This window comes from Lissotriton vulgaris, chromosome 3_1 (assembly GCF_964263255.1).
Source record: "Lissotriton vulgaris chromosome 3_1, aLisVul1.2, whole genome shotgun sequence".
NCBI classification, from domain to species: Eukaryota; Metazoa; Chordata; class Amphibia; order Caudata; family Salamandridae; genus Lissotriton; species Lissotriton vulgaris.
The window spans coordinates 1064149392-1064220804 of record NC_141689.1 but is presented as its reverse complement, the minus strand read 5'-3'; the positions used below and the strand labels follow the sequence as shown (position 1 = coordinate 1064220804).

Genomic DNA, 71413 nt, shown 5'->3' with positions numbered 1-71413 from the left:
TTTGCACATCTGTCTTTCCCGCATTAACCCTAAATGCTATAGATATTACACAGTAAGGGGGCAGTGAAGCTTATTCATGGTAGACAGTGTATTCATTTTTTCTGTGTTTCTAATTTGTTTTCGCTTACTTTTCATGTACCGCGTATTTGGGGCCTGGGAGTGGGGAGCGACGCCATCTTTAAAACCTCCCACAACCCTGTCACGTGATGAGGGAAAGGCCGAACCGCGCAGAAGCAAACCCAAGCCAGCTGGCTCCTGAAGCTGAGATGCGCCTGAGAACATCTTCCATGCTCTGGGAAGAGAATTCGGCTGTACCAAAAATCGATACAAATGTATAAGTCTTATGTGTGTTCTATTGTTTTACACCTTTCTCATACCCTGGGAACTGGAATGTAAGGGGTGGGTACTGAAAAATGAATATTAATTATGGGAACATAGAATTTGGGAGGTGAATATGACCTAACCACCTCTCTTGACCAATCGAGAGATGAGACCTTGTCGCTGGCATTTGTGGGTGGTCTAGGGGTCCCAAAACAGTATAACTAGTCTAGATTAGCTTAGAGAAATTGTCCGACTTGTCCGAGTAGCTGACCTGTCACTGACCCTACGAACTCTATAGGTGATTGATACAGAGCGCTGCGGAGCACTCTGTCCATACTTTCCACAAACTCCAAGGGGTGGAAATAGTCTTAAGTGCTGGCGAAGCACTTTGCTGGGAGATTCGAAAACCCAATCGGGGTTACTGGCGGATTCCGTGCAGAGAGGGGGTAACGCAGGCGTTGCATCCGAAGCTGCAGGTGTTGGTCGTGCCCTTTGATGAGCCCAGTCCTGACCCAAAACCTGAGGGGTATCCTGTCCTGACTGTCCTGAGCTGTACCTGCTCGCCTACTGGCATTCTGAATTCTTGAGGGTCCTTGTCCCCGCCTATTCCCAAACTGACCCGTGGCCAGGGTTAGTCCTCATTCTGTCCTAGGTAAATATATACGTGGGTGTCTGTCTACTATACTCTTACGTTTCCTTTTCTTAATAAAGCACTCTTGCCTGTGATATTATCCTATCACCTTTCCGAAGTAACTTTATGAAACTGTTTATTTAGTAATGTTCCATTTTTCCCCCTACCTATAGGATATTATTAAAACTGACTGCTTATTTTAGCTTGTTCCAATATCCCTTCCCGTTAGTATGGTTGATGTGATTTTAGTAAGAATAGCATAAGGTTTAGGAATTAGTTTAAGAATAAGTACACATATTAGGTCTGTCTCACACCCCCTGCCTTAGTATAAATTCGTACTGAATAGCATGTTCCCAAATGCATACCCAGTAGTTTTTCCTTAATAATCTATGGTGCTTGCCTTAATCCATAGCTACATTTTTGTTATGATCTTTATCATTGATGTTCTAATTTGTATCTGCCTGTTTCTTATGGCATACGCATTCTAAAAACTAACTTCATATATAAACTTTTTTAACTCCATCAGGTGTCTGTGGTCATTATATATCACTAAATGCCATTAAATATATAGAATGTGTAAGGTATTTCTACTCTAATAGGAAACTTGTTACCTGCCCACTGCTAGCTCCTGATCCATCAGGAGTAATGTGCCTGTGGTAAGTCAGGTACATGAATAGTATGTGGTGAGAGGGAGTCACCCCCTGAATTACTCATAGTAGCGTGTGAAAAATCACCCGGTTCACGCAAAACACTGTCATTCGTATGCACGCCAGGGCCCAGTGCGTGGAAATTGGTAAAAAGGTGACCCGGGTGAACTGCGCGCTCTATCAGTAATTTTCTGGTAGCAGAGGATGGTTGGGACTAGTTAAGATAGGTAGACAAGATAGTTAAATAAATAAACCGTGAAAATAAAATGTGCTGCTGAAATTTCAATACTGTGATATTGATTGCATTACTTCAGATATTGCGCAAATGATTTAAAGGGTTTTTTATATATGTAAATGATTTTGCATTGCTGCTATACGTATTATATGTAATATTAACAAGATCGTCCGTGAGCGTTTTGTGTAGTCCGAAATCCCCGGGGAAGTATATAGCTAAACGGTGAGCAGAATCCGGTTAGCCGATGAGGTCGCTTGTTGTGAGTTATTAGTGCATGGTTAGGAAGAACTGGAAGCGCTAATTAGGATTCCTTTTTCTGAACATTGAATAAATGATAGTGACAAGACTGCTAATAGAAACTTTAGTCTGATATCACCTAGAAAGGGTCACACTAAAGGAGTAAATAATGTCTCTGAAGCTTGAGTGGTAAGCAAGGTAGTCCGCTGGTGAAAACCTGACTTAGTATATATCCCGGAAAGAAGTGGATAAGTCAGAGAAGTAGCAGGTTCTATATTGCGCGTGTGGGAGGTTAGACAGAGAAGTCTACCCAAAGTGAATGAAAAGTAGACAGAAGTGGTTTACTTGTAGCGAAAGAAAAACTTTCTCTCTTTTTAAAACACTCAGACACAGCGGCGAACGTTACGTGTTGTTGACTAAGTTTAGCACTTGCACTTTAAGAAAAATTCAAAGTTACCGTTACCTTGTGAAGGAGGGAGTCAGTCGAAAGGCTGCTCTGACGTCACTCCGTGCCGCGCTGGTATTGGTCAAGACAGCGGGCGTGTAGTGAAGCTGACATTGTAAGGGAGGGGTGAGTGCCGGAGCGTGAGACCGCGTCTCGCGAAAGGCCGCGCACCCATTGGACAAGGGTTTTTGCAATCACTGTGTTGATTGGTTGTCGCAAAATAAAAGTCGCGCTAGCATTGGAAGCACAAAGGTAAACAAAATTAATCAAGCCGAGTTAGAAGCGAGTCTGGAAAGGTGTATGTGGTATCCTGAATTCTTGCCTAATCCTCAAAACCTAGGTTTTTATAAGGAGCAGATGCTAAGAGGTAGACCTTACAATATGTACGGAGGAAAGAGAAAATTGTCCTTTGCCGAAAAGATTAAAAACTATTTCAAGAAACACAAGCCCATACGAACCAGGGAGGGAGTGATCATTCCACCTCCAAATACTCCCGCCTCTTTCATGATGTTTGATAAAGGGTACCATACCTGTGTATGGTTTGAGAACTGGGTAAGGTACACAGAAGACGATGGAGTCTTAGCATTTCCCATTAATGGTACCTTTAATGGTAGGATCCTGTTTAACTTAAGAACCCGAATGAATGAATTGCATCCCCGACCTAGACTAACTCAAAATGAAGCATTAGAAGAGTGGGAAATTGAAGCTCTAGAACGAGACAGACCCCGAATGGATAAGGGAGTGAGTAAGTGGTATCCAAAGGTCCAAAAAGAAACTAAAGAGAAAAAGATGCAACAGTGGAGACAGAATATGATGGTTGAGGGACTGTTTCCCATGTTTGGGGTACTCGAAGAGGGGAAAGGGAAGTGTACGGAAAAAAGCCGACACCTCATGGCTATGGGGGACTCAGAAGATGAGCACCTAGAGGATTTATTGATGAAAAACCCACCTCCCTATGTTGCGGAATCCGAATCTTTGAGTTCACAAAACCCGTTTTCTAAATATCCTAGATGTAGGAGGGCCAGTGAGACAGATATAACGGGTACGGAAAGTAAAGCCAGTGATAGTGATGGGTTTTGCAGACCTAGCACCGCAGTCCCAAATTACCGACCCTTTGGGGAAGACCGACCAAGTTTGGTCCTTCCGACTGCCCCAAATATCTACCCCACGTTGGTACCCCAAGTAATGCATGATAATTCTTCAGAAAGGGTTTTGCGTGAACGAGAAAAGGAAGCCCTGAACCGACAACGGATTGAGTTAATTCAGACCATAGCCCAGATAAATCCCAGTCCAGATTCATTGACTATCTCGGTAACTATTGGTCCTGCTATACCTCTTTATGGGGATAGACTGACTAGTCCAAGAACTCCTATTATAACTCCAATTGTACCCACTCCTATCATTCCTCCCCCAAGAAAAGAGCCGCTCATAGTCGATGATCAAGAAAGTGAATGTGAGTCTGTGATTTCCTTAATGGATCTGCCTATAAGGGAACCTGGAACCAGTGTACCAAAGGCCAGAAATCCGGCCAGGACAAAAGAGGTCCTGATTGAAACCACTTCAGGGGTCAGGAGTGCCACTGTAGTTTCTCCAGAAGAATTGGATAGATGGACCAAAGAGTTAGAAAAGGACACACCCCAACCGAAACCCTTAGAAATCTATAGGCTAAGGATAGAAATAGAGGAACTAATGGCCGGTAATGTAGGGTTGGACAGGTTAAACTCCTTTAGTGAGGACGAGTTACTGTTTATCAGCAAAAACCTTACCAGAAATACTAGATTGCTCCATGAGAGGCTAATGGACACTGCCGCTGACATGGGAATTGATGTTAGTCGCTCCAAAGTCCTTCAGAAATCTTACAGAGCAGACTTTTCCGACAAAGACCTAGAAAACATGAATGTGTCAGGGAAACAAACACAGATAAAGGAATTATTGAAAATCCTGCAGAAATGGGGAGACGTGGAGAAATGGAAGACCCGGTGGGCAAAGAAAAGGGAAGATAATAAGGCTAAAACCCAGACCTCAGAATATGTACTAAAAGAAGTAGGTCCAGCAGAAAAATTTGGTCCCATGAGAGAGGTACCTGGGGGGAAATATGTCCACGTCCCTTGGTCCCGACAAGACATTGTGTCATTCACAAATGACTTCCCAAAACTGCGAGAGAAACCAGTCGACTGGTACAGACAGGTTGAACGGTTCATAAAGGTTCAGAAATGTCTTCTGAAAGACCTGGATGGGTTTTTTGACATTGTGGTACCTGTAGATTTGTGGACTGAATGCAAAATTGAAATTAATTGGCCCAATGATGAATATGAGAGAGACTCCAAAACCGGAGCTCCCTCACCCGAGGTAATGAGAAAGTATGATCAAGTCATACAATACCTGAAGAAAAAGGTGCCCGCAAAGGAAACTGATTGGACCCAGATAGATAGAACTACCCAAGAGTGAGATGAAACCGTCCACTCCTTTTATGAAAGGTTACTGCAGGTGTTCAAAACTTACAGTGGAATCGATAATGTGGACATGAAAGATATGACTCATTTCAGTTACCGATTCGTGTTAGGATTAAGACCCGAAATATCCCAGTGGATACGAGATAATAAGATCAGTTGGCAAGGTAAGCCCATAGATGATGTCCTAAAATATGCCAAGTATTGCGAAGATGAAATAGAAAACAAAAAGAAAGCCCTTAAAGAAAAGGTCATGTGGGCACAAGTGAAATTGGCAGAACAGCAAGAAAAACAGTTAAGTAAATTGAATAATAATAATGCACAAAGCCCCACTGCTGGGGAAGGAGGGAAACCCCGGGTAAAAATGAGTCGGGAAGAGGCTATGAAAAAGTTCCCCTGTCACGGGTGCGGTCAGATAGGGCATTGGAGAGACGAGTGTCCACATTTGCTGGCTGGTAATGCCCCCGTAAATGGTTTAAATCCACAGGTGCAGAAAGAGGGGACACGGAAGAACCAACCACAGGTAAAGCAGCCTCCGTTGCCTCGCGCTCCTAGACAAAATTATAAGAATCAGGCTCAGCAGAATGAAAGGGCCGAGGTGTGGGAAGGAGAGAATGAAAGGAGTGCAGCAGCTTCACAGTTTTTGTTAAACGATTCCTTCCTTTGTGATGATCAATACTGACGGGGCCTGAGGGGGGAGGACAAGGAGTGCGTACTTGGCGCCTCCTTACCGGTAGACCAGACAGGACCATACATTGAAGGAAAGGTTGAAGGTAAAGATGTCACCTTTCTGTTGGACACTGGTGCTACCCGTTCCACTGTTAGAACAGTGGATGTTCCTAACCTACCCCTCTCGGGAGAAGCCATCCAAGTAGTGGGCGTTTCAAATCAAATAATCAGTACTCCAGTAACTGAACCCATGGAGATTTCCATTGGAAATTTCAAGGAAATGCACAGATTTGTAGTCTGTGACTCCAGTCCTGTGAACCTGCTAGGACGAGATTTGTTGTGCAAAATGAACTGTACCATCTTTTGCACACCAAATGGCGTCGAAATTCAGACCCCAGATGAAGATAGCCTGTACAAATTGATGTTACTAAAACCAGACACAGAAATTAACCTCCTGTCCATTAAAGACTTACCTGAAGAACTACAGCTAAAAGTGGTTCCTGAAGTGTGGGATTTCACTGGGAAAGATGTAGGCTTAATGGCAAATGTAGACCCAGTTAAAATAGCAATAAAAACAAATGCTGTTTACCCCAGAACCAGACAGTACAAAATGAGTGCAGAAGTAAAAGCTGGAGTCGCGATTGAAATAAACAGGTTGCTTGAAGCAAACATCATACAGGAAGTAATGAGCAGTCCCTGTAATTCGCCCATAATTGGAATCAAAAAGCCTAGCGGAAAGTACCGGGTAGTGCAGGACCTGCGCAAGGTAAACCAAGTTGTTGTACCTTGCTGTCCCATTGTGCCCAACCCCGCAGTGATACTGTATCAGATTCCTTGGAATGCGGAATGGTTCACTGTCATTGACCTGTGTCACGCATTCTTTTCCATCCCATTGCATCCCGAAAGCAAGTTCCTTTTTAGTTTTGAATTTGACAGCCATATCTATGTCTGGAATCGTGTCCCCCAGGGGTACACTGAAAGTCCTTCGATTTTCAACCAGATCCTAAAGAAATGCCTTGAATCTCTGGTACTGCCAAAGGAGTCTGTATTGGTGCAGTACATAGATGACCTTCTGGTGGCGTCCAAAAGCCAAACCGACTGTGTCATTGATACCATTGCCCTATTGAATCACCTAGGCAAGGGAGGACATAAAGTGTCGCCAGACAAATTACAGTTCTGTAAAAATTCCGTGAAATATCTGGGACACCAGATAGAGAAAGGGATCCGGAAAGTTACTACAGAGAGGATCAAAATAATTCGAGCAATGGATCTACCCAGAACCCAGAAAGAAGTAAGAATGTTCCTAGGAGTTGTAGGGTACTGCAGGCAATGGATTGTAGGATTCGCAGCTCTAGCCAAGCCCTTGATAAAAATGACCAAGAAGGGGGTGGAAGATCCAGTTAGTTGGGATGATGAAAGCATGAACGCCTGGGTAAAATTGCGAAATTGTCTGTGCTCCGCCCCTGCCTTAGGAATGCCTGACTATTCCAAAAACTTTGAACTGTTCTGTGATACAAGAGACAATTGTGCACTCTCAGTCCTAACCCAGGAACATGGACTGAATAGGCGTCCAGTGGCCTACTTTTCGGCCACTCTGGATCCAGTGGCTGCTGGATTACCCGGATGCCTGAAAGCAGTAGCTGCTACTTGTGCAAGTCTAGAACAGAGTGAAAACATTGTTATGGGACATCCTGTCACTGTATATGTTCCACATTCTGTTGTAATCTTACTGACCCGAACCAAGACCCAGTATCTCACCCCTAGTCGGCTGACTAAGTACGAAAGAATTCTTATAGGTGCTGAGAATGTAATCATCTCCAGGTGTAACATATTGAACCCCGCAACCCTGTTGCCCATTCCCCTAGATATTGAAGAAGATGAGGTTGAGCATAATTGCATGGACCTAACTGAATTCAGCACCAAGCCACGTCCTGATATCAAAGAAATAGCCTTACTTGAGGAAGATCTAATGGTGTTTGTAGATGGCTCATGTTTAAGACATGAGGATGGAGGTCTGAGTGCTGCCTATGCTGTAGTTACTTTAGAGACAATCTCGGAAGCATCTTACCTGTGCGATGTAAAATCTGCCCAAGTAGCAGAATTAATCGCCTTAACAAGAGCTTGTAAACTAGGAAAAGGCAAAAGGATAACTGTTTATACTGACAGTCAGTATTGTTATGGGGTTGTTCATGACTTCGGCCAACTATGGTTACAAAGAGAATTCATGACTTCCGCAGGTACCCCTATCAGAAATGGAAAGGTGGTACAGAACTTACTGGAAGCGATCCAATTACCCCAAGAATTGGCTGTGGTCAAGTGTGCGGCTCACAGGTCTGGAAATGATGATGTGGCAGCCGGAAACCGATACGCTGACCAAATTGCTCAATACTGCTCCCGATACAAAATGTCCCTAAAAATCAAATTGTTGGGAGGTGGAAACAGCTGCCAACTTATGATGTTTGAAGGTGTGTCTACCTGGGAGGAATTGAAAGACATACAACAGGCAACAGACCAAAAGGAGAAAGACAGGTGGGAGAAGGATGAATGTACACCGAGAGATGAGGATGGTGTCATGATTTACAAAACAGGTGTGCCTGTATTACCAGACAGTTTGGTAGCCCCAATGGCTAGGATCATACATGAGGACACACACATTGGGAGAGATGCAATGTGCCGTATGTTTGACAAGGTATTCCGTAACACAAAGTTCAGGGGCACTGCGGAAAAGCTTTGCCAGAGGTGCTTAGTGTGTCAGCAATTCAACGCAGGAAAGAAGACAGTAGTGGAGCAAAGTACGATTGGGAAGGCAGACGGTCCCTTTATCAGGATGCAGGCGGACTTTATCCAATTGCCCATGTGCAAGGGGTACAGATACGTCCTGGTCATAGTTTGCCTATTTTCTAGATGGGTGGAGGCCTACCCAGCAAAGAAAAATGATGCCATAACTGTAGCCAAACTACTACTTAGAGAATTGATACCTAGATTTGGAATTCCAGAGACTATCGAAACAGACCACGGTGGGCATTTTTCTAACGAAATCCTCAAAGAACTCTGTACAGCATTTAAAATGAAGCAAAGGTAGCACTGTGCATATCCTCCAGAGGCTTCTGGAATAGTTGAACAAGTAAATGGCACCATCAAGTCCAGACTGGCGAAAGTGTGTGACTCCACCAAAATGAACTGGATTGAAGCTTTGCCCCTTGTGCTGATGAGTTTGAGAAGTGTTCCAAACCGAAAAACAGGCCTAAGTCCCCATGAGGTGCTAATGGGAAGAGTAATGCGACAGGCATGGGTACCTGGACACAAACTGCTAAGTATTTCTGATGATTTAGTGCTAGAATACTGCAGGCAGCTGGGTGACCAAGTGCGTTCTATCTCTCACCAGATTGGAGAGACTGCTGTCGAATGGCCTACATCTCCAGCACATAACTTGAGACCTGGTGATTGGGTGGTGTTAAAGAAACACACCCGGAAGAGTTGCCTTGGACCAAAGTGGGGAAAGCCGAGGCAAGTGATCCTTGTAACCACAACTGCTGTGAAGTGTGCGGGTGTGCCGAAGTGGATCCATGCCAGCCATACGAAGCCAGTGACAGGAGAAAACGCGACTGAAGCTGAAGGTAGCGCGGCTGAGGAGACTCCAGAAGAGAGTCCAGATCTCACTGACATCGAACTACCGAGCTCAAGTCAGGACGTTGAGTGGTTCTCTGCCGACGACCAAGTTCTTGACCCAATAAGAACCCAAAAATATTCTTACCTAGATAGTGAGTGGGATAGTGAAGGTGAGACAGAATTAGAGGACGAAGGTCAGGTCATCGAAACTCACAACAAACCTGATCAGGAAATAGGCCAAGTAGGGACAGACCAAGTTATCAACACTCCTACTGAAACTTCCGAAACTGGAAAGGGACAGATAGTGGTTAAAGCTGAAGTTCATGCGGAAGAAAATCAAGAGATCGAAGTGCATGAACAGGAACAGATAGAAATAGACGAACGTGTTCAGGAAGCAGAGTCCAGATCACCTGAAAATAAAGATCAAATACAAAGTAGACCTGAACAAGGCCAGTTTAGAGACCAGGCAGAAGAAACTTATGAAAGACCTGGGACTAGTCAGACAGGAAGGGAAATAGACACTGCCGAAATAAGAGTGCCACAACGAAGCGAAAACAAGAGAGTTCACGAGGAAGGACAAGTTTCCTCGACCACTAAAAGGCTCAAGAAAAAGAATGAACCCCGATACATAAAAAGACTGAGACTAAGAATCAAAACAGTTGAAGAAAAACTAGAAGACCGAAAAAGGGCTGCCAGTGAAAGAAAAGAAGCCCGAGTCCAGTTTAACCGACGAAGCTCAAGAGTAAAGAAACAAAACAAACTGTATCGGAGCCCTGAATGGACTTACTTGGTATTGGAAGAAATTGATGAGCCGAACCACAGTGGCAATAGTGACGAAGAGTCCATTACTGATCGGAGTTCTGACGAAGACCCTCCTTGAGAAAACCTAAGAGAACCTTTGGTGAAGAGAAACAAAGAGGGGTTGGAAAGCCACCTGTAAGCCAAAATGTCTGATTCGAGTGTAAATGGAAGATCCAAATTTAGCTGTTGTAAAACCTGCTGTAAAATCTGTTTTTGTAGTATAGCCGTACTGATAATAATATGGATAGGACTAACAGTTTTTATACCTTTTATGATAAGTAAAGACCCTAACTTGTACCCCACTAACCCGGAGACTCTAGACACAGAAACTGTACAGACTGAAGAAACACCACGAAGTGTAGAAAGACGTGACAACACTGCTGTACTGACACAAAAACGAACCGACTTAGATGCATCAGATGAGGGTGGACTACATTTTCACAAGATGAAAAACAGAACTCAATTAAATGTCTTCGCTAATCTTTTAGTGTACTATGTAGAAGCTTTGGAAATAGAAGATTGTTACGTATGTATGAAGCTACCTACTTCTGTAGCTGAAAGCGTGACATATCACCATTTACCCCTGGCCTATGGAATTTCCTGTAGTATATTAGCAAGCTTATTCTATAGAAGCACTTTACAGTACTACTACTCAAACATTGACGAAATCTTTTCAGAACTTCCTGTTCGAGGAAATCTAAACATTGTACATATTAGAAGCGAGGTAACCCGTTATATGGGAGAATATTTCCTGACCATAGGTGACATAGACTTAAATGAAGCTAGAGAAAATAATCTGACCTGTTCCCTACAGGAGCAGGAAAAGATGTTTTTGAAAATGGCAGAAAGGAGGAGAGAAAAGTTTCAGAAAAAGGCCACTGACGAGAAGGATAGAATCCCTAGATGGGCAGAGAATATGGAAAGCACCTCAGAAGGCGAAGCTAGTCCTGCATTGTTGCTGGATTTTGAACGGAAAGGGAAACTCTGTCTTCATAGAGAAAAGACTAGTTATTATAACAATGTATTCATCGGTTCCAGCGAGTGTGAACATAATTACCAGGTAATTGGGGGTTGGGGTTTCAAAAATGGGTCAGAACCTGTGTTTCCCGGAATTTATTATATATGTGGAAACAAGGCTTATTTCAAATTGCCGGATCACTGGCATGGAAGCTGCTATTTTGGCATTGTTTTCCCGAAAATATACCATGTGAACAATGCTGCTGGAAGCAATGAAGATACTAATGGCTTAGTGCGTAGCAGACGTGAAAGTGTAGGAGAAATTATAGGTGATATATTTAGTGCACTGATACCTGGAATGGGGGTAGTTCTGAATACTCACCGTATCTGCAAACTGCTGACGGTAGTGGATCGGTTATCAACTGACACTGCTGCTGGATTCCTGCTGGTCAATACTGAAATGGTTGCGATCAGATCAATGGTTTTACAGAATTGCCTTGCTCTTGACACCCTATTGGCAAAAGAGGGCGGAGTCTGCCGAATGTTGAAGGCGCAACATTGTTGCACTTACATTCCTGATAAAAGCATTGAAATAAAGAAATATGTAAGAAACATAACTAGTTTGGAAAAAGAACTCAAACCATTGGAGGTTGATAGTGCCTGGACGAGACTGACTGATGGTCTCTCCTCTGTAGGTAGTTGGTTTTCTAACTTGGGTAAAAATCTTTTATGGAAAATACTGATGCCAATAGCTGGAATAGGTGTGGTCGTACTGATTATATTTATCTGCTGCAAATGTCAAAAATGCAGAAAACGATATTCTGTGAACAAAAGAGGAGTGAAGAGAAACGTTGATGAGCTAGAATTAGAAAAATTGAAGAACGAAATTTACAAGAGAGCTAAAAACTCTCACCCTAATAAGGATGCAGGGAGAAAGCTCAACAACAAGTTTGTGGAGATTGAGATGAATGATATGCAAGAATGAAAGTTGGCATCTGTTTCCAGTTATAGTGATGATAGTAAATATCATCAAAGAGGGGATTGATGGAGCAAGGATTCGCACGTAAAGTGACTTGCTCACATTCATGAACCTCGTCTAACCTTTAATAAGCATTAACCAATCCTGTCCGTCTTAATTTTATTCTTTTCCAGTACACGCGGGTGCCCGAGAGAAGCTCGCATCTATGTTTAATAATTGTAATGATGCTTGCACTACTGAATGGCCGCTTCACAGAAATCCAGTCTGCGCATGCGTCGGTCATACCCACGTGACGTGACGCACTCGCAATTGGGAGGGATATTGTTGTTCATGCGCATTGTCGCTAAATATGGCCGCCTGTCTTTAACCATGCTCTCTGCTAGCTCATGCTGCTTTTGCACATCTGTCTTTCCCGCATTAACCCTAAATGCTATAGATATTACACAGTAAGGGGGCAGTGAAGCTTATTCATGGTAGACAGTGTATTCATTTTTTCTGTGTTTCTAATTTGTTTTCGCTTACTTTTCATGTACCGCGTATTTGGGGCCTGGGAGTGGGGAGCGACGCCATCTTTGAAACCTCCCACAACCCTGTCACGTGATGAGGGAAAGGCCGAACCGCGCAGAAGCAAACCCAAGCCAGCTGGCTCCTGAAGCTGAGATGAGCCTGAGAACATCTTCCATGCTCTGGGAAGAGAATTCGGCTGTACCAAAAATCGATACAAATGTATAAGTCTTATGTGTGTTCTATTGTTTTACACCTTTCTCATACCCTGGGAACTGGAATGTAAGGGGTGGGTACTGAAAAATGAATATTAATTATGGGAACATAGAATTTGGGAGGTGAATATGACCTAACCACCTCTCTTGACCAATCGAGAGATGAGACCTTGTCGCTGGCAACATTTGTGGGTGGTCTAGGGGTCCCAAAACAGTATAACTAGTCTAGATTAGCTTAGAGAAATTGTCCGACTTGTCTGAGTAGCTGACCTGTCACTGACCCTACGAACTCTATAGGTGATTGATACAGAGCGCTGCGGAGCACTCTGTCCGTACTTTCCACAAACTCCAAGGGGTGGAAATAGTCTTAAGTGCTGGTGAAGCACTTTGCTGGGAGATTCGAAAACCCAATCGGGGTTACTGGCGGATTCCGTGCAGAGAGGGGGTAACGCAGGCGTTGCATCCGAAGCTGCAGGTGTTGGTCGTGCCCTTTGATGAGCCCAGTCCTGACCCAAAACCTGAGGGGTATCCTGTCCTGACTGTCCTGAGCTGTACCTGCTCGCCTACTGGCATTCTGAATTCTTGAGGGTCCTTGTCCCCGCCTATTCCCAAACTGACCCGTGGCCAGGGTTAGTCCTCATTCTGTCCTAGGTAAATATATACGTGGGTGTCTGTCTACTATACTCTTACGTTTCCTTTTCTTAATAAAGCACTCTTGCCTGTGATATTATCCTATCACCTTTCCGAAGTAACTTTATGAAACTGTTTATTTAGTAATGTTCCATTTTTCCCCCTACCTATAGGATATTATTAAAACTGACTGCTTATTTTAGCTTGTTCCAATATCCCTTCCCGTTAGTATGGTTGATGTGATTTTAGTAAGAATAGCATAAGGTTTAGGAATTAGTTTAAGAATAAGTACACATATTAGGTCTGTCTCACGCCCCCTGCCTTAGTATAAATTCGTACTGAATAGCATGTTCCCAAATGCATACCCAGTAGTTTTTTAGGTTTTGCCTGGCGAAAAGATGCGCTCTGCGCATCTTTTTCGCGCAGGCGAAAACCTAATGAGAACTGTAGTGTGGGTTTGGGTCGGCCCTCGTCATTTATTGGCTGGCTCCATAAATGGAGCCTAGCCATTGGACGAGGGGCCTGTCCGTCAATGCCGGACCAGATTCGGGGGCGTTCCCGAGATTCTTTGGCTTTTGCCGACGTCACGCGACGTCAGCCGAAAGCCGGGAACGCCCCCGAATCTGTTCCGGCATTGCCGGCACTTCTGCGTCTCTCCTCCCCCGTTTCCCGCCCCCTCCCGCTTGTTTCCCGATGCTGGCCTCGCAATGGCGCTGCGTCTCTCCTGCCCCTTTCCCGCCCCCTCCCGCTTGTTTCCTGATGCCCGCCTTCCTGCTCCGGCCGTCGTGTGCACAGCCGTTTTGCCCGTGAAAATCACCGCCGCAGCCCCGGGGCCGCGGAGAAGCCGAGGGAACCACCGCTGACGTCACCCGGGAGCCGCGCTGCCATTGGTTCAGGCTGCGGGAGGCTCGCCGGGCGACCTGCGCGGTGAGAGAAAGGACTGCAGGGCTGGGGCAGAATCAGTGCGGAAAGCATCACTTACACTCCCCCTGGTTTCTGGGCGCTCGGCAGTCCGGGCCTTTGTTTCTTTTGTGTGGTTATTCATTACTTTTGTTTATGTTTCATTGTCCTCGCTCACTGAAACGCCCATTTCAGCAGTTCCTTGCTGTTTGCAGATGGGTGGATGATTGTCAACGGCTCCGCATTTCACCCGGCCGGTCCCTTTAAGAGGAGGCGCGGTGCCTCCCTCCTCGGTTTGCCAATGGGATCTTTCTCGACTTCTGAAAGAGGCTGAGATAAGAGAGCTGAGGAGATTATCAGCCTTTGAGTGGAGGGAGGGGGACGGGTCACGTGAGCGCCCCCCCCATCCAGAGGAACAGTCCGGACACACCCCCGGCAGCAGTCACACCACAGCGAGCTAGAGGGGTGTCCTGCATTCACCCCGGAGCCCCCAACCTCGTCTCCGACTCAGTGATCGCCGCAGAGCTCGTCCCGCCTGCACCCAGGAAGCACCCGAGGGTGTCCGTGTCACTGAGTGTGCACTCACAGCCTCACTCCATCGGTGGACCCAGGAAGAAGCACCCGAGGGTGTCCGTGCTCACTGAGTGTGCACTCACATCCTCACTCCCTCGGTGGACCCAGGAAGAAGCACCCGAGGGTGTCCGTGCTCACTACTCCCTGAGTGTGCACTCACACCCGGAGCCTCGTCCCGCCTGCACCCAGGAAGAAGCACCCGAGGGTGTCCGTGCTCACTAGTCCCTGAGTGTGCACTCACACCGGAGCCTCGTCCCGCCTGCGCCCAGAAAGAAGCACCGAGGGTGTCCGTGCTCACGTGTGTGCACTCACAGCCTCACTCCATCGGTGGACCCAGGAAGAAGCACCCGAGGGTGTCCGTGCTCACTACTCACCGAGTGTGCACTCGCACCCGGAACCTCGTCCCGCCTGCACCCAGGAAGAAGCACCCGAGGGGGTCCGTGCTCACTACTCCCTGAGTGTGCACTCACACCCGGAGCCTCGTCCCGCCTGCACCCAGGAAGAAGCACCCGAGGGTGCTCACTAGAGCCTCACTCCATCGGTGGACCCAGGAAGAAGCGCCCGAGGGAGTCAGTGTTCACTACTCACTGAGTGTGCACTCACTGTCGGAGCACCCTCCCCCCTGTGGACCTTGAAGGAAGCACCCGAGGGTGTCCCGTCCGTGCTCACTGGAGTCTGCACAGTGCACTCACTCTCAGAGCCTCACTCCATCGGTGGACCCAGGAAGAAGCACCCGGGGGAGTCCGTGCTCACTGGAGTCTGCACAGTGCATTCTCACTCAGAGCACCCTCCCGCCTGTGGACCTTGAAGGAAGCACCCGAGGGAGTCCGTGCTCACTGGAGTCTGCACAGTGCACTCAGACCCGGAGCCCCATCCCGTCTGTGGACCTTGAAGGAAGCACCGAGGGTGTCCGTGCTCACGTGTGTGCACTCACACCCGGAGCCTGCCCCCGCCCGTGGAGCTTGGAAGGATATCAGGGTGCGTGTGTTCTCCCAAGGGTCTCGCATGCACGTGTGAACGGATCGCGGCTGACTTTGGGGTCTTCCTGGCGTCTCTGTGTCTCGTGGAGGGACCCCTGAAGGTGAGGGGCTCCGAGGTCTGCTCTCACACTCACCCCTGCTGAAGTGGGGGGCTTGGATACCCACTCCCACCCCGGGGTGTCTGGATCGTGGCAGGAGCCCTCGGACTGTTCCCAGCACCAGAGGCGCCCTGACGCGCTGCACGTCCGCCTTCTGGGAGCTTAAAGGCGGCGCTAGGTAAGTGAAACAACACCTCGAGGCGCTACATTAGCACCGATCTCCCTCTCCTGCTTAATCACACTGCGCTGTTGCCATTTATCCGAATAACTTTACACTTGCCAGCCATCTTCTTTTGTGTAGACCTTATTGTGTGTGCTCTTGGTGTTATGTGACTCAAGTAGAAACTTTGAGCTTTCATCTGCCTCAGTTGCGATCATAAACAGTAGAGGTATCACGTGTGCACTGATTGAGCTCTGCTTAGGATCCCTGTACTAGTTCCCACTTCCAGAGTAGCAATTGTCTTAAAATGTAGACTGATTTGTGTTTATGTGGTTGCGTGCATTGTCTGTGTTTACGGCACTTTTGGAAAATATCATTTCTTTCACTGGGCCAAGTGATTATAATGATGCATTGGCACAAAGCTGTCTTGGATCCTAATTTTGAAATGAGAACTAGGATTCAGATGGGTCAGACTGACAGAGCTCATAGTAGATCCATTGCTGGAGTCAATGAAGGAGTGTTGTGCTGGCTTGTATTGTAAAGCAGAGTCAGGTTGCATTAGTAGCTAGGGAGTCAGAACTGGGAAACCGTGTGCTTAGATATTGGACCATAAGTCAGCAATGCACAGAGGAAAAATGTATTTTGTTTAGTGATGACAGTTGTTTTTATTCATTCTCTTTACTAGATCCTTATTTCTCAGTGTCATGTGCCAGTCCTGTTGCCTGCTTGTGCCTCCGTGTGCCCCTGTTGCCTGCCTGTGCCTCAGTTTTCGTGCCCCTGTTGCCTGCTTGTGCCTCACTTTTCGTGCCCCTCTTGCCTGCTTGTGCATCCGTTTTCATGCCCCTGTTGCCTGCTTGTGCCTCTGTGTGCCCCTGTTGCCTGCTTGTGCCTCCGTGTGCCCCTGTTGCCTGCTTGTGCCTCCGTGTGCCCCTGTTGCCTGCTTGTGCCTCCGTGTGCCCCTGTTGCCTGCTTGTGCCTCCGTTTTCGTGCCCCTGTTGCCTGCTTGTGCCTCCGTGTGCCCCTGTTGCCTGCTTGTGCCTCCGTGTGCCCCTGTTGCCTGCTTGTGCCTCCGTTTTCGTGCCCCTGTTGCCTGCTTGTGTCTCCGTTTTCGTGCCCCTGTTGCCTGCTTGTGCCTCCCTGTGCCCCTGTTGCCTGCTTGTGCCTCCGTGTGCCCCTGTTGCCTGCTTGTGCCTCTGTGTGCCCCTGTTGCCTGCTTGTGCTGTGTGGGTGTGTGTGGAGGGCTCTGTGTAGCTGTGTGTGTGGGAAGCTTTGTGTGGCTGTGTGTGTGGGGGGCTGTGTGGGTGTGTGTGGGGGGGCTCTGTGTGGGTGTGTGTGTGGGGGGGCTCTGTGTGTGTTTGTGTGTGTCATTTGCGAGAGATAAAGCTAGTGGCATTGTAAATGGCAATGCCATTTATTTATGTTAAAAAAACATAAATAAAAATAATGTCAAGAGCAATGCCAATAGCTCTAACTTTAACAAAGGCAAAACCATTGCATTGTAAATGCTTGTCCTTAATAATCTATGGTGCTTGCCTTAATCCATAGCTACATTTTTGTTATGATCTTTATCATTGATGTTCTAATTTGTATCTGCCTGTTTCTTATGGCATACGCATTCTAAAAACTAACTTCATATATAAACTTTTTTAACTCCATCAGGTGTCTGTGGTCATTATATATCACTAAATGCCATTAAATATATAGAATGTGTAAGGTATTTCTACTCTAATAGGAAACTTGTTACCCGTCCACTGCTAGCTCCTGATCCATCAGGAGTAATGTGCCTGTGGTAAGTCAGGTACATGAATAGTATGTGGTGAGAGGGAGTCACCCCCTGAATTACTCATAGTAGCGTGTGAAAAATCACCCGGTTCACGCAAAACACTGTCATTCGTATGCACGCCAGGGCCCAGTGCGTGGAAATTGGTAAAAAGGTGACCCGGGTGAACTGCGCGCTCTATCACCTTCTCATCTCAATGGTCAGCCAAGGTCATATATATTGTTATCCTGCTGGTTGAAACTTTGGGCCACACTCTCCCATTTGCAAAAGATTCACCGGCACACGCATCAACATCAGAATTTGCGATTACCAAATAGCGATTATTAAGGAGTCGCTATTTGGTAATCACGAATGCCTATGCATGTAGGAATCACAAAAAGATTGTGATTCCTTAACATTAGCTAATAGCGATTCTGTAAATAGCGAATCACTATTAGCTAATGTGACTCCATTCATTCCTATGGGCCTACAGGCCCATAGGAATGAATGGTAATGTATTCGCAGATTGTGATTACCAAATTGGTAATTGAAAATTGCGAATGCAAAGCAAGGGTGCCAGGGGGCATAAGGCCCCACTGAAGCACCCCAAAAAAAGATGTAAGTGTACACATGTGCAGCACACACATGCCCTAAGGGCATGTGTGCGCTGCATGCCACTTTTAAAAATGCACTTGTGTGCATTTTTCAAAGCATGCGCAAATACCATCAACTTGAAGTTGATGGTAATTAGCGTTTCCTAAATGCACCGTTTGCATTTACGAAAGGCTACATCCATCGGCATTAGGGATTCGCAAATTGTGATTTCCTAAATTGCAAACGGAAAAAGGTACATGCATCAGAAAAGGCCTTTTCCATTTGCAAACGAGCCGATTCTGTGAATCGGTCCGTTTGCAAACGGAAAAATGCTTGATGTATGTGCCCCTCAGTCTCTCCCACCTGCACTCCTATGTCAGAGGTTGTGAAAACATATGAATATTGCAACTAATTCTAGTCTTTAGTGCATCATCGCTTGCTCTGCTGTTGAATATATCTGCCCAGTGGCAGCTAACCAATGATTTTCAGTACAGTAGACCAACTCTTTTTACTCTCACACTTTCCCAAGGGTTATTGAATGTACAAACCTCCTGACACAGATAAGGATTAGAATTTTCACTCAATGCCTGGTCTTGCATAAAAAGTTAAAAGTTGAGGGTGGGTTAGGACTTAGTAATTAGTGATCTGAGCTCTGTCCGAAGATCTAGTCTTCTGGTGCTAAAGCTGCGTGAAGTGTCCCTGAAAGGTAGGGCAGTGGCACAGAGTGACAGCTGGAAGTCATAGCCATTTACGGTGTATGTTAGCAGAAATCCAGGAGAGGGTAAGGGTCTACCTGTCTCCGGCTGAAACCATGCAGGATACATGTGTAAATGCCTACGCAGAGAGAGAGAGAGAGAGAGAGAGAGAGAGAGAGGGGGAATGTAGAAGGAACTATGTTCACCCTTGACACATTGGCTCTGCAGAATTGGACAATTGTGCTACAAATGCAAATATGATGAATGTATCTGCAAATTGTTTTTAGCAGACGTAAGTGAAGTCTGGAAAGAGTGGTGACAAATACATGAATAGAGAATTGTAGGGTTAATCAACTATGGTGACATTTTATTTAAAAGAAAAGTCCTTATACAGCACAGTTTTGGGGCAAGCAACATAATATTAAATATGATCAGGTAAAAGAAAAAAAAGAGACAGTGAGGCAGAGATTACGAAACAGAGAAAGGTGGAAAGAGAGGTTTGTCACACAAATTATGCATGCAGGCTTACTATTATATATCAAAGCCATTGGCAAAAAACGATTATGTAACAGCAACGTTGCCCACATAGAAATACATTTATTGCACCACATATATCAATGCACCATCTGCTGTATATTCTGCATATTTTAACAAAAATAAATGTGTATCTAGCTGAAACTGATTAAATGTTATTAAGCTTGTGTGCACTAATTTTCAAAAACTGATCACATAGCTGCTTATGTAATATGTGCTTCTTGGTGCAGACAGTGTAAAGAAAGTGTAACTCTAAGCATTAATCACACTGAATGGTTCAGAGGGGGCGTTAGATAAATGCCCCTCCTAAAGTTTGCACTCAGCAAAATCATTGCGTTCATATCAGAAGCAATACCATTCAAAATCATGGTTTTGGCCCTGAATTGCAACAGGAGCCTTTATCAATAGATGCAATACATGAACACTGCAGAGCTCTAACAGTTCCTCATTGTATGCATAATTATTTCATCCAGTCTAGCTTTTTCTGTTGCATGATGGTACTTGTAGTCCTGAATTTATATATGAGAATGAGTACTTCCACTATACATTAAAAATATACTACAAGTCACTGATGAGTTCTGTGGCCAAATAGAGGAACAAGGCCAAAGACAGAGTTTCTTTATAAGGCCACCTCGGCTTGCAATATCCTTGAAACATATCACAAAGGGTATTTTATTCCTTATAATACACAATCATACCATCAACATTTCCACAAACTACTAAAGTCCTTGTTGCCTTGCTCTTTCATATGAATAAAGTAGTTTGGTTGCAGACATGAAAATTAAATAACATAGGTCGATTAAAAGAATGCTGTAGCTCGAAATGTTAAGAAACATGAAGAGAGGTTTTATCTTTTCTGTAATGACAGAAAGAATGCACAAAATAAACATGTTGTTATAAATATCTCCTTTCTGCCGATCATTGGTCATTTTAGAAAAACATATCAAAAGAATTGAAAGTCAATCCTCATTTTCACTCCTTAAATTACAGAGGTAATTATTCTCTGATATTTCTTTTTCACCTATGCTGCAGGCTCTCGAGGAGTAATTATGACCTCACAACTTAAATGTATTAACTTATTACATCTTGGAAGCTACGTCATTTTCTTATTACAGGTAACTAGAGATATTACAAACAACTGTAATAAGAAAGTTAAAGACTGATCTTTATACAGGTATTGTAGGTACTCATGTATTGAAATTGAATAAAGAAGACTACAAACACCTGATGGCAAAAAACATTGGACTGGATAAGCTACTAATCCATAGAAATGTGACTTGTGAACGATTTGACCTGTTAGATAGAATATGCTCTGTGCTCACTTTCTGCTGGATGACTTTTTTTTAAGACAATAGCATCTTCTGCTCCAATTCTCCCAGAGTCTGACTGCATACCTTAGCATAAGAGGAACATGTCCTATACTTACTTCAAGCTTCAGCTTCTCTGCATTGTAAGAAAAAAACTTAGGCTAAGTTTGAGTGTAGATCATGAGGTTTTAGGGCTTCAGTGCCAAAGTGCTTAAGTCTCTTAGCTTCCAGCTTCATTTGCCATTTTAGGACAGACTGAAAACCAAGCTCACTGGACACACTACCTCAGCATGCCAGAAAATGGAAGGATTATTTAATATACTGTTGTTCTGGTACAAGCTGGAAGCCTAACGTCTTTTTCCTAGATAATATAATTTTTCTTAGTTTGTCTGAGGAACCCCTTTCTTTCTCTCCACTAGAGCTACCAATACTTACTTATCTTTCCCTTTGAACATTTCCAGACTTGTTTTTGTTAGCAATACATGTGTACATTGTGGCAGAAATAGAGGTGGGTGAGCTTCTGAGGGCTTGAATCCTGCTTCAGCCCGATATCCACCAGCACACTCGAGCCAAAAATGAGCCAAGCTTTCATGGGGCTTCTGCTTGATGTCCATGCTCTCACTTTCATGCACCCCCCTTGCCCCCATCCATCCCAACCTGTGCTGCAGATGAGGTGCTTGTCATGGTTGTTTACTTCCTACTGGGGAAGAGAGAAATTCAAAGGGACTGATAATTAACTTCCCATGTAGCACATGAAAGTGCTGCATGGGGACACCTTATGAAAGTGGTTTCTCAAATCGTTTGACCACAAAACGGTTTCTACTTTACAATTGCTTCCCATGTTGTGTTTTTCACTGAAAATAACATTCAAGGAGCATGTAAAAGGTTTTGCTTTGTGTGAGATTATTCCCTCCATAGTCTTATCTGTAATTTTGAGAAAGTGGAATATTAGTTGGGGTGGTTGTGAGACTTCACTAAGTCATAATATTACTATTCTGTATCAGGTCCTACTAGGTTTTTTCATCAATCCTTAGCTCAGTCCTTGGTAGCTGTGGCACACAAAAGTCAGGCTTAACTCATTCGAAAAATATGTGTAAAGCCTTTATCAGTACCAAAACATTTGGTAAGTAAGAGACACGAAACAATACATTTTTATCTTCAAATAGACAGCAATACAAATAAAATTTGATGAAGGGAATGGGTGTAATGATTTTTTTCACTGTTTTAATTTATTACTGCATTTTATTGCAAAAAGTTTAGTAAATCACTGCTCTTCACTCTGAGTTGTAGTCTATGCACCTCGAATGTGAGGGTCTGGGCCAAAGGCAGAATTTCAGGCCAGCCGCGATGGAGCGTGGGTCGGATGCAGTAGCCGGGTTGGTCCCATTCAAATTTTTACTTTCACATTTAGAAACATTTCTGGATTTTTTAGTCAAGAAGCTCATTGGCAGGGTCCTCTGCAGCTTGGTTCTAGTGTTGAGTTTGACAGAAAAGTGAAATGCAGTGTCCTGGTAGAAGCCTTGGTTCTTGAAAGGAGTTCAAGGTTACCTACAAACCGGCATAGTAGAAGCAGTATATAAGCCTCTGATTCTGTGTCCAAAAACCGTTATCTTTTCCTTTAAGCTCACAAGTTGTAGGTCTAATGGAAGAAAAGTGCACTCGAGCACAAGCCAATGGTCCCGGACCTGGTGGGCACATCTTGGGGTTGAACACTGAATCTCATGGGCTGCACCAGTGGAGGTCAGGGAAAGTCTAGTGGTAAGTGGTCAGCTGGGTGCATTGCAGGTGCAGATTGTCTTTCGCTTTTATGTCCCTGAAGCGTAACAGAAGGCTAGCCAAATAAACCTTGGAGTCCACTCACTGGTCCTTGGTACGAGTGGGGTCTAGCCCCATGGGGTCTCTCTTTCCAAAACGTCATCAGCAGGAGCAGCCCTTCTTTTTCTGAAGTCCTGTCTCGGTTCAATAGGTGCAGTCCTTATTAGCGCATTCTTTCTTTCTGAGGTCCACAGCTTCGGCAGGAGCAGTCCTTCTCCTGTTCTTTCCGAGTCCCAGACTGTTCTGAAGCTGGAAGCAGTGGTGCCACTTTTATGCCAATTTCAAGTTTGAGGGTGAGGAGGACTCCCTAACCAATGAGGGTAAAATTCCCATGGGGCAACTCTACCTACTCGTACATCACATCCATGGGATTAAACAATCCCACAATGCATCTCTCTGCACAAATCACAGATGTCAGAGCTGTGGGCACAACCCTGATGTGTTTCCAGTACAACGAGCCACTCCTCCTGGGAAACCAGTTCTGTAATGGGTTTCCCCCTCTGGAAGAGATGCCATCTTGTCTACCTACACAAAGGAGAAGGCGAGCTAGGGAGTGACTTGTATTTGCCTACCAGAGACGGCTGCCTCTTTGAACATGGGCCATCTGCGGCCACAGCTCTCAGACCATGCTCTAAGGTGTAGGCCACACCTTTCCCACTGTTAGACCTGTCTGCCCTTTGGGTAGTCCCTCCTAATTATTATTTATTTTTGTCCCCTTTTTGCCCCTCAAAACCTTTAATTTTTGTGTCCACTAGATTTTTGAGATGTTGACCTGGGGGTTAGATACTCTTTGCCCTCATAGTCCTTTTCCCTGAGGCCTAGGTGCCTTTTCTGACTGGAAAGTCTGGGACACGCAAAATGGTGGTCAGCAACTGCCATAACTGACACTTCAAGAGAAGGGACCATAGGATTCCACTAAGAAGGTACTAGAACCTCCTGGAGGGTTCTGGTAGCCAGAGCCAGCCTATATAAGGCCAGAACCAGGGCGGCCATTTGAGCTGTTGGTGAAGGAGTGACCTTAGAATCAGTGGGAGTGCAGGCTGTGGCGCTAGGGGGCTAGGACTCTCAGAGGGTTGACATCCTTTCCTAGGGATTGCTGCCTTACTGCTGACACCGACCCGCAAACCATAGATCTGGCCCCATTTTCGATTATACTCGGTTGTGGGACGCAAAGCCCCCACGAGTTAATAGGACCCATTCCCTAACGCTGAGGTGGAATCATTAGATTGCTGGCAAACTGGGCAGGAACTCCTGAAGGGTCCCGTCATCAACAACGTGCCCCAGTAACTAAAAAGGGGAGGTTGTAGCCTTCAACAAATCCAAGGCCTTCCGATTCGAATACCCCGTAGTGCTCACCTCTTTTCTGTGTTGAGAAGCGCTGCCTCATCATTGACTGCCCCTCCCTGCGGTGTTGAGGGTAGAGCGTGAGTTGGTAGCAGTGACAGCGGGACAAGCAAAGGGGCTCTAGAATAGCGGCCCGCAGTTGCGCAGGTCCCGGAGTGAGGGAGACACTACTCTCCGTGAGTAGGCGGAGCAACTGCCCGGATTAGCTATTGGTAGGCGGGTCCGGAGGAGGGCCTGTCTGCCGTCTGTGGAGGAAGGCGGCTCTGCGGAAGAAGGACACTAATCTACTGCACGGAATTGGCCGCGCAGACCTACAACAGGCCGGTAGCTGCGCCTCGGTGGAGACCGGGGATCGAGAAAAACCAGCGCGCCAACAACGGGTGTGTCCTTCCCCCCCTTTTCTCCTGCAGACGTCGATAAGGTGCAGTTTGGCCTGTGAGGGGAGAGGATTCCGGACTTCGGCGCTGGTAGAGAAACCACCGCCCTGAATGCAAGTAAGCAGGGAACGGTGGGGCTTGATAGGGGACGTGGAATCAGAAATCTACGCCACGGTCCCTGGTGATTAGTTAAGGAGGAGGAGCTCTGTGGAACTGTGTGTAAGCCAGCGCAAGTTGAGCTGGCGGGACTTCCGATTGACTTAAGGTTTCAGACTCAATCGTTTTAGGGTTAAACCTGGCAAGTTAAAAACGAGGTTCAGGGAAACCAGGGACAGAGGAAATCTCACACAAAGCTGGACAGTATTGACCCCGATTTCCTGAGTAGGGATTAAGGAGGGGGAGAAGCCTAAGGGTGGATTCAGGCAACTGTTGAGGAAACATATTGAGAAGCCTAGCTGAGTGGCTTCTCCATGGTCACCAAATAGATCTAATGTTTGCCTCTGCTTAAGTGAATAAATGAGAAATGGTGTTTCAGTGACCCCCAACTAAGCAAACTGAGTATAGACGAATTGAAGACTATAGGTATAATTGATTAGTCATTATAATTGGGCTCCCCATGATCTGCTGAGCTGGTCCTAAAAGTACTACTTCGTTGAATGTTTGAGAGTGTCAATTTAGGTTAAGTAATTATCCCATGTTAAAGTTGAAGAAAACTGATCACAACCCAGCAACAGAGCGTTGAGTAAATACTGAGGTTCCGTGACAATTGTAAGTGGTGTTTTTAACTCGCACGAATATAGTCGAGTTTGGTATCTATGAACCGCAAATGACGAGTTTAGTAAGTATGCGCAGTTTCGCTGTGCTAACTTAAACCGTTCGTTTGCTATGTGGGTTTTTCATCTGTACCCACGGGTTCCATCTTAGATACGGCATCCATTTTGTCTCTTGCCCTCAAAGTAGCCAGCGAACGGACGATGTCCGCTTCGCGACCCTGGGACTCCCAAGATATTTGCGGAAGACACATGTTCTTTGTAAGTGTCTTTATGACGAGGGGGATGCTACTGTAAAGCAGATGGCGCCGCTCGAGGCTCATCTTGCCGCACGGACTTATTGTCTCAGCCGTGCATCTCATTAGGCACGTCCCTTTGATGCCTGTATCTCGTGTTTCCCGATACCTCCCCTTTTACACCCTTTCCGATCTCCCCACTGTTTCCGTCTTCCTCTGCACCTGTCCTTGTTCCTATTTCGATCTATTTTACTGCTGATTGGAATTTGCTAATGGTGGGAAGATGGGTTTTTACAGTTGGGAACCGACAAATGTTTCCGCACTTATGTTCCGGACCTCATGTGTATCAAAGTGACCAAAGCGACCCCTCTGGGGGATAATGGTGAGAACTAGGTTGTAAACTTTTGTGTACCATGTTGTTCTATGGGTAAAAACTGTATAAAAGGAGCGATCCACAGAACCAATTTGAAGCAGTCTCCCCAAGTTGCACTAGTTGTACTTGTCGTGATATCTGTGTTCCCTGCAGCAAATAAACCTTGAATCTTTGACGTCGAAGGAAGTGTCCCGTGTCTCTGTGATTCGTACGCCGGAGCAGGTTACCCACGAAGGTTTCAGGTGTTGTGCCCTGGCACCGCTGGGTCTCAAAGAACCCAGTCCTTCAGTTGGCGCCCAACGTGGGGCTGCATCAGTGGTACCGGTCCAAGCCCGACGATCGTGAGGAACTTCGTGTGAAATCTCCGAGGGAAGGTGCACTCCGCTTCATCGATCCTGTTGTCGAAATAAGTGGCCCGAAGACTTTTCCCGCGAAGATTCCCGCCTCCTGACGGCTGCGACGGACTGCTGCCCTGACTGTAGACCTGTTTTGGCGCCTGGCGTAGACCTTGGTAGAGCGAGACGATTGACGGGCCTTCCTGGTGACGCCATCGATTTTTGAGTTAAGTATTTGTGGGTCGCTCCCGGAGTTCTTGGTTGTTGACACTTTAGCGAGTGTTTTTTGTTGTTAGCGCTGTGTGAGTGTTTTTGTCGGTGACACTTTGCTAGCGTACTTTGTTGTGTTGTTTGACGACTGCAGCCGCCAAAAACCGAGGGTTTTGTTCTTTGCTGGGACTTGGTAAATCCCGTAACCCTTGAAGTTTGTGAAACTCGGCTAGTGTGCAAGATGCCTGGTCGCAGTACTTTGTTTAGTTGTTTCAGACCTTGTGGTACGGATTCCCGACTGGAGGACTCGTGTCCGATACCTCCGGTTGGAACTCCCACTTATGAGCTATATAGTAAGCATGGGCTAGGCCCAATTACCTTTAACGATTACTGGATTAAATACACAAAGAAGGACGGCGACCTTCGCTGGCCACCTCATGGTAGCTTCGAGGCCCCGATCTTAGATAATCTAGAGATTAAATTGTTCGAAAGAAAGTCAAGGCCGGCCATGTTTGATGCCTTTCGGTTGTGGCGCAAAGAAGCCCGACAGAAAGAAATCAGACAGAATAAACGTAATCAGCGAGATAATGTTGCTACCATAGTGAAGAAAGCAGAGCAATTTCAGCGAGATAAGGAGGTTAAGGATAAGGAAGTGTTTGATAGACTACAGCGTATGACCGTAGATAAATGTTATCCTACTTTGCCTACGGAGTCGGAAAAGAAGGAAGAGCCAGTTGAGGATCCTTTAATGTCTTATCTTATGAAGTCACCACCTCCGTACGTACAGGGTACCACTGTCCCTGTGATTCCCCCTGTACCTGTTCCTGCACCTATTCTTCCTTTGCCTGTTCCTCAACCTGCACCTGCCCTTCCGACTGTTCCTGCTCCTTTGCCTGTTGCTATCCCTACTGCTCCTCCGCTTCCGCATACTCCTGCTCACGCTACTGCTCCTGTTTTGTTAACTCCTGCTGTTGCTACTGTTTCTACCCCTTCTCTTGTTAGTCCTGTGTCCTATACTTCTCCCTCTACTCGTAGTCGCAATTCTCCTCTTGCGGCTAGCTTTTTCCATTCGCTCGGACCTGTTCATGGGTCCGCTGGTTCCGATGGTCCTCAGAGACGTAGTCAGCTTCCTGGAAACAGAGAACGTGTTGCGCTATATAATATGGCGATGGGTTGGATGGTCAATCCCCTTAGAAATCCACCCCGTGTCGTACTCGATACATTTTGTCAGTTTAATGTACCAACCCAGAGATACGTGTTTAATGAAATGTGTAAGTTCCTTCATGATCAGATAGCTGCCGATGCGCCTGACGAGGTGCTCACCGCTCTGTCTGATCTTCAGCTTCAGTTCGCGAATGGACTGATAGTGGATACCAACGTTCGACGTGCTGTTGAGCGGTTGCTATCTTTTCGTCCCGCTCCGATACCTCATGCATTGTTTGTCGAGGATGTTGAACAACAGCCAGACGAGTCTGGTCAATTCCCTATGCGTGAAGTTCCACCGGTTTGGATGCCAGGTAACCCCGCAGCTGCCCCTCCGGTCCCGCCGTATTTTCAGAGAGTATGGATACATCTCCCATGGAAAAGATCGGAAGTGTTACAGGTGAAGCAATCTTTGCCTGACCCTCGCAAAAATCCTGCAGGGTATTACAAAGAATTATCGCAGCTCGTAGATGCTACGGTAATGAATCTTGCCGATATCGATATGTTGTTTGGCAATGTTGTACCGCAACCGGTATGGGCTAAGATTCGTCAGGAAAATCACGCAAACGAACTAGGTGGTGATTGGGCGGCCATTGTAGCGGCGGATGGGTTGCAAGTTGGTGGTGCTAAGCCTGAACAGTTGATTGCTGCTCTCCCTCAAAGAATAATAACATTAATGAAAACGCTTATGCCAGCTATGAGGGTAAACTGGGACAAATTGTCAGCCTGTAAACAGAAGAAAGATGAGAGTGTTTCCGACTTCTTTACGAGGTTCGAGGAAGCATTCATCGACCATAGTGGACAGGATATGGGTACCGAGGGTGGCCAAAGATTGTTTGTGGATAAATTTGTTTCAAATTTATTGCCCGATTTGAGCAATAAGTTAAAGAATTCGGAAAGTGCATGGGCCGTTTCTACTTCGGCTCAGATATTGGCTACGGCGCAATATTATGAGAATAGGGAGAAAGAGGAGAATGACCGTGCTGATAAAAAGACGAAAGAGCTCAAAACTAAAGTGTTGCTTCAGCAAGCGTATCCTCCACGTTCAAATCAGAATAATTCTCAACAGAATAGATCGCAGTCGCAATCGAATCGATCGCAGCCGCGTAATGACTCCTCTTCCCAAAGATCCTCGTTGGGGTACAATCAATGTGCTTATTGTAGACAGGAGGGACACATTAAATTCAATTGTCCTGTTCTAAATGAACGTAGCAATGGTAACTCGTCTAGAGGAGGTCGTGGTGGTTCGCAGCAGGCGTCACGTGGTAGAGGCCGTGGTGCTCAGAATGATCGCTCAGATAACTCATCTAATTCTAATAATTGTTTCGATCAACGTGGATCATCGCAAGGACGATCTGCGCAGTACAATGTCGACGATTATTACGTCGATCAGGGAACTGACGACAGTAATTACTAGGATAGCCAAAGACAAGGAGAGGGAGTGGTATCAGTTCCGGTTGATCAGAGAGGGCCTTACGTCGCAGTTGCTACATCGGGCGTCGTTGAGCCTTTTCTGTTGGACACTGGTGCAGCGAAAAGTTCTATCATGCATTCGAAACTCCCTGGCGCACCTTTGTCTGGCTTAACAAATGTTTCCGTTGGATTCTCTGGCGCCCCCGTTAGCAATCCAGTTTCACGCCCTTTGCCCCTTAAAATTGGGCCACGTGAGCTAGAAGCTCCGTTGATTCTAACCACAGGTTGTGGTGAAAATCTACTGGGCCTGGATTTGCTTAAACGTTTGTACGCGACTTTGTATTGTTCTCCTGCGGGTGTAAAGCTTACGTTAGGAGAGAGGGTTGTCTCTCCCATGTATTTGTCTCTCGATAAGCTTCCACCGGAATTGAGTTCTCTTCCTGCGTCTTTGTGGGCAACGGGTCCAAATGACGTGGGCCTACTTGATATCTCCCCTTATCTTGTTCAGTTGAAATCTAATGTGCGTTTGCCACGTATTCCCCAATATCGTATCTCCCTTGATGGTGAACGAGCACTGTTGGCGATCATCTATGATTTGATCGAGAAAGACGTTATTGAAGAGACTCGGGGAAACGTGTGCAACAGCCCTGTGCTGCCCATTCTTAAACGTACTGATCCTTCAAAACCGCCTGTTTATCGCTTTGTTATCGATTTACGGGAGGTGAATAAAATTGTGGTTCCTCAATTTCCCGTTGTGCCTGACATCACGGCGCTACTGACTCTGATTCCAGCTTCTGCATCATGGTTTTCGGTGATTGACTTGAAAAATGCGTTTTTCAGCATCCCGATTGCCGAGGAGAGCAGGGACCTTTTCGGTTTCTCTCTTGGTGGACGCAGCTTCCGGTTCAAACGCGCTCCTCAGGGCTACTGTGAAAGTCCATCTATTTACAGCCAAGCCTTGAAGGGTCAACTGGATGCGTTTAGGTTGCCGGTCGGTGCGGCCTTGATCCAATACGTCGACGACTTATTGGTGGCTGCTGATACTCAGGACATTTGCAAAATTGCTACGGTGTCGTTGCTGCAACATCTCTGTGAGTTGCATCATAAGGTGTCCCCTTCTAAACTCCAATATTGTTGTCAAGAAGTAACCTATCTAGGTCACTTATTGTCAAAGGAGGGAAGGAGGTTGACCCCAGAGAGAATTGCAGCAATTGTGCGAATGGATGTGCCAAAAACCCAAAGAGATGTGCGTGCCTTTCTAGGTATCACATCGTACTGCAGGCAATGGATTCCTAATTTTTCATTGCTGGCGAAACCGTTGGTGGCTCTTACGTGCAAGGACGTTTCAACTCCTTTACCATGGACGGAAGAATGTCAGAAAAGTTTTTCTGAACTACGTGATTCATTGTGTTCGGCTCCTGTGTTAGGTACTCCTGACTATAGTAAGCCGTTTACGTTATATGTTCACGAGAGGGAAGGTTGTGCTTTGAGCGTCTTAACGCAACCTTTTGGTGGTAAGCAACGTCCATGTGCATATTTTTCCTCGACCTTAGACCCAGTAGCTAGAGCGTTGCCGAGTTGTTTACGAGCAACAGCGGCAGCTGCGGTCTCCATCCGACAATCAGCAGGATTGGTCATGGATAATATGCTTACGGTGATGGTTCCGCATGCAGTCGATACTCTTTTAAATCGAACGAAAACTCAGCACTTGACGAGTGCGAGGTTGTCTGGGTACGAGTTGACGCTTTTGGCAAGCCACATTCAAATAAAACGTTGTAATGTTCTGAACCCGGCAACTTTGTTACCAATTAGCACAGAGTCAGATGAAGTAGCAGAACATGATTGCTATTTGAGGACTGAAGAGGAAACGAAAGGTCGAGTGGACCTTAAAAACACTCCATTGGAAGACCCGGATGGTACTTTGTATGTGGATGGGTCATGTTTTAAGTTGCCGAATGGCGATGTGACTACTGCTTATGCTGTTGTAACATTGAATACTGTTGTTGAGACGGCGAGGTTGAATCAGAATTCTGCCCAAGCTGCAGAATTGATTGCTCTCACTAGAGTGTGTGTGTTAGCAAAAGGGAAACGTGTGAATGTGTTTACCGACAGCCAATACGCATTTGGCGTCGCTCATAGTTTTGGACGATTGTGGAGAGAGAGAGGTTTCTTGACGTCGCACGGTACGAAGATTCAGCATGGCCAGCTTGTGAATGACCTTTTGGATGCATTGACTTTGCCTACGCAAGTTGCGATTGTTAAGTGTAGTGCGCATCGTAAGGTGACGGATGATGTTGGTCGTGGTAATGCGTTTGCGGATGAGATTGCTAAGGAGACTGCCCGGAACCTTAGCACTCGAATGTATGTGACGAGTTCGGTTAGGTGGCCTACAGAATCGAGTATGTGTGAGGACACTATCGAAAGTGTGAAAGAAATTCAGAATGAGGCCACCGACATTGAAAAGACGAAATGGAAAGAAAATACGGGAAAGTTGGATGCGAATGGTTGTTGGATTGATTTGACTGATCAGAAAAGATGGATGTTGCCTGATGCGTATGTGCTGGCCGTTGTGACAATGGCGCATGGGTTAGCACATATTAGCGCGAAAAGTATTTGTAAATTGTTGTCTCCGGTGTGGAAGAATGATGGCATTACGAAATGTGCTGAACGTCTGGTGAAGAATTGTATGGTGTGCATGATGTACAATCCTGGCAAAGGAACCCCAACTCCTCCTGGCAGTTTTGCTCCCCCTTCATGTCCCTTTGAGGTGATTCAATTGGACTTCATCCATATGGAGCGATGCAATAACCTGAAATACGTTTTAGTTGTGGTTTGCGCATTCTCCCGATGGATCAAGGCCTATCCTCTCAAAGACAATACTGCTTTGTCTACTGCGAAAATCCTACTGAAGGAATATTTTCCTCGGTATGGAATGCCTAGAGTCGTGTGGTCAGATAACGGAAGTGAGTTTGTGGGTAGTGTGATGAAGAGTGTGTGCAAGGGCCTTGGAATTAATCAGAAATTCCACAGCGCCAATCATCCCCAGTCAGCTGGATTGGTTGAAGGGTACAACGGCACCCTTAAACTAAAATTAGCAAAGATTCAGGCTACGACTGGTCTTTCGTGGCCTGACGCTTTACCTTTGGCATTACTATCAACTAGGGCGACTGTACACTCCCGAGTAGGGCTTAGTCCCTATGAAATAGTGTTCGGCCGTCCTGCAAATGTGTGGGGGGTTCCTAGGCCAGGAATGTTCTCTGATCTTGAGTACCCAATGTTGATCGATTATCTACATGACTTGACTGCTAAACTGAGGTTAATTCACCAACAGGTTTACGACGCATTACCGACGCAGACGGAGGGTCCAGGCCACCAACTCCAGCCCGGAGATTGGGTGGTGACGAGAAACTTTTCACGCAAGAATAACCTGGACCCGAGGTTTACCGGACCCTATCAAGTGCTCCTGGCCACGAGGACTGCCGTTCGTCTCGAGGGACGTAAGAATTGGGTGCATGCCACCCACACCAAAAGAGTCCCCATCCCTTTGCCGGCAGACCCGTGGGTAAGGAGAGGCATTGCGTCATCTGAAACAGAAACATTGCCGGCGTTTGTACCTTTCAGCGACGCACAGCCTGTTGGAGAATCCTCAGCACAGCAGAAAGACACGGTTGAACAATTAGCATCAAAAGACTCAAGATCAGAACACTCAACTGATCAGCAGGACGCTGTCTCTTCAACGGATCCTTTGTTTGACGAGCAGACACGTCCTGGGAAAACTCGATACTTTTTGCGATCTCGCACTAAGGACAAATAAAAAGATCTTGCTTGCCGTATTGATAACTGCATTATTCCGTTTTCCGTGATCAGTTTTGAACCTTCGTATTACTGTAATTATTCCTGTATATGTATTGAGCTTCATTCCTTGTACTTTTTGCTTCCACAGCTGAGAGACTTTGTTTTTACATATATACATATTGTGTATTGAAGGCCGTAGGGCCGCGCGCGTACTTCCTTCTGGATAGTAGGTCTTGACGCTAGGTTAAAGGCCGTCGGTTCCTGGGAACTCCTAGGGATTGACTATTGCTACACAGAACGAAGTGCGTCAAGAAACGTTGCGGACGGTCGTAGGGAATGGCATTCTCGAAGCTGAATGATTTGGAGGGAGCTCAGGTTCACAGATTCAAGCTGCAGCAACTCAGTCGTACCAAATGTTTTATATTCCAACTGTTTGTATTGTTTTTGACTGCTTCTGCATTATTGGCGGGTGGGGTGTATTATACGATGTCTTACTTCTTGCCTTTTGCTACACCTACTCCTACTCCTGACCCTAAACTTACCTCTACTGCTTCTCCCCATTCCTTTCACATGTTACCGGAACACGAGCAGGCTAGACGTGTAGAATTCCGCAACAATTCCTTTATTCAGCTCCTTCATCAGCATCAGTTAGTGGTTAACACTACTAATTGTTGGGTGTGTGGGTTGATGCCACATACTACGGATAAGGGAATTCCATATCTGGTGTTACCGTATAGTTCCCAAGGGTCAGCTCGAGCATTCCAGACAATGTTTCGAAGCGCACTGGGTTTCCACCCCATTCGAGAACCACGTTCCCCCTACTCTGGTCCTACCTCGTATCAAAAACCTTTGTCGATAGCAATAGAGGATTTAGATAGTGATATCTATGATCCCTCGCTTATTCCCGAAGAAGAGGTACAAGCCTATAGGGTCCTAAGTAGAGGTGAATATAGTGCGTTCACTAGCGAAAAGCAGCTTAAAAGCTCGCCTCCGATATGGGTCGTACCCCACACTGGTAATTTTTGTCTCATGGGTCGTGGCCGAAGATCGCAAGCCCGACTTGGAGCAAGTGCTTGCACCGAAAATTACATTCTGCCGATGTTCTCGTCCCCTGTGTTTCTGGCTGCCAAGGGTACATACTTTATCTGTTATGATCGTGCATATGCATGGTTGCCCGCTGACTTCATGGGCTCATGCTTCATCGCAAATTTGTTGCCTCCAACGTTCACTGTAGATGCCGATTATCATAAGACCAGAGTTGTGCGAGGCGTAATTAGCGAAGAGGATACTGCCGGTCAAGAGGCAGGAGACTTTTTCAAGGGTTTCCTCCCGTTTTGGGGACCTATGGTTAACAGTAGGAACCTGAGACAGTTGACTCGAGTGGTAGAATCGACAGCTAATATTACTGCCAGTGCCCTTGGTAATATCACCACAGAACTTCAGGCGGATAGACTCATGACGTTACAAAACCGAATGGTTTTAGATGTCATCTTAGCAGATCGAGGTGGGGTATGTAAGGTGATCCATTCGAGCTGCTGCATTTTCATTCCAGATAATGCTCCTACTGTCTATCAAGCCATCTCGAGGTTGCATAAGATCTCCGAATCCATACACGTGGATGTAGGGGATTGGACGCTACTTGGGTGGTTTTGGGGTCTGATGTCGACTTGGGGTTGGAAGATTCTGATGATCATCGGAGTCGTTGTAGTGTTCCTGTTCACGTGTTGCCTTTGTGTGCAGTGTGGTCCTGCCTTATGTGGTCTCTGTGCTACAACGTGTATAAGGCAACCACCTGTTACCAAGGGGACTCGGTTGGACAGAGCTATGCTACAGCAACATCTCGATGGTCTGATGAATATCGGATATGATTCCGACTAGTGCTTGCCTACATGAGGGCAAAAGGAGCGTCTGAGGTTCCGTGACAATTGTAAGTGGTGTTTTTAACTCGCACGAATATAGTCGAGTTTGGTATCTATGAACCGCAAATGACGAGTTTAGTAAGTATGCGCAGTTTCGCTGTGCTAACTTAAACCGTTCGTTTGCTATGTGGGTTTTTCATCTGTACCCACGGGTTCCATCTTAGATACGGCATCCATTTTGTCTCTTGCCCTCAAAGTAGCCAGCGAACGGACGATGTCCGCTTCGCGACCCTGGGACTCCCAAGATATTTGCGGAAGACACATGTTCTTTGTAAGTGTCTTTATGACGAGGGGGATGCTACTGTAAAGCAGATGGCGCCGCTCGAGGCTCATCTTGCCGCACGGACTTATTGTCTCAGCCGTGCATCTCATTAGGCACGTCCCTTTGATGCCTGTATCTCGTGTTTCCCGATACCTCCCCTTTTACACCCTTTCCGATCTCCCCACTGTTTCCGTCTTCCTCTGCACCTGTCCTTGTTCCTATTTCGATCTATTTTACTGCTGATTGGAATTTGCTAATGGTGGGAAGATGGGTTTTTACAGTTGGGAACCGACAAATGTTTCCGCACTTATGTTCCGGACCTCATGTGTATCAAAGTGACCAAAGCGACCCCTCTGGGGGATAATGGTGAGAACTAGGTTGTAAACTTTTGTGTACCATGTTGTTCTATGGGTAAAAACTGTATAAAAGGAGCGATCCACAGAACCAATTTGAAGCAGTCTCCCCAAGTTGCACTAGTTTGAACGAGGTGGTGGCAGCGCCTTGCGATAGCGCTGGGAAACGAAGGCGGGCAGACTGCGAGTTAAGCTCTTCTGCACTGCCTTTCTGTGAAGCACGATCGCTCCTGGCACTTTTAATGCTCTTTTAACCTTTTTAAAAAACGCTCGCGTTTTTCACTGATGCAATTGATTTAATAATTGTGGGGTGTTTTTAAACTGTCTGCCTCTTTCTGAATAGTCATACCTTATTGTTGCTCCCCGGCCCCCTTGGTCCCCGGTCCACCACGGCTTGCCTGTGCCGATTGTGTGGAGGGACAGGTTAGGCGCCATCTTGGGTGTCCCGGACCCCTACTGGAACGGAGTTAGCGCTCCAGCTCGGGGAGGGGCTTGGCCGTCAAATAGGATCGGCGTGGGCAGTCCTGTGCGTTTGAACGAGGTGGTGGCAGCGCCTTGCGATAGCGCTGGGAAACGAAGGCGGGCAGACTGCGAGTTAAGCTCTTCTGCACTGCCTTTCTGTGAAGCACGATCGCTCCTGGCACTTTTAATGCTCTTTTAACCTTTTTAAAAAACGCTCGCGTTTTTCACTGATGCAATTGATTTAATAATTGTGGGGTGTTTTTAAACTGTCTGCCTCTTTTTGAATAGTCATACCTTATTGTTGCTCCCCGGCCCCCTTGGTCCCCGGTCCACCACGGCTTGCCTGTGCCGATTGTGTGGAGGGACAGGTTAGGCGCCATCTTGGGTGTCCCGGACCCCTACTGGAACGGAGTTAGCGCTCCAGCTCGGGGAGGGGCTTGGCCGTCAAATAGGATCGGCGTGGGCAGTCCTGTGCGTTTGAACGAGGTGGTGGCAGCGCCTTGCGATAGCGCTGGGAAACGAAGGCGGGCAGACTGCGAGTTAAGCTCTTCTGCACTGCCTTTCTGTGAAGCACGATCGCTCCTGGCACTTTTAATGCTCTTTTAACCTTTTTAAAAAACGCTCGCGTTTTTCACTGATGCAATTGATTTAATAATTGTGGGGTGTTTTTAAACTGTCTGCCTCTTTCTGAATAGTCATACCTTATTGTTGCTCCCCGGCCCCCTTGGTCCCCGGTCCACCACGGCTTGCCTGTGCCGATTGTGTGGAGGGACAGGTTAGGCGCCATCTTGGGTGTCCCGGACCCCTACTGGAACGGAGTTAGCGCTCCAGCTCGGGGAGGGGCTTGGCCGTCAAATGGGGATGCCTCCTAGATCGCGCAGCGGTCGCGCGCAGCGGGCGCGCCGTCTGCGCGCCGAAGGAGCGCCAAAGGAGGGCCCGTCTGTGCCCGTCCGTGCCTCGGACGGGCCCAGGGCCAGCTACTCTGCCCGGCCTCCTGTGGTGTTAACTAGCTCAGAGACGCGGCAATACTCGCGCGCTGATCTTCTGAGACTTGCCCCTCACAGTAAGGGCCTGTCTTGCACACGCGCAAATCTAGCCAATGCTTTGGGCAAGTGTGCTACGTGTGCATTCCAGCCCCAACCCTCCCCCCCCCCACGTTCAGTCAGCAACGCCACCACTACTAACATCAGAGCGGGACTGATTAATGCTAGATCGGCGGTTAAGCATGCGGCCGACATTTTCGATCTACTTTCGGACGGCCAACTGGAGCTGCTGTTCCTCACGGAGACTTGGATGACTTGTACCTCCGCTCCCAGTGTGGAACTTGCGGTTCCCAGGGGGTTTAAGATAGCTAGAGTGGATCGCCCCCTGGGTAGAGGGGGCGGACTAGCAGTGGTTTTCAAGGAGGGATGGAGTTTTGAATCCGAGCCTCTGACTGAGAGTCTAGGGGGTGAGGCTCTTCACTTCTCCATTAAAACCTCTCCCCACTTTACCTTAGGTGGATCTTTGATTTATAGGCCCCCGGGCCTGGCTACCCAATTCCTGAATTCCTTAGAGGAATATTTAGTGCCGCGGGCCTTAGGTTTTCCTAAGTTTCTTTTGGTCGGTGACCTAAATATTCACATGGATGCCCCTGATTCCTCCGAAGCCCGCAGGCTTGGGGAAATTCTTGAGCTTGCCCAGTTAGAACAATGGGTTTCTGGTCCTACGCACGTGGGTGGCCATCTACTTGATTTGGTGTGCGCGAATTTCCCCATCCAGTCAGTGTTTGTGGAAAAAACAACCTGGTCCGACCATGACTTGGTCAGGTTCAGCTGGGAGATGGCAGAGCCCAGCCCCCCGCCTCCTACATGCCATCTTCAAAAAATTAACCTACCCGCGTTTAGACTTGCCTTGTCTAACACTCGTCCACAACCCAAGGGATGTTTGGACGAAGCAGTTGGGGAGTTTAATGAATGGATACGGCAGGCGGCGACTGCCTCTACTAAGCAAACTATGCTGACTAGAGCCAGACGCTCACCCTCCCAACCCTGGTTTTCCCCTGAACTAAGAGAGATGAAACAGGGCTGCAAGAAATTAGAACGTTTATGGAGGAGAGAGTACAGCCCCGAGGCTAAGTCCGCCCTACGGCTCGCTCAAAAAGACTACTATGCAGCCATTAGGGATGCAAAAGGTAATTATTATGCTGGGCGCATTAACAAGGCCGACAACAACAGCAGAGAGATCTTTGCGATTGTTAAAAGCTTTGTGTCCCCTGTTGCGGAAGCTATGCCCCTCCCGTCCTCTGCGCAATGGTGCGAGGAGCTGTCCACTTTTTTTATAACTAAAATAGCGAAGATTCAGCAGGGCCTTTTAGAGGCACTTCCTGCCGACTGCTCTGTAGCTGGCCCCTGTTCACCCTCTCCCGCATCCTCTGGACACCAACTTACCACCTTCGCACAAGTGGCGGAGGATGATGTTCTCCATCTTCTCCAGTCCCTAAAATCGGGCTCTCCTGCCGACCCGTGCCCTGCCCGAGTGCTCTCGGAGGTGGCGGTTACAGTCTGTAGTGAGATCACGCAGATGGTGAACCTCTCTCTGGCCGCAGGCGTGGTTCCCCAGGTTTGGAAACACGCCAAACTCCTTCCACTCTTGAAGAAACCAGGACTGGACGTGTCGGTTCCGGGCAACTACCGACCCATATCCCTTCTACCTGCTCTCACGAAAATCTGTGAGAAGGTAGTTCTTCAACAAGTGGAGAGTTTTGTCGAAACATCTAATGCCCTCCACCCTGCCCAATCGGGCTTTAGGGCTGCTTATAGCACCGAGACGGCCCTGGTGGAGATGACCGAGGCAATTCGGGAGTGTCTAGACGGAGGTGGCAGAGCGGTCCTAATTTTATTGGACCTCTCTGCCGCTTTCGATACTGTCCCCTATGACCTCCTTCTCGGTCGGCTGTCCGCCATAGGTATTGGGGGAGTGGTGCTGGAATGGCTGTCCTCTTTTTTATCTGATAGGACCCAGCAGGTCTGGATGCCCCCGCATGCCTCCGAGCAAAAGCCTTTGCTCACTGGGGTCCCGCAGGGGTCCACACTTAGCCCCTTACTGTTCAATGTGTACATTACACCTTTGGTATACCTAGCTGAACAGTTTGGGGCTAAAATCCTAGGGTATGCTGATGACACCCAATTGTTGTTTACCTGGCCAGATGATAATCTGGACACGTCTACAGTCCATCTGTGTCTGTCCTCGGTATTTCGCTGGCTAACACAGGCCCAGCTGAAGTGCAATGAGGACAAGTCCGAAGTGCTTTTTTATGGCTCCTTCTCCCCCTCATTTAAGAGCACACTCTGGCCTTCTAACATTCCCTGCCCAAAAGAGATGGGGAGACCAGCGAAAAATCTGGGCATTTGGTTCACGGAGGATCTCAGATTTGAGCATCACATTAAAAAACTTACAGGCACCTGTTTTGCCACTCTGAAAATGCTCCGCAAGTTTTTCCCCTTGCTCCCTAGGGAGGCCAGAGAGTCGGTTGCCAGAGCACTCATACTGGCTCGCCTCGATTACGCGAATGCACTGTTCAGTGGCATTCCGGCATACCTGGTCAAACGCCTCCAAATTATTCAGAATGCGGCTGTACGCCTGCTATTTAACATCCCCAGGTGGAAGAGCGTTCGCACTGAGCTGCGCTCGCTTCACTGGCTTCCCGTAGCGCAACGCATTCTGTTCAAATCTTTGGTGTTGGCGTTTCGTGCAACTCATGACCAGGGCCCCTCGTACTTGAGAAAGAGATTCACAAGGTACATCCCGGCACGCACCCTGAGATCCGCCTCTCTGTTTAAACTGTCCCTTCCCCGTTTTAAACGTGCCAGACTGGGCGGCCAGTCGCTGTCTGTTGTGGTGGCTCGGGCCTGGAATGCCCTCCCTCTCCATCTACGCTCCACGCCGACAGTGGCTGCTTTCAAAAAACACCTGAAAACTCACCTATTCAAGAGTGCAGTCTAGGAGGATCCCCCGATGTCTTGTTCTCTGCCTTCTGTCTTTTTCCTCGCGCCAGGATACTCACCAGTAACAGAGCGCGTTACAAAACGGTTTATACTTATACTTATACTTATACTAGTTGTACTTGTCGTGATATCTGTGTTCCCTGCAGCAAATAAACCTTGAATCTTTGACGTCGAAGGAAGTGTCCCGTGTCTCTGTGATTCGTACGCCGGAGCAGGTTACCCACGAAGGTTTCAGGTGTTGTGCCCTGGCACCGCTGGGTCTCAAAGAACCCAGTCCTTCAATACTGTTACCTGTAAATGTGTATATGCTAATAACCCTGTGTGGAGCCATTTAGTGAACAGAAACAATCCTGCTGCTAATTACATGTGACGTTATTTTATGTACTGAAGCTAAAGCCTATAGTAACAAAGAGGAAGCAGAGAATCTTTATAAAGCAAGCCGTATTTTTCTTTTATTTCTGTAATTTTTTATTGTATATAAAAAAAATATATATTTACATGGAGCATACATATCTCTTAGCAGGAGGGCAGCAGGTGACAACTGCTGTAACTAATGAGAAAGGGCTATAGGAATTTTGGGGCAAGAAACTGGTGACTTTCTAAAGTTACTTAATATTAACAGTTACTTTAATTCTGACTTCACCGCCTTGTCCAATTTAATTTAACAATTAATTTAATACCTCAAAGTACTATATTTGGTGGCCCCCAAATGTAAGCTAGCTCTTAGTGGGTGGGTTAGTATAACCCTATGTTAGCCAGTGAGACTACCAGCCTTGTTTCAGCGAAAATGACAATTCTGTTTTCATTGTGAGGACATATAAAACATAAAAAAGCATGACCTTCTTTTTAATATTTAGCACCTGGCATTATGGGCTTCTAAGGGCTTCCCTGGGGATGACTCATAAATACCAACAAGCATTGGCAAAGGCAGTAGGTCATGCCTTTGTGAGAGCTATTGGCTCTGCCAATGTCTTTACGCCATGTCGTAAAGCAAAATGGCTGCTGTGCAGTATGGCTAAAAGTTACTTTGGAAAAAATAACTAGAAGAGCTTTGTTTACCTTTCTGTAGAGCTTTTAAAAAAAAAAAATGATAGCACTTCTGTGTACAACTTTTAGTCATGCTGCACAGCAGCCATCCCTAATTAGGTTGATCCAGGATTTGAAGTACATAGGAAACGAAGATTTGCCCTCGATTACTGTTAAAGGGAAAAGCCAAATTCAAAAACAGGGCTCCAAGTCCTACGCCTGTGAAACAAGCTACTAGATAACATCCATGAGTGCAGTGCTCGCAGAGGCGAGCCTCACAGAGGTGACACAGAGGCTATATTCAGCAACATCTTTCTGTCCTATAGGTCTTTGCTTGAATAGCTCACTCAGTTCATTTTATTTACTGTGCATTCTGTAGTTTGTTGTCCTGTTTATCCCACTATAAAAACAAACGTTCAAGTCCCACTATGCAAAGAATATGCCTGGAATGGATGAATGAATCCTGGTTGGACCTGACAGCTTGAGAGCTATGCCTTAAACATGCATAAACATGCCAGAAGGCAAACAGCAGTTCCAAATGAAGAGCGCGAAGAAGCCTTTATGCCACACACTCCTCAAAGGGGATAATACTTTGGTAGGAACCAAAAGGGCCTCTCATATTTACGTGGGCGGAGGGCAGATACAAATATGGGCTGCAAAGCCTTGTTGCTCTCCTCCCTCTTCAGCACAAGGCTATACCCTGCCTTGACACTCATCAACCAGCAGAAGGAATGTGGGCGCAGCACTCAGCAAGGGAAAAACAGGAGAAAACGAATGGCACAAAGACCTCCTACATTAAGTCTGGGTTGCAGCCAGAAGGCGCATAACCTTAAGTCAATTGCATACTGGATGACAGAAAAGAAGAGAATTATACTGCAGTGAGGGTATTTCCATACTTTTTCAGTGAGCACTGAATTAACAAGCATTGGCATAGCCAAAAGGTCTCGCCTTTGGGACCTTACAAGTGTTTAGCCATGCAGCCCATTATCAGACTACCTAATGCATCACAAACGTAATACTGTACGTGCTGTGTAGATTGTAATTGCATTTATATAGCGCTTACTACCCCTGATGAGGCATTAAAGCGGTGTACGCTGGGCAGCACGTTGCTCCGGAATCCAAGACTAATGGTTAGTTGAGTGTTATTAGTTACTGTTAGTTATTGGGATTAGTCTTGGGCACTCAAAGCAAATCATTCCATGCATTCATTTCAGTTTTTTGGGTGGACTAAAGTATTAGTGGTTGGTTCTGATCATTAGATAAGCATAAGTTGTTGGATCGCTCACAGCCCCCTGCTGGCACGGTTAGGTCTCATTGTTTTACAGACGAACAACCCCTGGATAGGTGGCTGGACAAGTCAAAAGATGGCCAAGTGAATGGATGGCTGGGTAGATGGATGGACAGGTGAAAAGAAGACAGAGTAAGGGTATGATAGATGAATGGGTAAAAAGATGAGTGAACGGATGGTAAAGTCGATGGACAAATGGATGGATGGGTGGATGGCAGAGTGGATGAATGCATGATTTCTGGATGGGTGGTTGCCAGAATGAAGGATGGATCGATGGATCGATTGGTGGATGGATGGATGGATGATGGAAGGGTGAATGGATGCTTAGAAGAATGGATCGATGGATTTGGTACACTGTATGCTCATGGATATCCTGTGAGTAGGTGCAGGTTGCACCTGCAATCTGTGTAGGCCAGAAATGTTGGTTTTAAATTATACAAGCAGTAGTGCAATCCGGCCCTTGAATCACAAAAACATTGCTCTAGTGCAAAACATGAGAGCAAACCTAATTAACACAATGTTGCTACATTTTTAATGCAAAGCAGAACAAGAAAGGTTTTTGTACCAGAATTGCTATGCATATGTCAAACGTTATTGCATGTAAAGCAATTCAGTTGTTTAATTCTGAATTTAACAAAGAAATCTTAGTCAACAATTATGTAAAAAAACAATTAACTAGTTCTGCATTATTGTTTTTACCAGTGTAATAAAAAACAGAACGAACTGATTTTACAACAACATTAGGGCACGCTTTTACATTTGAAGAGTGCAGGATGTTTAAAAAAGCAATAACATTTGTTTGTTTCCTGTTCAGTAAATACTGCTGCTCGATTAACCTGTTATGACACAGCCTTGTCCCAGTCCACAGATTGCAATTTTAAAGTACTGAGTTGAAGCCCATGATATCCCACTGTACAAAGCTTGCTTCAATGCTCATATCATTTAAGAATTTGCGAACTTAAATTGCTCTGGTATGACTTTTTGTTTTTATATGGAGTGGACGTCAGTTGTGTTTGCTTGGCTTTACCGTGATCTTTTATATTTTATTTTTTCCAAAGATATCTTTTTTGTTTGTAACATATAAGGCCGTATGCCACTCTCAGAACACTTGCAGTTGTAAGACACATTTGAATGCTAGGAAGTGTTGCCCCTCAGGCGTTGGTGGTCCTTTCAACCAGTGTATCAAAGATCCCCTAGCATTGTAGGTGAGTAGAAAGAAGGGATACCATTCCTCGTCTTGCGTGTCCCCAAAAGTGACAGGTCAGTGTGTGTCCTTAAAAGTGACAGGTTTGTGATTGTCACCAAATGTGACAGGTCTGTGATTGTCACCAAATGTGACAGGTCTGTGATTGTCACCAAATGTGACAGGTCTGTGTCACCAAATGTGCCAGGTCTGGGTCCCTAAAAGTGACATGCCTGTGTGTGTGTGTGTGTATGCTTAAAACTGACAGGTCTGTGTCCTGAAAAGTGACATGGTGTTCCTGTCCTTAAAAGTGACAGCTGGTGAGCAAAAAGTTTGGTGCCATGAGGAATGTGTGGTCTCCCTAACTGTAGCTGGGCTGTGGGGGATGTAGCATAGGGGGTGTGTCAGAGCACGAGACAATGTTAAATGTTATGTTAGCCTAGCAGGGCATTTAGGTTAAGGTAAATGTGTGCGCAAAAAGTGGCGTCGTATAAGAGGGTGGGATGTCCGGGCATGTTTAAATGTTTGCAGAGTACAGCTGAGAAGAGGAAAGAAAAAAACTAATCAAACAGGCCCACCTTCCCAGGAGAAGGAGTCACGAGTCCCAAGCACTGCTAATTACACATCCCTCCCCTCAGCAAACAATAGGTTTAAAAGCTGTCATAATCCTAAGAGTCTATCTAACAAACAAAGCCCCGAGTAGAAAAACATGGGCATCCGCCATGTCCCTAAACTACGGAAGGAGCTTATCTTCCCCAGAGATTGAGTCACGAGCACAACTGGTTACACCTCTCTCCCCACTATAGACCGTAGGTTTAATTAACAGCTGTTAAAGGGGGGGCTATGAGAAGATGTACATTGGTCAGCAAATGTTCCCTCCCAAGACCACCACTACAAGGTTCTAAACCCCACCTCCATAAAGGATGTTGACGTAATTAGCAGGTCAGGCCATGTATAAAAGCCTACTCTGGGTGGATCAGCAGAAATAGCCATTTTTAAAAACCCTGGTGGAACGACATACTTGGATTGTTTTGCTGCACAGGCCCATCTCAGGAGTTTAAAAGGGAATAATGGAGCAGAACAACTTATCACAGATTGATGCAGCGTGCTACACATTTATGGATGTAAGTAAAACAGGGGGCTGGTGCAATGTTGCATGTTTAAGGTTTTATTTAAAAGAATTGGTAGCAGCCCTTTTAAGGTGAAGGAGGTTGTATTTTACAAAGGGTACCTAGCGCAATGTAGGACTGGGTTCATAATGTTTTAAATAATATATAATGGGGATTGGGGGCTGCTGTCTAAGGTGTATAATGCAGGATGTACTGAGGTATAAAGGAGAGTTGTCATTTTAAGTTTTTTAAAGGCGCTAAGGGCAAGGGAAATGTATGGTAATGCGATTAAAGGTGGTTGTTTTAGGGTTTGTACATGACTGGTGTGTTACGCTTTTAAGGGTAATTTTATGCGAGGCTGGGCTGTATCTATGATATCTATGGATGCTGCTTTTGTGGTGTGGGGCCCTGTTAAAGGTATTTTAACAAAACTGTGGGCCTGTATTTAAGGAGAGTAATGCTTAGGGTATTAGAGGTGCAACAATCCTGTAACGTAAGGCTTTTACACTGCCTACAGACCTATAACAATGCGATGTTGGGGCTATGGGTGTCAGAGCATCCTAAATAATAAACATTGTATACCGGTCAAACTAGATAAATAAATAATGCAACTCAGTACTCACCAACATGTGTAGAGGCACTGCATAGGCAGGGGTAAACAGCTGGTTCACAAGATGAATGCAGGTCTGGCAGGGCCTCAGTAGTATGCACGGAGGGTTTTCAAGGAGGGCCTGGGGCGCTGGGAGTGTCCACGGTGCTCCATGTTAAGGCAGGGTCATCAGCGTTGTCAGGGTGAGGGTGTTACAGACACCATTTGCATTTAAGGCTGTTTAATTAAGGGCTCTCTGGGGGTGTTCAGCGTAAACCTCTGAGTGGGGCAGCCAGGGTATCCAGGAGCCCTCGGAGGCCTCGTGGTGTGTGTGGCATTATCTGTGGGGGTCACAGTGTCCAACATATTTTAAATAAACCTCCGGAGCACTCTGCGGTCCTTGCGATGCTCCGATGTGTGGTAAGGGGGTTGCAGGGTCCTCTGTATGGGATGCGCATGCCCCAAGCAGCCTTACACAAATAAAGGCAGCATTTGTGTGGGGCTCCATGCCCCGTTATTCATACAATAAAGGTCCCAGAACCCTCTGGTTATGTGAGGGGCTCTGGGACTTGTGCTGGGGCATGGCCGGTGGGGCTCGAGGCCCTTTTGTAATAAAAAATAAAGGCCCCAGAGCCCGCTGCCATGCATGCTACTCTGGGGGCTTGTAAGGCTGTGCTGGGGCTCGAGGCTCCAATTTTTGTAAAGGAATCCCCGGAGCCCGCTGAGCGCCCTGTGGAGCTCCGGGGTTTGTGCAGTCTTGGTGGTGGGCTCGCGGCCCCGCTTTTATAAAAAATAAAAGTGCACCAGAGTCCGTCGTGTACCGTGAGCAGCCCTGGGGGCTCCTGCGGCAGGATCCGGTGCACGGTGGCTGGAAGGCTCTGGGCGGCCTATGGGCACTGGCTCGAGGATCCGTTTAAAAAAAAAAAAATGTAGCCCCGGAGCACTCTGCAGTGGTGTGGAGCTCTGGGGGTTGGTGCAGGATCCTGGGGCAATGCGGGATGGCTTTGGGCGGTCCTGGGGGCTCGAGGCTCCTTTTTTAAATTGAAGCCCCACAGAGCCCGCTTCCCGATGGCTGCGCTCTGGGGGGCTGGGGGCAGACAATGGCATTTCCACGGATCCCACGTGGAACCCGATGGCGGCGGCTGCAGGGGACCAGGGAGCTCCCTCCTCTCGGCTGCTGCGGTAGGCCCCGACCCTTCTGTGATGTCACAGGGGACACCCCTGACATCATGGAAGCGGCAGGGCGTGTCCTGGAAAAAGCGGCGAGGAAGCTCGCGGCCGACTTTCCTACATGCTGGCTGTGCCCCAAAGGGAGCATTCAATAAATAAAATTTTTTTAAAAAAGTGTTTACAGCAGCAGGGCTCTGATTAGCAGCGTTCCTGCGGCTTTCAAGATTTCTTGCTTTGGGGTCATTTTATATAGCGCATACACTATCTGAAGGGCTGCCCTTTATTACAGTATTACCCTTTTACCGGTGTTTGGTACGCGTTTGTAACATGCACACGTCACGTTTCTCTTGTAACACACCGTTTGCTATCTCTTACATTTTGTTTGCTTTAGATACTTGCAAAAATGCCACCATTGCCTCCATAACGTTTGTTCTTGTGCTGGAGTGTCTACCGTTTATTGCAGTATTATACGTGTACGTTTTTGTAACTTGCACACATGTCACTTTTTATTTCTCCGGTACTGTACCTTTGCTACCTACGGCATTTTGGTTGCTCCCAATTGTCACAATTGCAGCATGTAACTGAACGCTTGCTTCTGAAATGTGTTCCCTTGTAATTTGCTGCGCATGCATCAGTACTGTTCCTACTGTGAAGCGCTCTGACCCCTTAGGATAAAGCCTGTGCTATATAAAAACGCATACATAAATGCATAAATAAATAAATTAAGTGATTTGCCCAGAAGCATAGGCTATGGAGCAGGGTTTTTTCTCATGTTTTTGCTCAACCCAGACAGCCCGTTTTAAAATGCGTGCTTTTTCTCTACCCAGACAGCCCTTTCAAAATGCAACCCTGAGAGTGTATATAATGTACACAGTGCTGCGTATAATGTATTTAGGGGTAGATTGTGACTGCTTTTTTCCCAATGAGATATCCGGTTGTTACTGGCGTTTATAAGTAAAAATTCTAACATGTCGCTATGTTTATTAAAGGGTTGTAAAGAACAACTTGAGGTTTATATGCTATGGATATGCGCAAAATGTTAGGGGTGTACCTAGGTTGGGCTTGAGATGCTCTTATTAAAAATTAAATGTCCAGACAAGTCTATTTTCAATTTTGAATTTATCATTGGCATTTTCTAAGGTGTATGTAACAAACTGTAAGGCCTTGTTTATGATGTGTAGTTTTAAACCTCTATTTTTTATTTTTTAAATCTAACCCTAAACAGGCTATCCCTGTAATAGACATCACCGACGCCGAAATGCTAACCATACAAGTAGGTATATGTATTTAGAGTTGCATAGTTCTGTATAGTTTTTATACACCATTGTCTCAGAAGTTCTGCTTTTTTCTAATGGTCTTCTCATGTGTGTATGCTTTTATAGATTATGACGCCGCTCTACAACTAGATTCTGATGATCTAGAGCTATACCTGGGGGCTCAAGACGTGTCGCAACGTATTCAGGATAATGTGGTTCTTTCAGGTAAATTTAAAAAGAAAGGCCAGGGTTCTTTAAACTGTCTAAGACTTAGACTGTGTTAGCCCAAAAACCACAGGGGCGTACTGTAGGAGGGCTCTTCAGAAGGGACTGCTAAGGACTTGTTTATACCACAAATGTGATTATTTTTTCTTTGCAGGTTCCTCAGAGGCACGCACGACCGACGCCGCTTTGCAAGAGGCGCCACCGCCGTCAAAAGAAAGACCGTTAAAGAGGAAAGCCTCAACATCTGGAAAGGAACCGATGACGAAGAAAGGATCTGGGAAAAGACCTCTAAAAGGTGTGTTTTTACAAAAGGGGCGAAAAAAACGAACTCTCTGTGTTTTTTCTAGCAGGTAGAAGGGGGCACCTGTCGGGTTGTAGGGATTGTATAAAAGGGCCGTGTAGAAATTATTGTGGTGGGTGTCTATGGGTAGTGTAAGCATCTTTATACAGGTTCTTTATTTTTTCTAATATATATTTTTTATATCTTACATTCTAGGAGCTGTTCAAAAGAACGCTAAAAATACGGGGGAGGTCAAGAGGTCTGCGAAACCGTTAAGGGACATAACAGCGACCATTCAGAATGCAGAGCCTGCAGCAAAAGCTGTGAGTAGACGTGGGCGCCAGGACAAGCTCTGCACATACTACACGCACATACAGCAGAGAACCGGCACCGCTGTGAAATGTCAGATCAAGCCCTCTTCCATCATGTTGAACAATCCTACAGGAATGTCTATTCTACACAGGGAGGGGGACACCGGCAAAGACGTTCTTCCAACCCCAGACAAAGTTAGGTCTGTTCAGTGTAAAAGCGGTGCGGCGTCTCTGAACCCTCTCAAAGCCTCAACGGCATTCGCTGAAGATATGGTACATCCCCAAACTCCTAAAGCGAGACGCCTCTCAAGATCCGGGCTCAAGAAGAACTGTGGGGTGCAGACAGATCCCTTAATCAAGCCCCTTACGGCGCCGTCTCCTACGCATACCTTGAAGTCACCTATAGTTTTAAATAAACTAGCGGCTTCTGTAGAGGGGTTCCCCCAAGACCAAACCCTAAATCCTGCTATACCCAGGCCTGCTGTGCTTAGAAGCTCAGAGGCTGATAATGCGCCGCCCCCAGACACCCCTTACAACGGTAGCAGGGGTGGTCTCAAAGCATTGATAGGTATGGTTGCCAAACTTGATAGGCCCTCAGAAGCAGCGCACAAGGGCCCTTCCAGCACGCACAATGGGTATTTGTATACGGATGTTAGACAGTCACCCGCCCACAACCACGACAATTCCTTAGCCGATAGGGACCACAATTGTTTTGACGGACATTTACACTCCCCAACCCTTATGTCACCTATACCCCCGCAGGGAGCATACGACCCAACCAGCCCCGCACCCAGTGTAAGCCACCCATCACCATCAGCAATATGCAGCGATAATAGTATCTGTTGGGACGACTGGTCAAATCAGGGTTTAGAAGCTGTATCTAGTGAGGACCCTTCCATGGCAGCCCCGGGGTGTTCGCACTGGGACCCTCTTTCTATGAACCCTCCGGTGCCTCAATTACAGAATGGTGTTGCTGCGGATGGAGCGAGTGGTGGGCCAGGGGTGTTGCCGACTGGTGTACAACCGGGCACGGTATTCATCCCTAATCCGCCGCAATACGATTCTGTAAACCCAAAAGAGGTACTAGGGGCCCTTGTGAAAGACATACAATTGGCGGTCAGAAAGTTAAAACGACAAGTGAACACAGCCACCTTAAAACTAGGGGTATGCGGTAGCGTTGACAGATCAGGGCTGGAGGCGCAGCGAAAGATACTACAAATGGTTGAGCAGTGTAAAAGGGTGATCATACAAACGTGCCAAACAACAGTGTCCGACATTTGGAGTATCCCCTCTTGACTATGCCGACGTAGGCCCTTAAAGACCCAACACGCCCTGAGTGTTAATAAAAGTAAGCGTAAATCTAAATACAGCAGCAGGGTCCACACAGTTCTGACAAAGTCCCTGCGCTTCGTACGCTTCCTCAACCGTAAAAAGGACATGGAACCCCACAAGCAGGATCATACATTTTCACAAACAGCGCCTGAATCACATGCACCGGTACAATGCCCCAGTCATTACATAAGTTCAGGTGAGGACAGACCTTGGGAGGTGCAATTGGAGGGATCTCAGGGTGGAGCACCAACACGCCAATACCATGAACACACAGAAGGTCTGGGGGCGGGGGCTGTAGCTGAGGCCTCTATGAGCACATCATCCACATACACAAACCATACAGTTCAGGTAGGAGGGGGTCGGATACCTAGAAAAGTATGGTCCCGCAGAAAACATAAGTGGGCTAATAGCGCTAAGCAACGCCGGCTTTTAATAACTAAATTAAAGAAAGCCAAAATATGCGCTACACGGCATCTTAAAAGGACCCCAGAGCCCTGCGTAAACCAGAATCCCCAAAATGATGCATCAGTAAGCTCCCCCTCCAGGCAGATTCCTCTAGATGAGGATTCAGAGACAGTGTTTTTAGAGAGCGTCAGAACCTACAGTCGTACTGTCGAGAGATTTAACGCTACTGAGCACTACGAGGAGTTTAGGTTTATTAACCTACACCGGATAAGGTCCCCCGTGCAAGGGCATTTAGTCATACAGCAGGCTGTGCAATCACTCATAGATAGGTTGATACGTGATGTGGGTCCTAATGATTTTTTCCAGCTACGCTTCCAGGGGCAGGGCCTTGACAGTCCGCTCTTCACCAAACGACGGGCCCTTGATGTGTTTGATGCTGTGGAATTTTTAGAAAACCTGTCAAAGCTTTTACAGAGCAAAGCTGAACTAGTCGCCTATGGCACTTTCAGAGTCATAGCCCTCATTGTCCGGGGTCGTGAGGGGGGTGTTTCCAGGCCTTTAAAGAGCGTCCTGTACAGTAAGATCATTGGTAAGAAACAGCGTTGGCTGCTCAACTTTAACAATGGAGCAGCCAACACCTGTCTGGCGGCCAGCATCGTGGGATTGCTGATGGGTCGCAACACCACCGACGCTGTCATCATGTCTAGAGCGGCTGAAGCCCATGAGGTTCTTGAAATACCTCCAGATCGCATAGTCGGCTTTGGCGACATAGGTCTTTTTGAGAACTATTTCGCCGTTACGGTGAAAGTTCTTTATCACAACGGTTCTTGGAAGTACTTTACAACCGGGGATCGTGTGAAAAACAAGACTGTATATGTCCTGCACCATGAGAATCACTTTTATGGTATCTTGAACCTTAAAAGTTTTCTGGGAGTCAAATACGTGTGCACACATTGCGACCATATATACAACACTAAGGCACATCATCAGTGTGAAATACATTGTAAGATGTGTCAGAGGGATGGTTGCATTGTAGACGATGCCCTGAAGGTGTTGTGTCAAACCTGTAAGATGTTTTGTCGCTCGCAAGACTGCTGGCGCATACACCGCAAAGCTGTTAAATGCAGCCCTAAAATGGACTGTCAAGAGTGCGGCTGGTATGTGTCGACAGATCACAAATGCAAAGGCATGAAATGTCCCCGGTGTCAGATTCCATGTAGGGTGGGATTTGTACATCAGTGTTACATGGTTAAAGGCAAACACCAGCCCAAAACCGAGGATTACATCGTTTTTGATATAGAGTGCACACAAGAGATGGGGGTACACCAACCTAACTATATTTACGCCCACCATCTAACTTCTGATGACTGCTGGGAGTTTGAGGGGCGCACATGCGTTGGTGATTTCCTTAACACATTCATTCAGTCCAAATTCAAAGGGTACACCATGCTGGCCCACAACTCAAAAGCATACGACTCATTCTTTATTTTACAGAATATGATTCGTGAAAAGGTGCAAGTAGAACTCATCACTCAAGGTTCCAAGCTGATGTTGTTAATGGCTGGTCAGTTACAAATAAGATTCATAGACACCCTGAATTTCCTACCCATGAAATTGAGCAAGCTGCCAAAAGCTTTTGGTTTCCCTGGGTGTAAAGGTTATTTTCCACACTTCTTTAACACCTGGGCGAACCAGAATTATGTGGGGCCCATGCCGCCTCCGGACAGCTACGGGGTTGATTATATGATGCCTGCTGAGAAAGAGAGCTTTCTACAGTGGTACTCTGAAAACCGTGAAAAGGAGTTTCATTTTCAATCCGAATTGAAAACCTATTGCAAGGCCGATGTAATGATCCTGCGACAGGCCTGCAACCTCTTCAGAGATGTTGTGGTGTCTATGACTAAGAAAGTCAGGGTCATGAAACACAAAACCCCTCACATGACTAAGAAAGTCAGGGCCTTGAAACCCAAGACGCCTCAAATGACAAAGTCGGTTGAATACATAGACCCTTTTCAAAACATCACCTTGGCCTCCATGTGTATGTCCATCTACAAACACATGTTTTTAAGACCAGAAAGTATAGCTCTAGTGCCGCCAGACCTCTATAATGGTAAACAGAAACGTTATTCAACCCCTTCTATCCAATGGCTCATGTACGTCTCTGAGAAGGAAGACCTAGATATTCGGCATGCCTTACAGGGTGGTGAATACCGCCTGGGTCCCTATTACCTGGATGGGTATGCTGTAATTAAGGGCGTGCCGACGGCCTTTGAATACAATGGCTGTTTTTACCACGGCTGTCCTCAGTGTTACAAACCCCACGAGTTTAACAGACTGATGGGGGCCAAATTTGGACACTTACACAGACGTACTCTGATAAGGGCCCAGTATGTTGAAAAATGTGGCTTTGCTCTGAGGGTCCTATGGGAGTACGAGTGGTTAGAGATGATAGCAACCAACACCAAGCTACGTTCTTTCCTTCAGAGTCGTGATTTACCACAACCTCTGGAACCCCGCGATGCCTTATTCGGGGGGGCGTACAAACGCCATACAGTTGTACAGGGCCGCTGGGGAGGGTGAGAAAATACACTATTATGATTTCACCAGTCTGTACCCTTTTGTAAACAAAATGAAGGTGTACCCCTTAGGACACCCTACCATCATATATAGAGACTTTAAGCCCCTTTCCGAATACTTTGGCCTAGTAAAATGTGAAATCTATCCTCCAAGGCAGCTTTACTTTCCCGTGTTACCATACAGAGTCGATGGTAAGCTGATGTTCCCCCTCTGTCGAACATGCACTGTGTTTAAAGAGGTCGGTGGTTGCAGTCACACCGAAGAACAAAGGATGCTCACAGGGACTTGGTGCACCATCGAGGTACAAGGTGCCTTAGACAAAGGCTACAGACTCGGTAGAGTACACGAGGTGTGGCATTTTAAGAGGACCACGACACGTCTCTTTTCACGCTACATTAATTTGTTTCTCAGAGACAAACAGGAGGCCTCCGGATATCCTGATTGGTGTACTAGTCAAGCTGCAAAGCAGAAATACATCGATGACTACCACACGCATGAGGGTATACGCTTACGACCACATTTGATAGAGGTCAACCCTGCCCGCCGGCAGTTAGCCAAACTCTGTCTCAACTCCTTATGGGGAAAATTCGCACAGCGTACAAACATGTCAAATACGACCTTAATAACAGATCTTGACGAACTGTTTAAGTACCTTTTTGCCCCTTGTTACGAGGTGTCCAGCTGCGAGTTTATCGATGACGAGACCGCGGCGGTATGCTGGAAATACACAAAAGAGTACCCCACAACGTGTAACAACATTAACATATTCATAGCCTGCTTCACGACTGCACACGCCCGTCTAGAGCTTTACGGTGTTATGGATAAACTCCAGGACCGCTGTCTGTATCATGATACCGACTCAGTGATTTTTCTGAGTAAACCTGGGGATGAAGATCCTCCTCTTGGGGATTATCTAGGTAATTTGACCAGCGAACTTGATAAGGATGAGCACATAATAGAATACACAGCAGCCGGGCCTAAGACATACTCGTACAAAACAAACACCAACAAATTGTGTATGAAGGTCAAAGGTATAACATTAAACGTCAGCAACACCCTAAAAATTAATTTTGACAGTCTGAAGGATCTGGTGCATGAATATTCTGCAGCGGCCGATCATGAAAATGATAAAACCATAGTTGTTAACCAGCCCTGCATAGTCAGATCCAAAAAGAAGTGGGAAATTACAACCCAGCCCCTACATAAAACCTTACGCGTTGTTTTTGACAAGAGGGTCCTGACTGCTGACTATAAAACACTGCCGTACGGATATTAGGAGCATTAGAGAGGACACCCAGCACAATGGACACCCGTTTACAGCACCCGTTCTCCTGTGTGTTAGCAGGGCCCTCAAACTGCGGTAAAAGCTACTTTATAAAAAAACTCTTAGAAAATGCTGCAGGTGCATTATCCCAAGCACCTAACAACATTGTGTGACTTTATTCGTGCTGGCAAGATCTTTATACCGAACTGTCCCGCAGCTTCCCCCATATCAGATTTATAGAAGGTATACCTGAGAATCTCAACGATGATGAGCTGCTACCTCCGACCCTTGTAAACATGGTTATTGTCGATGACCTTATGCGTGAAGGTGGTGACCATCCTGAGCTAGAGCGAGCTTTTACTCAATATTCACATCACCGTAATCTAAGCATATGCTACATTGTGCAGAACTTGTTTTACAAGGGTAAGAACAGTCGCTCTATAGCACTCAATGCCTCATACCTTGTTTTATTTAAAAATCCCCGTGACAAACAGCAAATATCCGTCATAGCTAAGCAGATGTACCCTGGAAACACACACTTCTTCATGGAGGCCTTTAACGACGCTACATCAAAACCCCACGGATACCTGCTGGTCGACTTAAAAAATAATACTCTAGAAGACTACAGACTAAGGGCTGATATTTTTCCCCCTGATCTCCCAGTCGCTTACACCCCAAAGACTAAGTCCCGAACCTATAAAAAGCAGCGCTGAAGACCTTTAGAGACATTTGTAGCCAGGCCTTATAACCCCCCAGGTGCTGACCATGTCTGAACGCCTACGTCGCAATTTGGCCCTCCTGAAAATGTTGGTAACAGCCAGTCCCCAACAGCGAAAGGCCCTCCTCTGCGCAGCTTCTGACGATTTAGTGGCAGCCATTTCAGAAATAGCTCTAAACACCCTAAAAGGCAATGTCCCTATATCAAAGAGCCAGTTACAAGTGTTGAAGAAGAAGCGACAGCTTATCAGGAAGCTCAGTAATAAAAGGGCCTCACTCATCACCAAGAAGAAACTGGTGAAACAGTCTGGGGGTTTTATAGGCTCATTGTTGGGCATAGCTATACCCATAATTACAAGCCTCCTCTCAGGACTGTGATGGAGCATGCCTCAAAGATGTATTTGGTTCCTAAACAACAGTTGGAGAAACTGGGCTCTACTGCGGACAATGCCTGGGATATACGTCGTAATGAGACTCTACGCCTGGATGCTGAAATTAAAGACATTTTGAACCGGACGGATCTAAACCCCTACGACAAAGCTACCCTTTACACCAGCACCCTTAAAAATTTTCTAAGCTACTACAAACAGTGGGATACCGAAAAAAACAAGTTAACTTTATATGCCGCGGACTCTGAACAGCCAGCAGCGTCTGCGCATGCTACGCCGCCCCAACAGCCGCCGCCGCAGCCTTCCCAGACCCCTCTCTCGGATATTTTTGTTGACGACCTCCTAAAAAATATAAGCCAGAGGCATAGGGGGGCCGCGCAAATGTTGATGAGTAAACTAGCCGCTTCTAAAGACCTAACAGCGTGGAATGACAGGGGTGAATTTCTTTACAAGGGACAGCCGGTTGTTGGTTCACACATGTACGATCTGGTCAAAGGTCTCACTCACCCCAAGATCCTAACGCATCAAAATGCTCCTAGAGGCTGGGAGCAGTTTCTACAAGCGGCCGCTGAACTCAACATCCCTTCCACACTCGTGGGTAATAACGAACACCGCCGTATGCTTGAAAGTTTAAAGACGCCCCTCCCGCCATCGCCTGCCGCCTCTGACGGGCCCCTACTATCCCCCTCTTGGAGCAACCCCATGGGGCCTTCAGCACGGCGAAAAAGACACATGCCCAAGACCCGCACGTGGATTAATCCTTAATGTTTCTACAGACTTATTGAATAACTGGGCCTTCTACGTGTATAACAGTGATTTTTCTTCATAAATTTCTTTAGTAATGACTGTCAATGTAATGTGTAACCTACATGACTGTTTGTAATAAACACTTTTATAAATTTTCAACCCTTCTCACTCGTCTTTTTAAAACATTTTAATTCTGGTGTATGAGACAGCATAGAAATACAGAGTCTGAATGTGTGCTTTAAAAAAATTTCTTTATTTTAAACGTTCATCATTAAACATACATGTGTTACAAGCCCTTACAATTTTGACAGACGCTATATTCGGTTTTCACAGGCCGGACCGAGACCCTTGTGTTTTCTTTGACATATTTCACAACTATGCTGTCATTGTTAACAAGGTCACTCGAATATAGATTTAAGAAATTTCTAAACGATGTACCCTCAGACATTTTATTGATAAAATAAATACAGTGTTCCCCGCATGTGATGGCAAGCGAATCCTGGACCTGCAGCTTATTATACTCAACCCTCGCCGCAGCTTTTTTCACAAACTTGAATATGAGTTTTGTATAGATACTGTGTTCGGGGAACTCAGATGTACTGTCAAACACTGTAACCTTGTCACTATCTATAAACATGCCGACCCAGTGTGTTCCACCCTTGTAATGAGGATCGGTGTTAAAGACTAGGGTGCATGGTCTTTCTGACCCAATTTCGGTAGGCAGCCCATCGCTAGGGAAAACACCTAAAAAATAATTCCTAGCGTATTTGTGCCTGCTTAAGAAGTCCCGTATCTGCATAGTGTCTATTTCACAAACGTTTAAAGATAGTCAAACAAAATCTGTCTGGCGTGGTTGATCTGAATGATGCTGTCAAATACCGAGAATACGATCATGTTCACATTCGTAGGTAGTGGATTACTGAATCGTATTTCAGCTTTTAGATTTCCGTTTTTGACCAGGTTGTAGTGATCACCGTCTTCCATGTCAGGGGTCAGGTCGAATGCGAACAGTGTGTATCCGGTCCCATAGCCTTCTCTTGTCACGGCTACACCACAGTCCCGTAGATGTTTCCCTGTTATCGAAACCAGCCCCTGGTATTCCCTGATGTAGTTGGAGCTTATAAAACTGGGTGTGTAGGGTTTTGCAGAAATCACGGTGCCCTCGTGGACCAGAGCGGCGTAGTTGATGTTGTAGTGCTTAAAATTGAAGGGATTTGCGGCGTAGGAGCCGCTAAAAGCTGTATTGTCCACAAATCCGATGATGATAAGCTTAGGTAGTTGTCCCAGAAATAAATTCTGTTGCTGCGTTAGCCGTGTACCTGCTGGGATGCTGAATACCTTCAGAGTCACTCTTTCCACAGCGTACTTGGCGTTTGATATTTGCAAAGCGTCGGCGTGAGCTAGTCTGACGCTCGGGGACACTTTTACCCTCTTTACAAACAGACTCGCTGACCGTATGTCCAACTTGTACTGTTCTGCATCCCCGCTTATGAGACAGAATGAATCCTTGTTGCGCGTGAGCTTGATCTTAAGATCGATTCCGTTGATGAGCAGTTTATCTTGGAAGAATAGGTCTGAATGTATGCGGCCCAGAAGGTCAAACTGGCGACTGGCAGATGCAAAACTTGCTCTTTTTACAAATCCCTGATTTTCACCGTCCAACTCCTTGACTTCAAAATGTTCACATGTGTCCTTGTAGAAGAGCCCCGATGAAAGCTGCGTGTCGAGGGCGTCGCTACTGTAATTTAGAATGCTCTCGAGGTAGGCTCTGTATGCGTACATGTTATCGTTCTGTGTGATGAGCCAGTCGCCCAGGGTGATATCCACCTGATTAAACAGGGTTGCGAGGGGATAAGCTATCGTAGCCACTTTAGCGTCTGCTGCTATGTCGGAACCATCAGCTTTTACAATTTTACACATAAGGTGTAGTAGCGTGTTGTTGAGATCCAGATACATATCCGTGGACCCTGATACATAAAACTCTATAGGGGCCAATGGTGTCAAAGTGGCTAAAGGCGATACCTCCATGAAGAAGCTGTTTTCGATGCTTGTCTGTGTAGGCTTTAGAGTAAACAAGTCTAACTGGGATTTGGCGCACTCGCCTGATGCACAGTGTACGAAGGCCATGCTTTAGGTTGTGCCGCTTTAAAAAATATTTACTTTAGAGGAGGATCTCTTCTTCTTCGTAGCTCTCTTCCTCCGTGGGGTTTTTCTTTTCTGAGCACGCTTTGAAGAACTCCTCTTTTTTTTATAGGGGGCCGGCGGTCCTCTGCGTCTCGATGCACGGCGCTTCCTTTTAACGCTCGTGCGCGGCTTGTACACTAAGCCAGCGCCTTCTTGCGGCTGTTTGTTCATACGTTCGGCAGCCGCCGAAGTAACAGAGCCAACAACATCATGGGCAATGTTCGAAGCTGCCGCCTTAACATGCGGTTTTACAATTTCATAGCCTTTTCTCAAGAATGGCATAGCTCTTCTAAAAAGACTGCGGAAGAAACCTCCTAGACCAGCCCCATACATAACAGGTGACCCTTGAAAGTACGGTGGGCCTCCATAGCCGGCCTGGTTTCGGTAATAGTCCCTGTACATTGAAGGGTCCCCGTATGTTTTCACCACCACCATGCTTAATAACCTCTGTCGCGTCTCGGTCTTAAATGAAGCTTTACAATAACTTTCCCATATTTAAAGGACACAGGCTGCGACTGATCATCGAAGATCATAATTGAAATAGTGTCAAAATGGTTTTTAGAAACTGCAATGTAGTCGGGTTTGTTGAATTGAATATTGACCATCGTATTATTTTCGCCCTGTACATGGACACATCTTAACAAGGGCGAGTAACTGTCTCCGATCCTCTGTGCCTCTACAATATCGCTATACACATAGAGTGTGTAGAACCCTCCGTTAATATCAGGGCACGTGTGATCCGGCTCGACCGGACTTTTAGCATTCTGTACTGTTCCTAAAACGCGGCTTAATTTACCGGTACAGTTAAACGTTGTGGTGCAACTCGATGTTTTAAGAAACACCTTCCTTCTGACGTTATCTAGTGACAGATGGGTATTCGTATATGTTTCAATGGTACCTATGGCTTTGTTGATGGCATCGACAACACTTAAAACTGTGGGGTAGTAGCCGTATGGGATGCTCTCGTGCATGCTCGTCGGGTCCTGCTCACGTTTTAGGTAAAACTTAGCCTCGGTCTGTGTAAATGTGTTCCAGGTTCTAGGGTATTGGATCTCAGTTAGGGCTACCTCCCAATCACCTTTCAGGTCCACAGGCTTAGCCAATTTCACTGTATAATTAGAAATTTGGTTGTCGGGGAACATGTCTTTAGAAGCGTTGGACGGCAGGGTGATATAAAAGGGCGCTGTCTCCATCTTAACATCAGCTTTTAGACGCTCCTCAGCTCACACACCCTTCAGGGAGCTGGCCAGCACCCAACTGTTACATTTCTCCGGCCACCCCCTCCATTTGACATATGCCTGACTATTAGCGCCTCTACCTTTCCTTTTCAGAATCTTTTCCACCTTATACACCCTGTGCGGATCGGCTGGTATCCTTTGTAATTCTTCCTTGTAAAATGCCCCAGACACCATTTCCCCATCATAGTCCTTTAACCTGTAGATATACAAACCCTCTTTAAGCTCCACACTTTCCACTATAAATATTTCATCGCTAAAAGTCTGTTGGTAACCCTTCGTAAAGACCCCTTTCAATTTTGAAATTCTTACGTGATCACCTTTTTTAAAAATAGGCTTCTTCACCTTTGTAGCGAAATTATGACCGTACACAGTTCTCCAAACAGCTAACGAATTAGTATGCGTTACCTCTACGGGTGCTGTTTTGATGGTCCTGTGGTAACTGGCATTATATACATCTAAAAAGGCCTGTAGAACATCAACGTATCTGTAGGTGTTGTGGGCTGTAAAATACCTCCACATCTTAGACTTTAAAGTTCTGTTAAACCGCTCTACAACCGCTGCTTTTACCTCTGTGTGTGTTACAAAATGTTGAACGCCGTGGTGCTTTAATAGTTTCTGAAATGTGTTGTTTAAGAATTCTTTACCGGCATCTGTTTGTAGTTTTTGAGGAATTCGCCCTTTCTCGAAGATGGCTTCAAAAGCGGCTGTGACGCTAGCCCCAGTTTTATCGCGTAACGCTTCTGCGTAGGCATACTTGGACAGCACATCTATAACAGTTAATATATAGTGAGCTCCGTTGTTATGTTTTGCTAAATCTTGAAGGCTGATGATATCCGCCTGCCATTGATAATCTAATTGTGCATTAACGATTGTAGGCTGTCTCTTAAAACGTCTTCTGGTGGGTTTATGTAGTGAATATGCCTCCTCTCCTGATAACCAGTTCTTCACCAGATCTCTGCTTACAGGTTCGTTTTCATCTACAGTCCTTCTATATAGAGCTTCGGCGCTTCCCAAGCTGCCAACTCCCCGTGTATCATAATAAAGTTTTCTTAACACGGACCCCGACATGTTATCATCCGCTACACACCAGACAATGAATGCCACTTGTTTTGCATAAGTGCCTTTTATTAAAAAAGTAAAGAAAAAATTTAACAAATCATAAACAGAGTATACTTTACATTTTTCACAGTAAGTGTCGTAAGGACGTATTAACACAGAGTCACCTTGAGGTGTAACATTCTATTACTTTGTTCTAAATACACGCTATCATGTAATGTTAAATAAGCACCTGTTTAAAACAGTTTTCGAGGGGCCAAAGACCCTATTTTTCTATTTTTTTTATACAGATTACACATACGCCTTGCTACGAGTTTTTCTATCATTTTTCTGTTGAAAGTGGTGCCCATACCCTGCATACCCGGTAATTTTAAGCTCGGGTCATAGGCATATCTGATCTCATTGATTGCCGCCGTCAAAATTCTCAACATATCAGGGTGGACAAGCTTCTTTTCAGCGTACAACCCATACACCACCCTTAGCAGTTTATACACCTTGTATGGATCTATCAAACTACAAATATAGCGTATTGTTCTTGATCTGTATGATTCACACAAACATTTGTGAGCCTCCTGCTGCGGATCGTTGATTTGATGGCCGTTACAAAGGCTGTAATAGTCACGCCGGACACAGTTTAGGACCACCTGTGCGGCGAAAGCCTTAACTTCCTGCCTTGCGTAGTAGGACAAGCCTTCATCTTCCTTTTCACACATGTCAGAGTCACATACACACTTGTCGCAGCCATCACGGTTTTGGCATGTGGAACTTTCAGCCTGTTTTGAGCACCACAGACAATTGAAAATTACATTGTTCGTTTTTGTAGACCGCCATTCTGGCGCAGGCCTTTTTGGGGTTTCTCTCTAGGGTTCAAAAGAAGAAAGAATTACAATCCGTAAGTTGAAGAAATAAAATACAACGCTATGTAGGTGACCGCGCATAACATTTTCTTACTAACCTCTGCATATTTACCGCTCTCTGCGGCGGCTCTGAAATCTTGAGAGTCACTAATGTCCTGCGATGCCCCATCATCTTCGACGCTTGTACCAGGTTGTTGCAGAATACCCTTCTCAACACCTGTATCCTCCTGAAGGTCCCTGTCATCATAGCTGGATGTGCTAGGAGGTGCTACATCTTTTTTAACATAGTTTATTAAGTAGGTGTATTCGACTGGGTTTGCTCTCTAGGGTCAGAAAGAAGAAAATATTGACAGTTCGTTAGTTGAAGAAATAAAATAAACCATTATGTAATTGCCTGCTCATAACATTCTCTTTTTAAATTTTTTTTTACTAACCTTAGCATTTTCATCGTCTTCGGCGGCTGCTCTGAAATCTTGAGAGTCGCTAATGTCCTGTGATGCCCCATCATCTTCGACGCTTGTAGCAGGATGGTGCAGAACGACCTTCTCAGCAGCCTTATCCTCCTGAAGGTCCATGTCTTCATAGACGGGTGTATTAGGAGGTGCTACAGCTTCTTCAGATTCCTCCAGATCCATTGAACTGAGACCAGCAAGCAGGCTGCCGCTACATGAGCCCTCACTGTCGCTGCTGTCGCCCTTAATCGGGGACATCCGACATACGCAATCCTTGAGACGGCGTGCTTCCATAGGCCTACATATGCCATTGCCAAAGCCAGTAGCGTCGCAGTCCATATCCCTAGGAGTTTCTTGTCGAGCATCCTCGTCCATTACCAGGGGTGTTAAACTGCGGTAATATCTATTGATAGTGGGTTGGGAGCCACCCAACACTGGCCTTTTCACGATTGGGTTGTATCTCTTCATTCTGATGTGGGGTGCGGGCACCTTTTCGTATTCAGGCTTCTGCTTGCTGTAAGAGGTTCTTAAGGAAGTCGTATATGTATCCTAAGCAGTCCCTAAAAGGGGCGGACACCTCTACACCATAACAGAGGCATACAAACGTCATAGGCCTCTGGTTCGCTGATGGCTCCAAAACAAACCCCGCCCTTTGGAAGACCGCCCCCTTGGGACAAATGGACACCTACAGTCATCATAGAGGGTTGAGACCCGTCACTTTTTTAAGGACACATCTATGGGGCTTTTTGCTCACCACCTGTCACTTTTAAGGACAGGAACACCATGTCACTTTTCAGGACACAGACCTGTCAGTTTTAAGCATACACACACACACAGGCATGTCACTTTAGGGACCCAGACCTGGCACATTTGGTGACACAGACCTGTCACATTTGGTGACAATCACAGACCTGTCACATTTGGTGACAATCACAGACCTGTCACATTTGGTGACAATCACAAACCTGTCACTTTTAAGGACACACACTGACCTGTCACTTTTGGGGACACGCATGACGAGGAATGGTATCCCTTCTTTCTACTTAGGTGAGGTAAGCCTTACATTTACATCAGCTATTGCCATCTGATATCACTGCAGGCATTGGTGCACTCATGAACCATGACCAGTACACGATGTGCAATGCAAATGGGGTGTCAATTCCACACAGGTATCATAGGAGAAACTATCCCAATTCAAGGCATATGCATGAACAAGCACACAGAGCGGTTTGTGCAGTTTTCGTGTGCATTAATTACACATATACAGTAATCTAAACATCCCAGCGTCCCGACTTTTAATGTCTATCTGGATCAATTGCAATGTAACACTGACCATATACGCAACTCATACTAATCAAATTATGTCCTGAGGATGTTTGTTTTCATTACGTAGACGTTTTCTCCTCATTTTATCTCCATAAAATGGTTGAAAAGACGAGCAAGCCGTAGCTGGAGGAGTTTTGGAAGCCAAAAAACGATCTGCTTAGCTGACCCAACCCACTGGGCTATCTTATACACAGCTTGGCTGGGTGAATGAATATTTGGACAGACAGATGTGGTTGGGAGAAAGCATGAATTTATCAAGAGAGACCAGCCACGGTGTGGATGAATATATAATTACAGACCAGAGACCAGTTTTATATGTAAATATAGTCAGGGCACAAGTCCTAAAAAAAGGAAGTGGGGGGGGACTCTCCAAGTTAAGTGGTGTCACAGGAAGTGATATCACAGCAGGAAGTGACATCATGGCAGGAAGTGACTTCATGGCAGGAAGTGACATCACAACAGGAAGTGACCTCACAACAGGAGGTGACATCACATGTGCAGAATATCTATCATTTGCACGTTTTGCAAGATTTAACAATTGAAGCTGCTCAGTACTTAACCCTGTGACTTACGGTCACTGTATGGAGGAATTACCAGCCCAAATGTGAATGAAGTTTGGTGTAAAACTACATTAGTCAAGCCACTAAGCGCTGTAGGCGAGGCATACTAAAACATGACACCATGAACAAAAGCAGAGTTTGTACAGTTATGGTATAATGCTAGTATTTACAGTGGATGTATTGTTATGTAATATTTGCCAGCTTACATAGCTAAAACACGACAGACAGCAAAGTATGAGTGTGCATCTATCAGTTAAATAAATATGAAAATGTACAGTTTGACAACTTCATTTATACGCGAAGCACAAAATAAATAATGGTAAATACAGATAAAATGGGCAAAAGATAAATATGGATGAATACAGACTGAAATGTTAAAAAAATAAATACCATAAAACTGGGTGCCCTACTTATGTGTGACATTTCCATAGTTTCCGTGTGTATGTGTGACACTTAGAGTGACACTTTCCACTCAGTGAAAACCAAGCTACAAAGTGCAAAGCAATAGATATTAGTCATTGCACCCTGTTCAGCAATGAGAAGCTCTACAATATTTTGAAACTGCTGTAAAACACCTGAAATAAAAAGTTGCTTTTCATACCATGTTCACGCATTCAAATGCAATCTATAGTTGTGAGAAATTGGAGAGCAAATACTGATTAGCCTACACATGCTTTATGCACGGAAAATGCAACTTTCTAAAAGTAGGTACTTTACCACTGGTTTTAATTGGCTGTCTTTTAGAAAGTTGCATTTTCCGTCCTTGGATAATCTTGCTATCTTTAATCAGGTGCTTGACAATCTAGGTGCGATTAAACCCATGTAGGCAATGTCTGTTTATAAATGGTGCTCACTGCTGGCTGAGAGATGGATGCGGATTTCCGCAGTTATTCTCAAGCTGGAAACGGGTCCCGGGCCACCTAATTCCCACATCTGATCCTCAAAATAATGTCCTGAAACTCTTAAACGTGCTACAGCAACAAGTGGCCCCAGTACGCAAACATCCTGAGTGGACCTGGAGGAATCGGAGGCTCTTTTCCATGTGACCGCCCACCTCCGAATAGCTCACTTGAAAGACAGTTGCTGATTCCGCTTATCCGACTTTGACGCTTCTATGTGAGCAGCTATTAAAAGTCGAAGGGTACACATCCTGCCACTCACACTAGTCGACCAGCCTCTCAGCAGAAACCAAGATATATTCAATCACTCATTTAGATCAAGCCATGTCCCAGCCTGTTTCCTCCCTCAGGAGCACGTTTTCACAGCACACCAGCAGGATGAGCGTGCAGTTTTGGATATATTGCCACCCTTAAACCTAAACTGAAGTGATGCAACACCATTCACACTGCTGTGCTTCCATTCGTGAAATGTATCAGTCCTGCAATTGGCCAGCAATTCCTGGCCTATATATTTTGAATCAAGCGATATTCAGGAAAATGTCATCCCATCAAATATCCTAAATCAAAATGCAACCGAATGTAGAAAGGCAAGAGTCTCGTCTGTTTCAGCCGTACAAACATTGTTCTATGCAATGACTACACTAGTGTTCCGCTCAGCCAAAGGCACAGGGACACATTTTTAGAAACTGTGGCATGACCTGCTCCTTGAACTTGAAAATAGTTTGCAATTTTGCCTTCATTTTTACTCATCGCTGTGCTGATGACCGTAGATCTACAAGCTAAGCCTACGTAATGCAAAACATCAACACTGCCGTAGTGTTTTGGAGACTGCATCCTATGCATAGCTGGTGTAGGGTAAGTCTTGTTAACAAACTGCCAAGTTACTACAGATGCACCTATGTTGGCCTGGCAGGGTTTACATGTAATGCTAACATTACTAACTAGTCAAGAAAATAGCAAACCTTCCCCGCTCCATCCCATCCCAGCGTCCCTGTCACGGATCCTGCAGGGCCCAGGCGCCATTGGCTGCTCCCTTACCTTGCGATCGACTTCACAAAACTGTCGCCAAGCGGAAAATAATTTTCTGTCTCTGATTGGCAGCAGCAAATTTTAACTCCATCACTCTTGGGTAGGTCGGGTAGGTAGGGTAGGTCGGGCAGGTCAGGCAGCAGGCGAGGCCAGGAAAGAAAGTGGAGTCTTGTTGAGGGGAAGGGCGAGACAGGACGATATCTGGATCAGGCCAATCCTGTGATGACTGCTATGGCCACTGATTGGTCGCAGGTCACAGGTCACAGCGTCCACTGGTAGGCTCCCGGCAAGGTTCAAAGGGCAAAGCAGAACTTTTATAGGTAGTGAATTCGCGAGCTACACAAGATTGACAATCAGCCCTGTAGTTGGGAGATGCTTTGATTACTGGGGGTAATCCCCATTACTCTTAGTCCTACTCGAACTCGACCCAGTCATCACACATGAGTTATTCCACACGACAGGAAACAAAACAGGAAACACTTTTAGACTCCACCCACCCTCCTGTCAGGTGCTATAACACACCTCACCACCAGAAGCATATTCTGATGTACCAAGCACTAAAGGGATGGAAAGGGAGGGCGGGCGGGATGTATGACTGGGTCGAGGACGAGTAGGACTAAGAGTAATGGGGATTACCCCCAGTAATCAAAGCATTACCTCTACGTCCCTCGTCCTCGACCCAGTCATCACACATGAGGCATACCAAAAGCAACCCCACCAAGGCCTTTGGCACACCACAAACAAAAACAGACCAGACACCAAGGTGTGCAGCAAGACAGATTTTAATAATAAACAGAAACAAACAAATCAGACATGGGGGGGGACCCCCACAGCTTGCAACACTCCAGAACCAAAATTAGGGCGGCCAGACAGAGCACAATTCAAGCGATAATGTCGCACAAAAGTGGACTTGGACGCCCAGGTCCCCGCCCTACACATCTCCTCAAGGGGAACTCCATGGAAAGCGGCCCAAGAAGCAGACACACCCTGGTAGATCTCGCCTGAACCCCAGACGGACAAGGCAAACCAGAGCCCTGGTAAGCCAAAGAGATCACAGCCTTGATCCAGCGACCCAAAGTAAGACGGGAGGCAGCCTTACCCCTACCAGCCAAACCAAAGATCACAAAGAGGGAGTCAGAAGACCGAAACCCAGCAGAACGTGCCACATAGACAGACAAGGCACGCCACACATCCAAAGAATGGAGTAAGATGTCAGAAGGCGAGGAAGGAGAAGGACAGAGAGAAGGAAGAATCAACTCCTGGGAGGAATGGAAACGAGAACGAACTTTTGGCAAAAATTCAGGGTCCAAAGAAAGGACCACCGCGTTGTCCAGAAACCTCAAAAAGGGGGGAGAACAATGCAACGCCGTCAGCTCACCCAACCTCCGAGCAGAAGTAACAGTCACCAAAAAGGCCACCTTGAAAGACAGGAATTTCAAGTCCACGGACTCCAAAGGTTCAAAAGGAGGGGACTGCAAGGCACCCAAAACCAAAGAAAGATCCCAAGGAGGAACCGGGGAGCGGACAGAAGGAGCAGAAAGCGAGAAACTCCGAAACAGACGGGAAACCAACAACCCGTCCGAAGGCAGAATAGAAGCCGGATCCCGAAATGCCCGGATACCAGCCCACTGACCCTTCAAAGTGGACAAAGCATAGTATTTTTGAAAGCCATCCAAAAAAACTGAAGAACAGGAGGCAGGGGACAGGCCCAGGGCAGCACACCAAGAAGAAAAAGAAACCCAGTGCTCGGAATAGGAGGAAAGAATGGACTTCCGACGAGAAGCCTGCATCACAGTGATGAGGTGGTCGGGCAAACCCCGGACTCCAAGAGACAGCCGTTCAACCTCCAGACCGCCAAGGTGAGAGGAACCAACAGGGAGGAAGACGGGGAACCCAGAGGAGACGGGTAGCGAGGCAGGATCCACGGAGGGCCCACCGCCAGACTCAGCAGTAGAGGAAGCCAGGAGCGGGAGGTCAATAAGGGAGAACAGCCACCACCTGAGCCCCCACCCGCTGAACCTTCAGCAAGAAAGCAGGGATCAGAGGAAAGGGGGGAAATGCATAGAGGAACCAAGGAGGCCAAAGGACAGAAAAGGCATCCACTCCCCAAGCCCCCGACTCCGGAGTCCCGGAGCAGAACAGGGGAAGCAGGGCATAGGTCCGGGAGGCAAACAGGTCCAGCACCGGAGTCCCGAACCTTCGGCAGAGCAACCGGAAAATCCAAGGGGCCAGACACAGGGAGAGAGAGGATGGGAACCTCCGACTCAAGGAATCTGCAACCACGTTGTCCACACCCCGAATGTGCAGAGCAGAGAGGGCCACCTGATGACACTTAGCCCAACTCGCAATTGCACAAGCCACCATGTTCAGGGAAAGGCAGCGGGTACTGCCCTGGTGGTTGATGTAGGCCACGGTCACAGTGTTGTCCGACCTCACGAATACGTTGCACCCCAGAAGACGATCCTTGAAAAGGCGAGGAGCCCTCCCCACCGCAGACAGCTCCCTCCAATTCGAAGAACGGCGCGACTCCGAAGGAAGCCAACGCGCCTGCACCGCCCAAGGGCCCAGAGCCGCACCCCATCCGGAAGCGCTGGCATCCGTTGTCAACACCAAGGTGGGCGGAGGATGGAACCACATGCCCTTCGACAGATTCGAAGAATCCAGCCACCACTGGAGAGCAGACACCAACTCCGGAGACACAGGCACAGGAATCGAGAAGTCCTGGACAGGAAAGGGCACCCAACTCTGAACATGCCACAACAGAGGCTGAAGATGAACCCTGGCCCAGGGCACCGTGAACACAGTGGCAGACATGTGGCCCTGAACCACCAGCCACTGCAGGAGAGGAGCCGAAACCCGGGAAAGCAACTTCCCCAGCAAAAACTGAAGACTCAGAATCTGGGACTCCGGGAGAAAGACCTTGCCTTGAACAGATTCGAACACCGCCCCAATGAAGGTCCTCCGAGTTGCAGGGTCCAGGTGACTCTTCGGCAGATTGATAAGGAAACCGTGATCTTCGAGCGTACGCATGGTCAAGGAAAGGTGGCGAGACATGACCTCCGGAGACGGAGCCTGCAGCAGCCAATCATCCAGGAATGGAAACACGGACACCCCCAGGAGATAGAGATGAGCCACCAAGGGAGCAGCCACCTTGGTGAACACCATGGGGGCGGACCGGAGACCAAAGGGAAGGACGCAGAACTGCCAGTGATGACCCTCCAGGCAGAAGCGCAGGAACTGCTGATCCACCAACGACATCGGAACATGTAGGTAGGGATCCTGGAGATCGAGCGAGGTGAACACCCAACCCTCCTGGACCAGGGGAATCACCTTCTGCAGAGTCTCCATCTTGAATGGGATCTTCTGTACAAATAAGTTCAGGGCCCGAAGATTGATGACAATACGGAAACCCCCCGTGATCTTTGGAACCACAAAGACGATGGAATAAGTCCCCAGCCCACGTTCCAGGGGGGGACCGGAGCAATCGCCCACTTGTTGAACAGCACCTGCACACCCTCCATCAACGCCAGACGGCGAGACGGGTCCAAAGGCAAAGGGGTCACCACAACACCCGAGGGAGGTGGAGGAGACAGGAACTCTATCCGGTAACCCCTGGAAAGAACATCCAGCACCCACTGGTCGGAGGTCGTCAGCAGCCAAGCATGGAGGAACAGCCGCAGACTCCCACCAACCGTGGGCCGACCACCGAGACCGGGCACCGGAACGGCATAGTCAGGAACGAGGAGCGCCAGACCCACCATCCTGCGGGGGCTTCCTCTGGAACCTCCTAGGAAAGGATCTACGAGCACCACGCTGGCCTTGAAACGAGGACTGCTGAAATCTGGAAGGCTGGCAAAAGGACCTGGCATTCGAGAAGGAGGACCCCTTATGAGAAGGAGTATGACAGAATGATAACGAATGCTTCCTCTCCTTGAAGACTTTATGGAGCTTGTCCCCCAGGGCATCCCCAAAAAGATGAGTACCAGAAAACGGCAATCTTAAGGCCATAGATCGTTGCGCAGCATCCGTCTTCCAACCCTGGAGCAGCAAGTTCCGACGGGCAGCAACAGAGGAACCACAAGACAAAGCCGAAGCCCTGACCGAGTCAAAGGCTATGTCCGAAAGGAACTCCGTTTGACGTTCCATAGACTCCAGCAACTCCGGACAACTACCCCCCTCCTGCATTGCAGAAAACAAAGTCTTGAAGTCAGCCAGCAAAGACTGCGGAACATATGCACCATACACTCCCGACCGAAGGGCCAGGTGAGAGCCAGCATAGGACTTCTTCAGAGCAGAGTCCATCTTTTTATCAACGCCACCCTTCAGGATATTATCATCCGCCATGGAAGGCCGACCCACCAGAGAAGCAACAATAGAGTCCACCTGCACCGAATCAGGCAGGGCAACCTCCATATCCTGCAAAGGATAGAGCTTCGACATAAATCTGGGCATAGAAATATGGTCGGGGTCCTTCCATTCCTTAAGGAGAACATCCATGACAAAGGGGTGGATGGGCATGGAAGAAGCCACAGGCTTCCGAAACTGCGGCAGGACAGCGTCCTGGGAGGTGCAGACCACAGAGTCCTCAGGGAAGCCCATATTCTCCCGAACATGACAAAGAAGATCAGGCATCAGGTCCTTGGAAATGTACTTTCCCTTAAGATCCACTGCGCCCAATGTAGACTCATCCGAGGAAGCAGAGGAAGAAATATCCAAATACAGGGCAGCAGCAGCCTCAGAGCGACTCCCAGTACCCTTCCTGGAAGCCTCGAGATCAGACAGCGTCTCCAAAATCAGGCGCTTCAGACGCTTAGAGTCATCCAAACTGGCACTCTTGCAGCAGGAGCAGAATCCCCACTATCCATGGAGGAAGAGGAAGACCGAACAGGAGAGACATGCTTTCTCTTCCTGTGGTGTTTCCCCATAGCAAAGCAGCACCCACGAGCTACAGCAAACCAGCAAACAGAGCAGACTTGGGACACACAGCAGCACCACAAGTAGCACAAAGGAATGAAAGAACAACAGATTCCCGCCAAATAAATGAAGAATCACTCACCCATCAGCTGAGCCACAGCGAAGAACTGACGAGGAAGAAGGAGGGGGAAGGAGGGGCCGAAGCAGCGGCCATCGAATGAAAACCTCCAGAAGGCACCGACTCCAAAGGAAACGATGACGCCACCCCCTCCCTCCAACCAAGACGGAAGACAAGCAGCCCGGAGCCCACCCAGGTGCTTGCACAGGCAAATGAGGAGCAGAAGCCGGAACCGGCCTCCCAGCCGTAGTCCGACACATCCCGGAGCCTCCAGCCCCCGCAGCCAAGGAGAAACGGCCGCCCGGACATCCACAAAGACGAGCTCCGAGTCCCAGGAGGCGAGTGTGCCCAGCATAGGCAGACAAGCCGGATGCAGGAACGGCCGGGACGCGAGGAGCCGCGGTGTGCCAGGCAGTGAAACAAACCTTAAAAGCACAGGGCAGAAGAAGGAACCGGAACCCTCAGGCATCAGATAGAAAGCAGAGACGGCCCCGGGACGCACACACGCGCCCGACCAGCACAGGAAGCCAGGGAGTCCAAAGACAAGAAGAAATACCCGGGGACCCAAGAGGCCCCGCAACCCAGGTCTCCTGCGATCCAGGAAAGCACAGGAAGCCCAGCAGCCTGGCTTCTAAAATCCCACGGAGGTCCACGAGCACCCCCAAGGTCCAGCAAAGGAGGAAACCACAGGACAGGCGTAGCAGGTAAGTGCCCGGCACTCACCCAAGCGTCACCTATCAGAATTCCATCCGACAGGAAACAAAACAGGATATGCTTCTGGTGGTGAGGTGTGTTATAGCACCTGACAGGAGGGTAGGGGGAGTCTAAAAGCGTTTCCTGTTTTGTTTCCTGTCGTGTGGAATACCTCATGTGTGATGACTGGGTCGAGGACGAGGGACGTAGACGTAATGGACGGGTAAGTCAATGAAATCTTAGAAAGTTAGGGTCGTTCGTGCGGACAAGTAAAATCGCCATGTTACAAAGTCCAGCTTTTGAGCAGGGGGACGGCGTCCACCCTGTAAAATAAGTGGGGGGACGCCATCCATCCGCGTGGTATCCCGACTCGTGCCCTGAATATAGTACTACTCTCAAGCAGTGGCTTGAAAATTCATGTCCTTTAACACATGAT

At 46.8% G+C, this 71413-nt stretch overlaps 3 protein-coding genes and 1 pseudogene across 3 annotated transcripts; 2 read left to right on the top strand and 2 right to left on the bottom strand.

Moving 5' to 3' along the window:
* The first annotated feature begins 47379 nt into the window (after positions 1 to 47379).
* Positions 47380 to 49516, top strand: LOC147727405 (uncharacterized). The gene is made up of 4 exons (XM_086963102.1): positions 47380 to 47425; positions 47531 to 47629; positions 47784 to 47924; positions 48126 to 49516. The coding sequence occupies exons 1-4, from the start codon at positions 47407 to 47409 to the stop codon at positions 49514 to 49516; spliced, it is 1650 nt and encodes a 549-aa protein (XP_086819228.1). The 5' UTR covers positions 47380 to 47406.
* A 345-nt stretch (positions 49517 to 49861) lies between these two features.
* Positions 49862 to 51314, top strand: LOC147727404 (uncharacterized; annotated as a pseudogene).
* A 4492-nt stretch (positions 51315 to 55806) lies between these two features.
* Positions 55807 to 57778, bottom strand: LOC147727403 (uncharacterized protein F54H12.2-like). Its single transcript, XM_086963624.1, has 2 exons — positions 56626 to 57778; positions 55807 to 55844 (listed from the first exon to the last, which is right to left on the bottom strand). The coding sequence occupies exons 1-2, from the start codon at positions 57776 to 57778 to the stop codon at positions 55807 to 55809; spliced, it is 1191 nt and encodes a 396-aa protein (XP_086819750.1).
* Positions 57779 to 60365: 2587 nt separating this feature from the next.
* On the bottom strand, positions 60366 to 61906 carry LOC147727402 (uncharacterized). The gene is made up of 3 exons (XM_086963623.1): positions 61421 to 61906; positions 61085 to 61309; positions 60366 to 60989 (listed from the first exon to the last, which is right to left on the bottom strand). The coding sequence occupies exons 1-3, from the start codon at positions 61904 to 61906 to the stop codon at positions 60366 to 60368; spliced, it is 1335 nt and encodes a 444-aa protein (XP_086819749.1).
* Between the last annotated feature and the right edge of the window lie 9507 nt (positions 61907 to 71413).

Excerpts from the sequence above, each read along its gene's own strand:
- LOC147727405 (XM_086963102.1), top strand. Across the intron at positions 47,630-47,783 it reads GGATAATGTGGTTCTTTCAG|GTTCCTCAGAGGCACGCACG; the intron begins GTAAATTTAAAA and ends TTTTCTTTGCAG. Across the intron at positions 47,925-48,125 it reads TGGGAAAAGACCTCTAAAAG|GAGCTGTTCAAAAGAACGCT; the intron begins GTGTGTTTTTAC and ends CTTACATTCTAG.
- LOC147727403 (XM_086963624.1), bottom strand. The coding sequence starts at position 57,778 with ATGGCCTTCGTACACTGTGCATCAGGCGAGTGCGCCAAATCCCAGTTA. Across the intron at positions 55,845-56,625 it reads GACCCCTGACATGGAAGACG|AATTAAAATGTTTTAAAAAG; the intron begins GTGATCACTACA and ends CTCATACACCAG.
- LOC147727402 (XM_086963623.1), bottom strand. The coding sequence starts at position 61,906 with ATGAAGAGATACAACCCAATCGTGAAAAGGCCAGTGTTGGGTGGCTCC. Across the intron at positions 61,310-61,420 it reads AAGACGATGAAAATGCTAAG|AGAGCAAACCCAGTCGAATA; the intron begins GTTAGTAAAAAA and ends TTCTGACCCTAG. Across the intron at positions 60,990-61,084 it reads AGAGCGGTAAATATGCAGAG|AGAGAAACCCCAAAAAGGCC; the intron begins GTTAGTAAGAAA and ends TTTGAACCCTAG.